Source organism: Manacus candei, unplaced genomic scaffold (assembly GCF_025592945.1).
Source record: "Manacus candei isolate 608988 ecotype Guabito, Panama unplaced genomic scaffold, ASM2559294v1 h1tg000011l, whole genome shotgun sequence".
NCBI lineage: Eukaryota > Metazoa > Chordata > Aves > Passeriformes > Pipridae > Manacus > Manacus candei.
Genome location: NW_026138059.1, coordinates 22,256,679 through 22,328,767, shown reverse-complemented (window position 1 = coordinate 22,328,767; position 72,089 = coordinate 22,256,679).

Genomic DNA, 72,089 nt, shown 5'->3' with positions numbered 1-72,089 from the left:
TCCTCCCACTGAGGAGTTGAGCCATTGGCTTTTAGACCTCCAGCCATGCACATGCACGTGAGATAGAGGTGCTGAGGTAGGAAAAGCATTAGAAACAGATCTTTAGAAGACATGCCAGTCTGCACTGATCAGGAACAGGGTATGACCAGGCAATGGATACCAACCAGCCCTTGTTTACACAGGGCCAGTCCCTTTTATCCTTTTATCACTCATTATGTCATTTGTTCCTACACTTGTTTGTCCCCAAATGTTTTCGAGCCCTCCCTTTTCCCACCTTTGGTTTCTCTGCCAAACATCACACTCTAAATCTTGTGCTATGCCCAAATGCTCTTCCCTTGGCTCTCATAATGCATCCCATATCCTTAGACGGTAATCTACTCCAGTCCTAAAGGTACTCCTGTTGACTCTTTGTGATGGGTTTTATGTCTGGATATAGGGGCTTATGTCCCCCAGAACCACCTGCCATTGTGTCCCTGTGCTCTCCTGGGCATGTGGAGATGGACCTTTTGTGGCCCTTTGACCCCTCCATGATGGGTCTTGGGGGGAGTTGAGGGAGGGTATTATTTGGCTTCCCCCACCTGCCATCATCCCTGTGCTCCTTTGTAGGCATGCAGATGAGCTTTTTAGCACGCAACCTAAGATTTTATCTCTTTCAGGAAAAAATGAGAAGGAAAATAGCTGGCAGGCACTGTTCCAGATGTCGGAAGACTAAATGTCTAATTTAATTTGAACTAATTAGGATGTCAGAAACTACCTACCAAAATAAAAAAAACCTGTTTTGAAGTCTTCATGCAGAATGAATGTATAGACACCATAGGCAAAGTGTGATTATTTAGATGACCACTAAGCAATCTTAGATGACCAGCTCACAAATGAGTATTTCAGAGCTAGTCTTTGTTTTGGGATCTTGAAAAATAATGGTCTTTGTGTGTCAGGTCAGAAACAGATTTTTCATATCCCAAGTTTAGATCTTACATATCAGACAGCTAGATCTGAAGTGCCTTTGTGCAAGTGTTATGTACTTTGATGAATTCCACACTAATGGAAAAGATAATTGAAGTAGTCATCATGATATATTAATCAGTCTCTTTCATTTTTATATACTTGTGCTTTGGCTAAAATATTAGGAGGACCTACCCTCAGTTTCTTATGAGATTACCAGTAAGACACTGGACAAATATTGGTGCCTGGGCAGTGTACTGACATACTTAAATATACTTGTGAGTGGTATATTTACATGCAACTAAATCAAGACACCAAGAACTTCCTCATTTTCAAATAGGAGTAAGAGACGATCTCTTAAATATGTGATTTGGGGCCTCAAGGAACCTTGGGGAGAGTCTATGTCCTGCATTTTGACAACAGCCAAGTCCGACAGATGTATAAGAGACATACAGTATTGAACATTTTCACTAGAGAGGCTTGGAAAATCAGTGAGCAAAGGTGAGTAATGTCGAGAAGGGCAAAATAATGTAATATGGGGAAAAACATTCTGCTTACGAATGCATAGTGAAAAGACTTCTTTTAGGCACTCTGGTGGCACTTTTCTGCAAAAACAACTACAGTCAAAAGAGCAAACCAAAGATTACATGTAGAAAACAAGGCAGAAGGCAGCATTGCTTCACCTTGTAAATTCTTGCATCCTATATCCTGCATACTACAAGAAGGTCAAACCTGCCTCAGAAATAATATAGTAGAATAGAAAACATTTAGGAAAACAAACAGTGTCATCAGCGTGTGTCTGAAACCTCATTTGGACACAAGCAATCCTGCACCCTAACTACCAAAATAGCTGAGATGGTCCTTGAGGCTTCCTCTTTGTACCATACAAGGAGAACTCAACAGCAATGCAAGGGAAAGCGCATTCAGAGTACAACCATTATTATGGGAAAGAAATTTCTAAATGCAATTCTGCTTGGTCTGATTCCACTGTGCCTGAAAATCCCCAGGGAGCATTTCTGGTGCCTTTCTTGTCTCAAGTTGTACTGATGAATGCTGATTCCCCAGCCCATCCGACCTTGCTTCTGCATTAGCTGGGAGGAATTAAGACACTTGACTATTCTGACAGTTTTCTGGGCATGACTCCTCTATTATATGTTAAGTTGCAGCTAAAAATGGACACTGGATGGTACAATAATGATTTCATTCAAAGGAAGCATCACCTCAGGTTTTTCAGGATGGGCATCCAACAAATGAGGTTTCTGGAACTGGTAGACTGCTTTGAAAAGTCAGGCCCCAGTTCCTGATGCTCTGGATTATTAAGTGGGTCTCTACATAAACATAAGAATAAAATATTTGAAAAAAAAAATCATCATGCAATTTCCCAGAACTGGAGATTCCAGGGTATTGCAAGGAAAGAAAGCTCACATATGCTCCTCTGTATTCTTCCTCAGCTATAAACAATTAGAGGGCATTAGCTTTCATTTATGAAGGAAGGATTTTATCTCTTCTGTTTTTAATTAAATTGCAGATTTTCTCACTAGGTCATAAATGGGCAATGCTATAACTCAGCTTCCGCAGAAAGAAGTTGGATGTCAACACCCTGTAGGATACTCTTGCCCAACTAGTCTTTAAAATCATGGTTATTTATTTCAATTAAATCAGAGTTACTAGTACTAGAAGTTTTTCATTTTGCCATAGGAACAGTGAATTGATTTCTGCCTGAATGACAAGTTTCAGTCACACTTCAGTTACAGTTCACAAAATATTCTGAGAGGTTCGTCAGCAGACATAATTGAGTTCCTTTAATCAGGCTTAGGGTAAGATCCTAAAGGGATTCCTCCAGGCTTTTTCCAAGCTGCACGGTTACTAGTTCATTTAATAGAAGGAGGTTCTTTACATTCTTTCAACTTCCTTTACGTATGTGATTCTTACCTGAGTAATATAAGTGGATTAAATCCTGAAATTGGCTGGAGACAGTACTCCTGCTTAAAAGGTAAGAATCCAGACCCACAATTAAAAAGACAGTAGAAAGAATGATGCAGTGTTTCCTCTTGTGTTTAATGAAACAGCTGTTCCTAAACAGAGGAGCACCACTGGGGTTTCTATATTTGCAGATAGTTTTATAAGAAAAAAGTGGATATTTTAATATCTTTAAAGTGATCGTGTGTTCTTTTCAGTTGTTTGAAAAGTTGATGGTTTTGAACCTACCTTTTTCAAACCCAAGCTTCATATCCTTCCCTTTCCAAATGTCTTACGTATTCCTAAAAAAATATTATTTGCAAAACTGAAAATTATGAGAAAGGAATATCAAAAAGGAGAATCCATACTGTCGAGTAAAATGATATCTTCTCTAAAAGATTGCCTGAATGTGACAGCAGCTCTTTGTCTACAGAACTTGAATTAACCAACATGAGTGCTTCTAAGTCCCAAGGAAAACTTTCGGGGTTAAATAACTCGTTTAGCTAAAAACTTCGTATTTTCTGGTCCACTGTATTAGTAAAGTACAGTTGTTCAGTACTGCTGTAGAGTTCATGTTGGCACATATTTATTTCCTTTAATATCTGAGATTACTACACCTTTACTTTCATGTACAGTATAAAAGGCTGCTGGAGTCAATGGAGGACGTACCACTCCCTTTGACTGAGGAAGCATGGCCCCCATTAGTGACCAAGCATTGCTACTTGGGAAGGATTTTAGACCCCTGACTGCCAGTAGACAGTGATATTACAGCTGTAAATCAGTCAGCTCTCTGTCCAGAAAGCCGTGGGCTTTCAGGAGTAAATGCAGTCATACCTCCAATCAGCTGCCCTTGGGCTGTACGTTACACACTTCGGAGGTGCTCAGACAGGCACCTCACTTTGCTGAGCGGGACTAATGGAGTCCAGCATCTGGTCCACAGAGTCAGGCAGCCTCGTGCAAGGTTGGGGAGGTCCTATGAGATGCTGGCAGGGGCATGACTGGGACTGAAGGGGCTGCCCTCCTGCCCCCTGCCATAGCATCCCATCTTGGGTCAGCAGGGGTGCCTGAGATGGCTCCTGCTGCTTCTGGGGAAGAGGTACAACCAGCTCCCATTTCTTGAGAGGCGGTCACAAGGATCTGGAAAAGGACCTGGCAAGCAGCCCAAGAATAGGGAAGGTAGAGAAAAGTGCTTTTTTCATTCATTGAGTCAACATCTGACAGAGACAGGGCAGGGGGCCTGTCTGAAGGATGTTTAGTACAAACAAGCGTTGTATTTGAGTGTCTGGACACTTGCTTCATGATGTTATGATCAAAAGAAACAATAGATAGATATGTACTTTTGTATTGCCTGACTTCTGTAAGTAGCTTAACAGTTGACTTTCCCATCCTCACTGTATATAAGAAGGTGCTTAATGAATTTCATTTTTCCTTGAAATGCTGAAATTCAGTGTGAGGCAGTCTCTCAACATAACTGCTGAGATCACATACCACAGGGCAAATAATTTTTGTTCTGTTCCCCATGTTTTTTCACTCTTCACCTTCCCAAGGAAACCCAAGTCTTTGCTAGCCCCAGTAGTTGCCCAAGCTGTATTTTGCAGGGCTCTTCCCCTGCACCAAGGCTGCATCGCGCACCACAGCACCCACCTCATGTGCGCTGCACCATGCTGTGGATGCCTTGAGACCCTGTAGCAGTGTGCTGCCCAGGGGCGACTTTCAAGTAAACATGGAAACAGAAGAAAGACTGGGTTGGTTTTGATCTGCAAAGTGTCCCTGAGTAACTCTGTGCCTTAGATCTACTCTCTTAAGGAAGCCAATGATACCAATCTTCTTCCTTTGGTGAAATAAGCATTATTGTCATCCTACACTTTAAAGAACATGTTTGTGTCAGTCCTAGGAAAACTGTTTTCCAAAGGAGTATGAATTCATCAGAGTACTCACATGATTTGGCCCTTGGTGTTTCAGAAACAAAAATGATGAGATGCAGCCTCCCACGCCACCCACAGTTCCAGAAAATGTGATATAAGATGACAGATGAGATTTTTAATCAGATGATGTTGTTTTCTGTCACATTCCAGGGCAGACCTAAAGGTTCAGAACCCACAGTGCTCCTTTCAGTTCTTGTCACATCCCTCTTCTCTGTACCTCAAAGCCACTTCTCTGCTCTGAGCTACCTTTTTCCATGTTTCAGCATGCAATGCAAAATGATGCTGAGACTAGCTCTCATTTACCTAAAATCTACTAGAGAAATAGCAAAATGCAGGTGATATCAAAACCCAAACCTGAATAGAAAAATCTATCTTTAATGCAGAAAGGGATGGAAAGTTCAGCCAGGCAGAACAGTCCACTAGTCGTCTAGCTTGCAACTCCACAGCAATGCCCCTGATCTTAAGGTGTGAGTACCACATGCTTCTTAGAACTTCTAGGGTCTGTGCATATTCTCCTCTACCTTTTTGGATGCTACAGAGCTTTCTTAACTATGTTTTCTCTGTTATAAGCTCTCAGATCATCCATAAAGTATCCCAGGAGCCTGATTTTGAGTAATCACAGAATCACAGAATATGCTGATTTGGAAGGAACCCACAAGGATCATTGAGTCTAACCCTTAGCCCTGCGCAGGACCATCACCAAGAGTCACACTATGTACCTGAGAGTGTAATCTAAATGCGTCTTGAACTCTCAGACTTAGCACTGTGGCAACTTCCCTGGGGAGCCTATTCCAGTGCCCATCCACCCTCTGATTGAAGAACCTTTTTCTAATATCCAACCTAAATCTTCCCTGACACAACTTCAGGCCATTCCCTCAAGTCCTGTCACTGGTCACTGCAGAGAAGAGATCAGTGCCTGCCCCTCCTCTTTCCCTCACAAGGAAGTTGTAGACTGCAATGAGGTCTCCCCTCAGTCTCCTCTTCTCCAGGTTGAACAGACCAAGTGACCTCAGCCATTCCTCATACAGCTTCCCCTCAAGGCCCTTCATCACCTTCACTGCCCTCCTTTGGACGCTCTCTAAGAGCTTAATATCTTTCTTATATTGCAGTGCCCAAAACTGCACACAATATTGAAGGTGAGGCTGCACCAGTGCAGAGCAGAGCAGGACAATCCCCTCCCTCGCTTGGTTGGCGATGCTTTGCCTGATGCCTCCCAGGACACAGTTGGCCCTCCTGGCTGCCAGGGCACTGCTGACTCATATTTAACCTGCTGTTGACCAGGACCCCCAGGCCCCTTTCTGTGGCACTGCTTTCCAGCATCTCATTCCCCAGTCTGTATGTGCATCTGGGGTTGCCCCATCCCAGGTGCAGAATCCAGTACTTTCCCTTGTTGAACTTCCTATGGTTGGTGTTTGCCCAGTCCTCTAAGGAGGACTTGTCAAGGTCTCTCTGCAGGGCCTCCCTGCCTTTGAAGGAGTGAACAGCTCCTCCCAGTTTTGTGTTATCTGCAAACTTGCTGTATTGGGTCTGGCTGAGCTGGAGTTCATTTCCCCAGAGTAGCTCTCACAGTGCTGTGCTTTGCATTGGTAGCTAGAAAGGTGTTGATAACACACCGGTGGTTTGGCTACTGCTGAGCTCAGCACCAACACTGTAACATTCCTTCCTCAATTGAGGGCAAGATCCTGGGAGGGGACCCAAGTAGGCCAGCTGACCCAAACTGACCAAAGGGATATTCCAGACCACATGACATTAGCTCAGATATAAAAGCTGAGGCAAGGAGCAGGAAGGGGGGCATTCATTGTCTAATGGCTGCCTGCTGAGAAACTGTCACGCGTACTGAAGCCCTGCTTCTCGGGAGTGACCGACCATCACTGCTGATGGGAAGTAGAGAATAAAACCTGCTATCTTTCACTTCTGTGCATGCAAGCTTTGCTTTACTTTTTGCTTTAAATAAACTGTCTTATCCCAACGCACAAGTTGTTTTTTTTTCCCCACCGTACTCTCTCTCCTGTTCTACTGGGAAGAGGAGTGATAGAGCAGCTGAGTGGGCACCTGGTGTCCAGCCAAGGTCAACCCACCACAGTCCTTTCTGGTGCCCAATGTAGGGCATGATAAAGGCAGTTATATATATATATATGTTGCATGCTATAGTAATAGTAGCTATTGAATAGCAATAAAAAACTCCTGTGTGGGACACGGAGTTTGCTGGCTGCACTGCTTGTCGCTTTATTTTGCTAAGTTTTGGGAACATACTAATATAAACAATAGTTCTGTGCTTTGGTTTTACACTAATGGCCTTGTTATGCTTGGGGAGTTATCTTCTGGGGAGCTATCTGGCAACAATGGCAACACCTTCCCCCCACCCCTAGTATCCTTTCCAGTCCTGCCTCCAAGTCATTTATGAAGATGTTGAAGAGCACAGAGCCTAAGATGGAGACCTGTGGAACCCCACTAGTGACAGGTCACCAGTCTGATGTTACCTCATTCCCTATTACCCTCTGTGTTCCACCCATAAGCCAATTGCTCACATGTTGTGATGTGTTTATCCAGCTGTGTGCTGGACATTTTGTCCAGAAGGATGCTTTATAAGAGAGTATCAAAAACTTTACTGAAATCCAGAACTCTTATGTCAACTGACTTCCCTTGATCAACTAGGTGGATTACCTTGTCATAACAGGAAATCAAGTTTAATAAGCAGGACTTTCCTCTCATGAAGCTGTGCTGGCTGTGACCAATGACTGCACTGTCTTTCAGGTGTTTCTCAATATTTCCCAGAATAATCTTCTCCATAACTTTACCAGGCACTGAAGTGAGACTGACAGGCCTGTAGTTTCCAGGGTCCTCCTTTTTACCCTTCTTGAAAATTGGGACAATGTTCACCAGCTTCCAGTCAGCTGTGACCTCTCCAGATTCCCAAGACCATTAAAAAATCATTGAGAGAGGTTTTGTGATGACATCAAAGAACTCTGAGGATTCTGGGATGAATCTCATCAGACCCCATAGATTTGTAGGGATCCAACTGGACCAGCAGATCCTGCACAATTTCAGGGTGGACTGGGAGTTGATCATTCTCGCACTCATGGTCCTCCAGCTCAGGGCACTGAGACCTTGGTGCATCATCCGTGTTGAAGACAGAGGCATAAAACCCCTTTGCCTTGTCTCTGTCCTTGTTTGTGAGATGACCGTCCTCATCTTGTAACAGGCCAATGATATTTCTATACTGCCTATTACCATTAATATATTTGAAAAAGCTCTTTTTATTGTGCCCCACATTTCTGGCCAGTTTCAACTCCAGTCGAGCTTTGGCCACACAAATTTTCTCCCTACAGCAGCAAGCAACATCTCTGAATTCTTCCCATGTCACCCTGACCTTGCTTCCACTGGGCATACACCTTCCTTTTTTGCCTTATTTCCAAGAGGAGATCCCTGTTCAGCCAAGCCAGCCTTCTGTCTCACCTGCTTGAATTCCAACATTTGCCTGCTTCTGTACCCTCACGAGGTGATGTTTGAAAAGCAACCAGCACTGATGGACCCCAGCACTTGCAAAAACATTTTCCCAGGGGACCTTACTTACTAATTCTCTGAGCAACCTGAAGTCTGCTCTCCTCATGTCCAGAGTTGAGGTTTTGCTGGCACTTTTCCTCCTGTTAACAGAGATTTTAAACTTGGTCATTTTGTGGTTGCTGTGGCCAAGAAGCCACCAATCTCCAATTGGCTGATGAGGTTCACTCTGCTGACAAGCAGCAGATTAAGGAGGGTGTCTTTATGAATCAGTCCCTTATGACCTGTTCCATTAAGTTGCCATCCAGGGTTTCCGGCCTGAATTGTACCAGCTGTGTGATGCTTCCAGTTAAAGCTGGAGGCATAAAATGTGTTGCCATTAAAGTTACATTTTAAACCCTGTAAGTCAAATCTATTTTAACAGAAGTATTTTTATACATATACCAATATTAGATAACAAAGTGAAAGAAGTTTTGCAAAAGTGCATGTGTGCAGAAGTGCAATAACTCCACACTTATAGCTCCCTTTCACTGGTTTTAACATTCTTCCTTACCCTGCACATATCAGTCAGCAGACTCATAACTATCCTTGCTGTTGGCTGGGATCCACTTGTCTTTTGTCAAATGCCAGAAAGGTCAGGTCCCACTTTTTCTTTGTATTCCAGACACAGACCTGAACTCTGCATTCAGGTCTGAGTTAGGCAAATGTGTGTCATTCCCAGCAGTTGCTTCATTCTAAACTCAGCCAAGAAAGAGTCCTGACTCCCGTGTTATTCCTAACAAAGCTGTTATCTGTTCCCTCTGGCTTTGGAAACACTATTTGCCTTTGGGTGTTGAGCTGGTGTAGTTCTTTGCTTGGTCTAGATGGTAAGTAAAGACAGTTCACATTGCTAGTCCATCATTAATCCACTAAGAGTACTCCTATTCAATAGGGTAGTCTAGAGAAGGAAGCCTTTTCATCCACTGATCCTTACTTTTTTGACAATTATGTATGTTAACCATCATACTGTACATAGCAATACAAATATAATTCACATGGTAGGAGAAAATTTATGCAACCTAAAGCATAAAGCTGGATCTGTTACTCAAATTACCTAACCTAAAAGTTACCTGCTTTTATTTATTTAGAATAAGACTAATAGAGCTAAAAAGAAATAGTATCTATAAATATTTCCTACATTCATTGGTTTACATATGTATTTTCCTACATTCATTGGTTTACATATGTATTTTAAAATGACTGTTAAACAGACAGGCTGAATGTGCTAATTAAGAGATACAGTGACAATCTTCATGGAATCTTTGGGAGAAGAGGTGGGGAGAGAGTAAAGTAATCCCTAGTTCCTCAGTGTTGTGTGGCATTACTCACAAGTAAAGAGAAGGAAAACTTTTGTTCAGAGATGAGACAATTTGGCTTTGAGATGAGTCAAAAAGGGATTCTTAGCCTTTGTCCTGTGCTCTTTCATGTCGAAGTGGATGTGAATGTGGGGAAGGCAGGTCTGTGGCAGATGCAAGAACCGTCATGACCAAATCATCCCATCTTAACTCAATAGCGGCAGCTAAGTTTTCAATTAAACCTAAGAGAAAATGAGGGACAGCATAACTGCTGTTGAATTCACCCAGGGAGAATGTTTTGTTGAATGTAATCGTAACAATGCCATTGTAATTTTATCTTCTGTGACTTTATTTCATGACCGAAACCCTATGTTTCTCAAGTAACTTTTTATCTCTAATCATGTCTAGCAATAAATCTGCTTAGTCATCTAACATATAGCAAAGCATTTCTTACCCCAGCTGGTTACAAATCTGAAAACTGTGGCATAGGGCACCTTTAAAAATTGCTGAGTTATCCTTACATTGTGTTGCTCTTATCTAAAGAGTAGTAAGATAAATCCCTGTGGATATTCTGTGGCAATTTGTCACCAGATTTAGGAGAAGAAGAAATATCTTCTTGGGACCAATGATGACAAGTGAATTTCTCTGACCAGCAGTAAAACGAATGTGACTGGTGGACTCCTTAATGGCTTTTAACTGAGACCAGACATGACAGTAATCTGTAACCTTGGTGCAATGATGCATTTGGGATTAACTGTGCACCACATCTCACCTTTGAGAATACTCTAAGTCAATGTTGTCTTTGATCTCTATATGTCTTCTTTCTCTCCTACACTTTATTTATTATGACTGCAAAATCTTTTCATGTGTCCCGTCCTCTTCTGTACATTATCACAGAGGTTACCCCAGCTGGGGACCGAATTCCAGGTGGAGATTTTAAGGGCCACAATAGTATAAGGTCAAAGGTCCATCCATTGAAATGTTGTTGATCTGGTGTGCCAGTTTTTGCAGTGAGTAGTGACAGCCAGAATCATATTTAGATCCCCCTGACTGCACAACTTGCATGGCCACATGTCTGTTGTCAGCTGGGTGCACACTGTGCATTCTTCGAAAGAGACAAGCTGATTAAACTCGAGCCACAGAAAGAAGTCAAGAGGCCCTTACCTTTTCACTGATAGATGAGCAGTGTTAATAACAACCTATGCAGAGTAAGAGAGTTGAAAAATAAAAAAAGAAGATATTTGATACCTTTTGGTAAGGAAAAAAGAATAAATGACAGTTTAAAAATCATTCAGGATGTTATCTGAAATAATTACTTGGACAACAACATATTGCAGCCAGACTGCAGACACACACCAAAACCAAAGAGAAAATACTTTATCAGTGAGTAAAACATCTTGGTTTGCTGCTACCATTAATAGCACTCAGATTTTGCTAGCTGCTACACTCCCCTCAAAAACTACTATAGAAATTTTTTGAAAGTTAAGAAATCTGTAGTGAAGAATTCATGTTGTAGAAGAGCATGATACAGAGAGGAAAGAGTGACAACATTTGCCTGAATGTACTTCTGCCTATGAGTCAAACTCTGAGTAGGTGCAAGCAACAGGTGGCTTATACAGTTTTGTTGGGGTTATTTTTTAGTATCAATACCTATGGTTTACTTTTTTCTCTGATGTTTCTTTGATTCAATTTAGCCCTAGCCAGTCCTTTCTTTCTATCTTTGTACAGTCCTTAAATTAAATCTTCCCTTACGTCAATTTTGTTCTAAACCATACTTGTTAATAAATAGCCCTGTTTCAGTTGAACTCTTGCTTTTCTTATATTTTTTATACCTTTTATACTTTTTGTCTCATGTTTGCATTCAACATTTGGTTTCGTGATTATCTGCTAGAGAAACAGCTGTTCCCACTGAGTCAATGGAAGGCTTGATTTGTATCACTGGAAAGTCACCATGTGCTTAAACCAGGAAAAATACTGAAAATTGATAGCTGGTGGAGAGGAGTGGAATTCTGAGGACTGGAATGAATTTGTTCCAATGAAGACAAATAATAAGACTTAAAGTGTTGGACAGTCTGATGGTTATTGGCTCTGGGAGAGGTCTGGACCTCTATACCCTGAGGAGTTGAATGTGACAGCTACCGTGTGTCACACAATAGGAAATGTCAGTAAAAGGGTGATCAAGACTTGTCAATGTCAGGCAGTCCCAATTCTAACAGAAAGGCTGCCCCTTCTTGCACAGTGTTCTGTGGTATGCATATTAATCTTAAACCAAGTTAAAAATACATAAACCAAGTAAAAAATACGTAAACACTTCGTAGCCCTATTGAGGTAAATGGTGAAACTCTCATTCGCGTGGTACAAAGTAGATTTCTCAGGTAAGAATATGTCTGACTCTTCTTTGGGCAACAACAAGAAAGTATGTAGCACAGCTGGAAATGTCAAGAACATGTGTGGGGTTTTTTTTGGTTGGTTTTTTTTTATTTTGAGATAAGCAATTTTTTTCAATGACTGACCTATTGCAGCATTCATATCATTCATTAATAATCCTCATTGCAGCCTTTGGCTTGACTAGTCTGCTAGCAAGTGTCTTGTAGCTCAGGTGGAAAAGATGTTTTCACGCTTTGGCAGTAAAGACCAAAGAAGCAAGCTGGGTTTGGTTGCTAGCAAACTGGCTGCAGTTACCAATGGATAATCAAAATTGATCTATTTAGGTGTGGCGGGGTGGGAATCTGAGGGAAGGTTGTTAGCATGAAGGTGGCCTTTAAATGTGATAATGCAGTAGATGAGAGAGGATAGATCAGTCACGAAGCCTTGAAAGCACTCTGAGCAGCTTATGTTTGTTGTTACAGAATACAAGGAGAAGAATGGTACAGTCAAAACAATAAGCTAAGAAAACTAACTTTGCTGCTGACAGGCTAGAAGCAAGGCAAGATGGTATTTGTCAAAGCCAGAGAAAAGAATATTGTGGGAAGCAAGTAATGAGATAGTGAGTGATGTGGTTGTAAGTTTCAGCTGTGAAGAAGTGTTATGCAGTGAGAATTGAAAAGTAGGCAGGGATAAGGAGGTCACATCTAAGATTATTCCCAACCATAAGTCTTTGTGGGTAAAGCTAAAGGTAATGGAAAGAAAGACAGGATTTGGCTTTGAACATTTTGCACTTAAGCTTAAAGTCTTGAATCAGAGCACTAAGAGGAAATGTCATAACAGCAGACTACTACTTTAGTTTGAGTTAAATGAGACATATCTGTCGATGGGTAATAAATCTGTTGGTGACTGACCTAAAATGATAGATGATTTTTTATTTACCAGTATGGCTTATTTATGGGCAAAAAGCATAGAGGGAATAAGACTGTAATGTTTCTGCTGAGTGTTGGGTCATGGAGAAGATGAATAAGCTCCTTCAGAGCTCTGCTACAGGAGCAATTGCAGAGGGAGAAGGTTAACTGGATGAAGATCAGGTTATAGACATTAAGTGAGAATATTCTGCTGCTGCTGAGAAGACAGTAATAGGATGGGTTAAACACTAGTTTTGCCATTTGATCAAGAAAATGATTAGAGGTTGTCTTAAAAGAATTTGAAGGGAATACAAAAGGCACAAATTAATTTGCAGGGAGGAGGAATCTCATGTAGATATTGTACACAGCAGTGAAAGATGTGGACCACTAGAGATGAAAATATTGGAGTAAAGAGTGAGTTTTCCTAAAATGAAAGAGACTAAAACATGGAGACAACAGCACTTTTCCTTATCTGTCCTGTCTCTGTTGCACATATGCTTGTTTGGAAAAGGTCTCTTTCCTTATGCATGTATGTCTCTTAAATGGAAATCTTATATACTGCTTTAATACACCTAATAGTAAGGCTACCAAAAATCTGCCTTGTACCTCAAAAAACCGTCTACCTTGCGCCGTCATCTGCACAGAGTAGCCTCAAAAAATTACAAAGACATTTACTGTTCTTTTCAAAATAAATATTCAGTCTCTCATGTTCTGTTAGATCATTTCACCAGTGTCACCTTCTAGATGTGGCCTCAATGATGGGTGATGGACATATCTGCAAGGCCTCTAACAAGGCTGTGAGCAGAGGCTGCAAACTGGCCATGCTTCCCTTTGCTCCCTGTCTGAAGGTGCATTCCTCTCCTCTGCAGAGAGCCAGAGGGATTACAGAGGAGCAGTGCACAGAAGGGAACCAACTTGTTCTGGGGCAGAGAATGCTCTGGGAATGGGAAAAACAGACTCAATCCTCATGCTCCTGAACTTCAGCAGAGGGTCAAAGGCCTGGGGGAACAGCAGTTCCTCCTCCTTCCCCAGTGGCGTCAGATTGACAGGGAAGCTGTCTGAAACCCTATTGATCGCTTGTTCAGAAAGTTCAGTAGTGTCAGGAAAATTGAAATACCTTTTCTTCTTTTTGAATTGAAGTCATGAAAGAATGAAATGCTTTTCTGCCCTGAGAGGAGTCCTAGCTCAGTGATTCTCAGATGTTTTTTTATTGGGTTTTTTTTTGAGTGGAGACACTACAATTTTTCTGATTTGCATATACCAAGTTTAAATGTATTGGCAACAAGTTTGTCTTTTTAAAATAATTCTTAAATATTGTGAAATCTTTAGAAGTAATCAACACAGCTACAGGGATCTACAGCTTAGTGACAGATCAGCCCGAGTCTATACAAAGAGGTGGTGTTCCTCTTGCAACTTCTGCCTACCAAGGAGGTGAACATATTGTTATGCTTTCTCTTTGGGGATGGCTTACATTGCCTGCCAACTGCATCTACGGGGACAGGCAACACAGACCTACAACATGATCATCTGGGCCACAGCATCAGGACACTGAAGAAAGATGGAAAGGGCATCACATGGTGCCTATTCCTGTATAGTTCCTGTGGAGGATTGCAACCTGGACTGCTGTTTTGTTTGTCTCTTCATGGGGATTCCTTGCACATCTTCTTCACCAGTGTTTCTAAACACAATCTGGCATCCTGTCTGACATCCAAATGTGCTGTGAGTGCATAAGGAGGAGCAATGAAGTGAATTGGAAACTGGATGCCAACTCCATATACTCCATTAACTCTGACCCAACACAAACCACAAAGGGCAACTGGCATCCTAAATCAATCTGTTATCCATGTAATAACCAATTCCCTGCATATCTCCATAGAATCATGTCTATAGTGATATAAATGGTCCAACCTTGTTTCTGATTTAAAGGAACAAGAGCATTTGTGTGTCTGTTTCACTGGAACAAACCAAGTTTATAGCTGAAGTTGATAATATTTGAAGCATCCTTAACAAAGACAAAACCAGATTTAGAGGGATTTAAATACTGTTCTTGAAGAACCCATCTTTCAGGCCAAATATTTTACAAGTACAGATTTTGAATTACTGGATTGTCTGATCCTATGTGTGCTTTTGGCCCTTAGGTCCGGTGTTTCAGGATCTAGATGCAAGACTTTTCAGAGCTTTTTGTTTACTTTTTTGTTTGCTTGATTTTTTCTTTAAAACTGTGATTTTTCATTTAAACAGTGGCTGATTGTGAAAAGGCTATGTCTTGTATGAGAAGACTCAGTGAGGCATTTCTATTGGGGATCTTTTTGAAGCACTATAGGAAGTACTGCCCTCAGGTAAAGTTGACTCCCCTAAAGTCAAGATGCTAGAATGGACAATGTGAGCGACTATTTCATCAGAAAGTCATCTGGGTCAGCTTAAATCACCAAGGAAGCTTATTCTTAAGCCAGTTCTGTAGGAGGACACCTGCCCAGATCCCAGGTGTACATATTTAGGATCATTTTTAATTTAAATTGTTTTGAAGGAGAGCTGATCAGAATATGGAAATATTTGATGGTGAATTTAGAATTCATGGATAATTAGCTGGGGGTGGGGGGAAGCTATCTGCAGATGTTGAATTCAGCATGTGTCAGTAGAGCTCCAAAAGGACATCCTTCCTATGGTCTTCAGAGATGCTTTTCTAGGGTTGTCATGCAGTGTTTTGGGAAGACACTGCCTGAGCACAAAGTATGGTAAGTAAAGATAAGACAGAACGTCAGGGTTTTACTTAGAGATATCTCTTATTCCTCTGACTTTGTGAAGCCACCTTTACAGAGCTGTTCAACTTTTCAGAAATCCATTCCCAGCTAGAAAAGAGCAGTTCCTACTGGGAGTTTTACTGTGCTCCAAGAAACTCTTGTCAAGTTCCTGAATAGTGGGGAAGTTCCTAATTGCTTTTAACCATCTCTGTCCTCCCCCCTGCTTTGTTACCTTTTCTCTGCTTTTGACTCCTGAGATATTCTGGAGCGCCTCTCAGCTCCCAGAGGAAGCACTGAAGCTGATACAAAGATCTCCACAGGCAGCACTGTTTGCAGTGTACAAGCTTCATTAATCTTAGCCCTAAGAACCATATTCTCAAGCTCCACCTCTTAGTGTATTATCTCTTAGCTATTTATATAACTACAAATAAAGAGAATTCTTGCTGCAATTCATATTCTTGCCTCCACTATAAATGGTTGTATTTTTGTTTAGATGGGGTGCAGTTCTTGACCATACTGTAGCTACTAAGCAGCACTACAGTGCATTAGAACTGTTGTTCTAATGGACTCTTGAACAATCTCTGTAGCAGGTATAGATGTTGTGGAGCCAACCAGCTCCACTTTGAAGCTGCTGAGTGTTTGCACTGCTTTGGTCTTCCTTCTGCAATGTTTGTCCCTCTGGTAGGGGGGATTGGCAGCATTGGCTTCACCAGAAGAACGAAACAAATACAAAAGACATTTTAAATAGGACACATACACAGACTGAGGTGGCACTTAAGAAAGTGATATGAATAAATTATCAAAATAAGCATGACTGCCCTGTCTGAATCCATACAAAATGGGGTTAATACTCTTTTAAGGTGAAGGCAAAGTCTCTTTGGTTATACAATCAGAGAAGGGACAGAGAGGCAGTAAAGACCTTACCTGCAGAATTAGTGATGCTGCTACTGGAAGACTGCCTGTGCTTCAAAAGCATGGTGGAGAATTGAAGAAAATTCAAGAGTTGCATAAATGGTTTCAAATCTGCAAAAGCAACCTTTTTAATGAGAAACTAGGGATGCCAATACATTTTGCATCGCCAGCTCAAGGCTCATTAGTGGAGTAGGCAGACGTTAATTTTGACATCCTAAGTCTGAGTGTGTAAAGCCTGGTTTCTTCCACTGTGGAAGTCAAGTGGAGCCTGAGCAGCAGTAGCAAGACAGCTCTGGCGTTTGTTCCTGTTGCTGCTCCTACTGCTGAGGGACAGGAAGAATGGTGGTGGTAACTGTTGCTCAGGAAATGGGCTTTTTCTCACCCCAACAGTATTTTTTATGCCACAAATGATTTCTTTTTCTCAGGAGAGGCAGAAATATGGTGGTTTTACATGGTCTTAAGCACGTGAATTCTAATGTCTCTGGTGCCATTGCCTTTTTGGTGACCTTTTCTGTGCTGCCTTCAGAAGCAACTTAATCTGTCTGAGCATAAGGGGACATGCCCACAACTCCCAGGGGGAACAAGGTAGTATCTAGAGCTGGAACATGGCCAGGGCATACCCAGCAGAGCAGACCTGTAGCATACCCTGAGGAATGAGCTAGTCCTGTGGTGTATCCTTACATTTTTCCTCCCTTAGGACAAAGTTTTATCTCTTACAGGAAATTTCTCCTTTGAAATATTATAGGCAGCCCAGATAGACCTAATCTTCCTGAAACTTATTCTTTTGCTTCATTATCTGAGAGACAATCTGATCATTCTTCTCAATAAAATAAGTATTTTTACTTCAGTTCCTTGGAGATGCAAATGTCTCTTGCTAGAGCAAAGTCCTTGACTAGCTAATTAATAACTCCTTGAGTGGGAAAAGTTCTCCCTATTCCTCCTCCCTTCTTAACTCTGACATGGTGAAATTATTGTAAACTTACTTTATATTCTCTAACGTTAGGTATACGTCAAACATGTCCAAAACAAATATCTAACCACGATAAATAGGCTCATGACTGAAAGCAGACACAATGGTGATTAATCGCTTTGGGATGATGTGACCCCAACAAGCTTCTTACTAAGTGTATGTAGCAGTCTCCCATTGCACAGTTACTTCCAAGGAGGATAGTGTGATAATGGACTCCAGAGGTTTCGGTACTTTAGTGACTCTGTGAAGGCAGATAACTAGCTATTGAGACACCATAAACAGAGTAGAAAAATCAGAAATAAGGTTATATCATTATGTAAACCATAGCCAGTCTCAGAAACCGGCATTATAGCATCTTGCCAAGATTTGTTAGCTGAGACAATTTCAGGCAAGCATAGAAGCAGTGCATCCTCTGTAAAATCTTTGGAATAAACTGTGTACTTTATGTTATGTCTTATTCTTGTTTCATATGGAGATGTTTTTCATAATTAGCAGGCATACAATTGAGTAAATGTGTTACTGGAACTATTGTGCTGAATAGTGCTTATTGTTAATAGAGTTGCTCGGGCTTTGTGTGCTGGTAGTTCCGTGACATCGTTAAGGGCTTTGTACCATCGTCTATGTGCTCTTCTGGTGTCCATGTGGTATTTTTATACTGAAGTTCAGATTATTAAAGCAATATTAAGATTCTGGGAGTTTTCTCCAGATTTTTTTTCTAACATCAGTGGAAAAAAATAGATTCTTTCTGAACAAACTGTGTACACTAGTGCATCAGTATTCACATGTGCTCTTTTTGGATAACAAATTACCATCACCTCAGTTTTCTCTGCATCTTTCCTGAGCCAAAGCTTCTTAGGTTGTTTCTTTGTAGTCTTACCAACTTTTGCAATGTAGGTGGCACAACAATGGAATATTTGTCTTTGTTCTTCACAAAGTACTGAAGCAATTTCTGCATGAACTAGCAGAATCAAGCTGCCTGGAGTCCCTATTTGGCATCAAGGACCACTTCAACTATAGGTGGAGCAGCCAGTGCCAGATTAGCCAAACAGCCATGGCCCATCTGCCCCTTTCACCTGTCTTCATGTTTTGCAAAATCACCGATTACTGCACTAGGGAAGGGCTGATGGTGATGTCATGGAACCTCCTTCCTGGCTCTTCACTCTCTGCTTCTTGCAGCAAGGGTGGACCTGTGCCTTGCCTTCAAAGGGACCAAGTTCTGGGTATGGAAAAAGTAGAGAAGACACAGAAAAATCATACACACGCACAGATCAACTTTAAGCCCATTTGTATCTCTCAGGATACAGATGACTTATAAAAGTATGGTATAGCTGCCTAATTATTAAGCAAGGAGCATAGTTTTAAAGGCTGCATATTGTGGAGGTATAAAAGAGCCATTGACATTTTTTGTCCTTTTTTTTTTTTTAAAGAGCAGCTAAATTCTGTTGACCTTTTTATGTGAATGAATTAAAAAGTTTTAAAGCCCCAGAATTTGTTTTTTAAAGTCAATCAAAATTTTGGCATTTCAGTATATTTAGCATTTCAGTATTCTAATTCTCATCACCATAAAGATCAATACTGCTGTCCTTCTCTGTTTATGGTGTTTTATTTCCTCCAGAAGCTGACTTGAGTGTCAAAGAAGATCTCTAGGTCTCTATCAAACAAGATTTCAATAAGAAATGGTGGAAAATATTTGTTGTGATGAATTATTAGATATCACTGATTTTTGTGTGACATTCTGACTTCATTTCCCTCAAAACTTTCACAGCAATAGGTATGGGAGCTTGTGATCCTAATAGCAAACATAAATTCCATAGCAGACAAGTAACTGTGTTATTGAGTTTTTAGATGACATGATTCTGTGAGATGTTTTTCTGACATAAAATGCCATTTGCTTCCACTTAATTTTCCTTGTTTCCTTCTCTAAGAAAACACCGGGAAAACATGTTTGTTCTGAGAGGTAGTTCCTTTGAGGCCTGTTATTTTCCTACATCTCTCTAAAAAGACAAGATATGAATTTGTTAGTGAGTTACCAGACGGTACAATATACAGCACATCCAAGGAACCAAATAAATGTACTTCATTTGATACATCTTGACATAGCTGAAAGTTTGAATTTTGAAGTCAGGTTTACCAGAAGACTTCTGGGGCCACAGCCAGGAGCAGCTAACAGTTTTATTCTCAAATGATCTTCTGTTTTCTCCAAGGGAGAAATGTATTCACGTTTTATGGCCCTACAGTTCACATTCCACCCCCTTATTAATGTTATAGGGAGTAAGACACATCAAAAAGAATAAGAATAAAATAAAACTTTCAAACCTTTCCATCTTCACACCAGAACAGAATAATTTCACAGCATTTCAAAAATACTGGCTGGCAGCCAAAAGATACTTACACCAAATCAGCGTCAGAGCTTTAATAGCTCATAATATTTTAATGTCTTTTAATATATTAGATTATTTTAAGGGTACTATAATATACTAACATTGTTCTCAATTAACATGTAAGAAAGATGTTCCCTGCAATTTGCTCTTTCCATACTCAGTGGGATTTTCCAGACCCTCCCTTACATTGAGGGAGAGATTTGATTTTCAAATGGCCTTTACAATGTTTGCTTTTTGGTTGAAAGCGAGTTATATTGTCTGCTCAGACATCAATAGCTGTGGGGCAATATTGTCCCACAAATATAAAAGGATTTGATTAGACAAGGATGGCCTGACCTATGGTAGTAGCTCAAACTGCAACTAACACTATGGGTGGTTGCAATTTAATAGACCTTGATTCTATGCTAGGTTTGGATAACCACAGGAAAGCTAGTAAATTGAGACTGGTTATTCATCTCAACTTATATCTTGATTTCTGAAGTCCATTTAAAATATAATAATAATAATAATATAGTAATTTAAATTTTTAGGTTTTCCTGAGGACTGCAGGGTTTGCCTTTGAAAAAGCTGAAATGAGGCCCATTATTTGAGAATTCAGAGCACAACAACAGCAAATATCTATATTCTATAAAGTTCTTAAAGTCTTTTGATATTCTAATTCAGGTTACTACAATCAAAGTTAAGGGGCAAACTGGCTAGATAATGTTCTCCTAAATGTGAGGACGAATTTCATGTTCCTTACAACCAAGATTCATGAAGTGCAGGCTTCAAATTATAGGAGAATGTGCCAGGGAAAAAAGGTAGAGTAAAATACTCTGAACTTACTGCAATAAACTTATTTTAGAGAAGGACTATACTCAGTGGGACATTATTGGGCACCCTGTGTGACCACAGACTTCATAAGCCCTTTGCTGCAAGCTGGGTGTCCCATTTGCCTGCAGCCCACTCACAGTGAGAGGAAGCTGAAACCAGAGGCCACACTGGATATGCTAGGTGAGAAACCCAAGCATTTCAAGGAGCCCAATGGCTACAGAAATTGTCTGCAGTTTAGGAAGTGGATGCTCAGGCCAAGGAAGTTCTGCCTGTTTCAGGGTTGTGAGGATATGTTCCCTACCCCAACCAAGTGGAGACACCGAGGGTTGCTGGTGGCTGGGCAGTGGGTGTCTCCAGGCCTGGCTTGGTGGAGTCATTCCTTTAGTTATGAACAACTAGCACCCAGTTGTTGGGTCAAAGGACACTCTATAGACTAGCCACTCAGGTGGCATGTGGGAACTCAACATCCAAACCAGCAATGCTAAATATTTAATACCCACTGTCATATTTTGACACTAATTCAAGCCCTTGTTGCCAGGCTCAGCAGAATGGACATGGAAAAATCAGTGTCCTCTCACAGCTCTAGGTGGCCTGACCAGTTCAAGGGCAAAGAACTTTGATGGGCTTGAAAAGTTTACGCTGCCTTTGCATGTAGTCTGGATGTTTTGCAGATAAATAAAAAGTTCAGAATCCAGGAGCTGTCAACAAATTTTTCTAAGCACTAAATCTACAGTGCTACATTTGGAAAAGTACATTTATCATAGACAAAACTGAGCTGCCGAAAAACATTTATTAAAAAAGACTGACTACAGCTTTCAGTAGGCTTGACAAGATTTCTGATTTCACTTTTCATCTTTACCAAGTGCATTAATAGCTTTTAAGACTAAATTACATGAGTGCTAGATGTCTCAACGGTGCATTAGAGATGGGGAAAACAGAATTTTCTGGCTTTATGTACATACCTGGTGATCAAGAGAAAAAGCACAATGGCTAGGATTGCTTGAAAAACCAGGGGTTTCTCCTCAATCCAAACAAATTCATAAAGAAATATGTAATTAAACAGCTGAAATTCAAATTAAATTTGCATTGCTCAGTTGATATTCCACACTATATCCTGAATATTTGAATGTCTCAGTGTTCCTGAAAATATCTTCAAAGCCCCTAAAAACAAGAAATCAATTCAGAGATTGTTTGAGTTAGTATACATTTGTCACTACCACTTTCACCAGTTCACCATTTTTGCTTGCCTGATCAGACACCAGAAACATACCACGTGGGCAAATAACCAGTAGTGAACTGCAAAAGGGAAAAATTTGTGAATAACTCAAGTCTTGAAAAGTCATTTATTCTCTCTAGCTTATGAACATTACAAGCAGAGCAACTGACCCTGAACAAGTAGATCCAAACCCCTCAAAAAGCCCAAGACACTGACAACAGATAAAAGCAGTGAAGCATGTGACAAAAAAATTGCAACATTTCCTTGTAGCACTAAACCTGCATTAGATGAGAAAACTGTTGTTTAAACATGTTTCAAAATGGCTTTTTGTGGTCTCCTTGCAAACACATGTTTCTTCTTCCCAACACCCCCCACAGCAACTGTTATCTCCCATGCAGGGATGTCCTGGGAAGATATCCTAAGGTGTTCTCATTGGACCTTGTTAACCCCTTCCTGTGATTGAGTGTTCCTGTAAGCCCTTTGAGACTTCTAATTGGTTACTCTGTAAATCCTCCTAAGCCTATAAATTTAACCCCCCAACAATAAACTCTCTCTTGCCTCCTCTCCACGCCCGGTGTGCTGTCTCTGTGCTGGCCATGGAGCCACGTGAGTGGGGGGAGAAAGGGGGAGCACCTCTCCCCTCCAGGGACCTGAAGAAACCCCTGGCACTGGAGTTCCCTTTCCCTATCCTTCAAGACGTCGGAATGGTTCCTCAGATGGAAATGGAACTACAACTGGGCCGCCCCACGCCATGGGGGGAAAGGGATCCAGATTTCCTAATTTTTTTTCCAAATACAATCACTGTTCAAGATGGGTTAATGTCTTCATTAGGGGAATTTACCTGTTTTTAAGCAGCTACTGGTGTCTCTCTGTTGTAGCTGTATGATACAATATGGCTGGCTGTCTAACACAGCTAAAAGAAATAAAAATAGCTTCAAGTAAAATATTGTTTTCCCAGCTGAGTTCCACATGAGCTCTGGCTGATCTTTCTTTCACTCAAGTTAAGATAGTAATTTTCATGCACATTACATTTTTCATTCAGACGCAAGAGACTTATTTAATGAGTTGCCTGAGGTGCAACATCTTTACTTTGAAGCAAATTAAGCCACTTTCTATAACAACATGTAGAGTTGGTTTTGTGTGTGTGTGTGTGTTTACTTTATTGCCACCATCACACTGTTGGGAGTACGTATCCTACTACCAGCTACTATTCCAGTCTCTGCACCAACATAACAATTGATACAGGCCAGTAAGGGTGACTCACTTGTTGTGGGGGCTGAGAACATGGGAATGTGCTTGTCTTTCCATATCATCCAGTTTAAGGAAAAGGAGCAGGAATTCTAGGCTGAACATAGTGTCTCTTTACACAGAACATGAGTAGCATCTGGGAGTCTGGCAGCAGAACTGTTCTTCTGAGTACAAGCAGGTTGTTTCTAGGAGGGTGAGGAGGGTATGCAGGTTTCCAGGGAAGCAGGTAACTGCCTAGAGCAGCTTACACTAGAAGTGAGTTGTGGTAAATTATTTTAGCAGTTTGACTAAGCCAAAACAGAATGCCCTGCATAGTCTTTAAGTGCTAGGCAACACCCATTTGGTTTCATGTTCTTCAGATCAAGCGCACTGCCCTGGCAGAGAGGGAGGACTTCTCAGAACTTGGGACTAGGGTCTGCTTTTGCCCACTCTCTATGGGAAGAAGAAAAATCTGCATCTGATTTTGACATTGAGCTCTGCCTAAAGGGTGTGCATAAAGATTACCATGTTTTCATCAAGGTGCTCAAAGCAGATAAATGAGTGTGTTCTCCACTGTGGCAGATCTGATCTCAAACAAGGATAAAAGGAATTTGGTGGACATTCCCTGCAGGGCACAGGTTCAGCTTTGCAGTGACATAGTCATCGATCTCAGCCCATCAGTCACATCTGGTGAGTTGTTCAGAGAGACAACACAAAGGCGTTTGCTGAACAGGACTAAAAGTAATTTATGCTATGAGGGACTAAGGCGTCTGGTAGAGTTGTATTTGCATATTCCAAACACCACCTCCCCACCAACCAGGTATGATGTATTGTGTCCTTCCTTTGTTTACAATAACATTCTGAACAACAACTCTGGAGAGGGCAGGCACTTTAGGAAAGTTTTGCAGATGTTTTTCTTTCCTTAAGTCTTTCTGAGATAGTTTAGGAATATGTGAGCAACTCCATAATATACAGGCCAAGCAAACAGAAACTGTTATTAAATTAACCTCATTCCTCTCTGTGGAGCCCTTTGCTTCGACCAGTTGAGTGCATTTTATTTCTATTATATTAGAATCTGCTGTAAAGAGTTGTGTTAGAGTGATTTCATTTTTTCAACAAACCTACTCACCATCTGCATTTGGCAAAACTCATTGACATCAGTCTTTGTTGCTTAGCAATAAATACTTGTGCTGACTCCAGTCACAAAGAGTGTTCATTACTTTGTCATTCAGACATTTTACACAGCCTTTATGGCCTCAGAAATCATTTATTTACACTGGCCTTGGATGAGAGGTGGAAGAGCTGAAACCCAGATGTGTAGAATTAGAGGAAAGGCACATAGATCTTGAAAGGTGCTGGGCACAAATAGTAAAGAACCTGTAGCAGATCCACAAGCTTGATAATGAATAGAAAAATACCTAAAATAAATCAGTGCAATACTATTACTATAAAATATTAAAGCAATTATAGACCTTGCTAGACATCAACAATCTTGAACACTATCAAAGTTCATGTTTTGTAATAGCATCAGTGATCGCATTCCATCAATATGTGCTAATCAAGATGTACTAATCAGCAAGGATATCTGATATAAAAATGTGCTTTGTGCTTATATTCTGTGCCTGTATATGTAGAATACCTGTATCAGGTATTCTAATTGGAGCAAAATATCTAAAGAATTTGCATTTCTATAGAGTTCCATGGTAATTGTCTTCTTACTCACGACTCCAGAATTAGTTGAATCTGGCAACAACTTTTATAGTTGATCTGTGCTGAGACCTTTGAGGAAAGTTTTTATTTATAGAAAGTTAGTAGAAGAAGTGCTCAAAGCTACACAATTATAATTGCTTTACTCATTTAGCATTGACTATGGCCCACTTCTGTTTAGATATCTAATTTTAAGATATTAACCTTTGGCACTCAGACTAGAAAAACATTGAACTAGGAGGCTCCGAAAAGGCATAATTAGAATTGAAAATTAAATGGGTCACTTTTCATAGAGCGTGTTACATTTAATAGATGAACAAGCTAACGAATATGACGATGAGTCATCTGAAGTCGGAAAACAGCACACTGTTGGAATATCAGATGATTTATAAAATGCTTAGGTTTTGCTTTTATTTGTGGACACATTGTGAAAAATAAGTTGATCATTTTACATGGGTGGCAGCAAAAATGCAGAAATATTCAGAATATGTGATAACAAATCTGTCATGAACAAGGGTGTCCACTGCAAAACATACAAGAGACTTGGCATATTATTCAGGAAATGGCAAAGAAAACTTCCCAGAGGAGAACTTCATTCAGACATTGAATTTGGGCTCAAAATATCTGTTTATTTTACAGGTAGTGAGTTTGATTCTGGTCAACCATTAGAATTTTTCAGTTTCGGTCCTAAGCAAGATAGTAGTAATAAAAGTAACCAAGAACTATGAACTGGGAATTTTGAATTAGGCTGCTGTTGAAGCACAGTGACCTTTAACAGATACTCCAGTCACATCTAAGAGAAACTGTGCCTAAATAGCTGATCAGGCACGTTTAGAGACCACAGCTGCCGTAGACCCTTCAAGACTAGAATGAGAGATTGGAAAGTGAACTTTGTTACAAAAATCACACTCTTTCAAAATGTGCATGCAGCAAGCTAGAAGGAAAAGTGCCCCTTCCATACCAGCATTAAGTCAAGACATAAGTCAAGTTCCCCACCTGGAAGGGACAATGCCACTGTGTCAGTGCAACACTGACCTGAATTGCTCTGAGAGGGGCATGATCATATTGCCCAGAGACTGACACAGAAATCCTGATTTTGAGTCTCAAATGGCTGCTCCTGCTCACTAGGATTTTCTTCAGGAATCTACAAGGCAGCAGTGCACTGCTGAAGGAAACCTTTATAGCTATTTGAATGGATGTTCAGTTCAAACATACATAGCCGTTAAGTGCAAACTTAAAAGTCTGACCCACAGCCCTTTTGGAAATATCTCCTATTAAATACAACATGCTGCTGAAATAGAAAGCAAAACATAAAGGGAGCTGTGGTGATATAAGATAAAACTTTTTCTTTCAATATGAAGGATAAAAATGTAAAAGCAACTGGACAGAAGGGGAAAAAACCCTAATAAAAAAGTCACATTCTGACAAAAAAAAATTAGTTGAAGGATAAAAGACGACACTTTGAGGAGTCAGAGGCTGGAAATAACAAGAAACCTAAGGCTTCTCTTTTGGTAAGGCTGGTATTCTTTAATAGCCAAGAGTATCTGTAAAAGTTTTCTTAAGGAAAATGCTGACTTTTCTAAAAATGTGGTCAGTGGAGAAGGAATGGTGTATTCTCAGTGAATGATGGTTTAGGCTCTGTGCTCCTGACAAATCCAAGTTCAAATGAATGACCAATTTCCCTGATACAGGCTTGGAACAGCTCCACTTCTGCAGTGCTCATACTGATATTTCCCTTTCCTCATATGTTCCTTCTCTCTCTCTCTCTCTCTGTCTCTCTCATTCTCTCCAGGATTTGTTTTTTTCTTTTTACCTGTTTTTAATTACTCTTTCACTATTTTTCTGTGGCAAAGGCTTAAACATCAACATTAAACACTTTTTTGAAGAAGACATAACACCCATATTAAATTTTGAGTCCTGAAATGCTTAGAAAACTTTGATGTGACGTAGAAAAGTAACACGTGACTCAGCCTGAGTTTGGCCAGAAACCAATTTTTTTTTTCTCTTGTTTTGATCACCTGAGAAAGGTTAAATTGGATAATCAAATGGCCTGGTCTGGATTTCAAGGCTGCAAATAAGGTTAATGAAATGCTAGTGGGACCCTAGGCTGTGGTGACAGAGCTAGCACATTCCCTTTTCAGCCACCTGGAGGAAGGGATACCACACAGGTCCAAGAGGAGATCAGGGAGTCAATGGTGCAGTTTGATACTCCCCTTTCCCTGGTTCTCTAGGAAACACCAGCTGCAGCGGTACCTCTCCTTTTCCAGGGCTCCTTGGTGCAAACTCATGGCATTAGGGAGTAGATTGCATCCTGATATGCCTTCTTTTGCCCATAAACTTTTTAATCAGCAGGCCAACAGCAGGCTTCTTGGGTAGGAAGCATTACACTGGGATAGTAGGGAGCTGTAAGAGATTCAAATAATGGCAAGAAAACACATGTAATAGGCATCTCTTTATGTGCCAGTCATGCCAGTGGGGAGCTGTGCCTATAGCTTTTATATGTTTCTAAAATGTAAAGTACTCAGCAAATATTTACAGCACTCAGAAGAATGAGCCTGTGAAACTGGGATACACCATGTACTGCCATTACTAAAAACACCAAATCGGGCATCACAAAGATAAAATAAAAGGGGCTACAGGGGAAATAGAGTGAATTAACTGTCATTCTTAGACCATGTTTTTTCCATTTTGTATTTAAATTTGTAATTTTTGCAGTGTTTCACATGAACAGGTGCAACAGGAGAGCTGCAGAAAAAGAATTTTGCTCCTGCTGCAGGTAAAGCTCCAAATTCAACAGTTTATTTCCTTCTTGAGGGATACTTTTTCCATAGTTTTATCAACAAAATGGATCAATGACTCACCGCTTGCCAATACGACTCTGACTGCTTTTTCTCATTTCCCTAGAACCGAGACACTCAGAATAAAAATAAATGTTCTCACCACTTCCTGTCCTGCTCTCCAGAAGAAGTGTTTTGGGGATTTAATTTCTCATCCCTGGCTTTCCCAATCTCTTTCTCGTTATTGATGGGAGTGTCCTGCAACAGGAAATGGCCCTGTCATGTAAACTTCAGTGTGTTAAGGACTTCTTGCAGCTAAAAATAGGTACCAGAGCTATCTTCTAGATTGTTCGTGTTGTTTCGCGTTAAATTCCAAATGTCACACATAATATAGAGCTTAGAATAAACTCAACCTTTTATGCCATTTAAATGCAACAAATGCTTTTAATAGCCTGCTTTGCAAATGTGCTTGAAACTCTATTAAGTATTTGCCATGTGGTTCATGATGTGTCCATGCTCCAGGAAGAATTGGTACATGATGCATCTGCTGACTAGTTTTAGAGATTAATGTTTGCGTTATGGAAACACTTGGGTGACAATCAAGAATGAGGCCTCGCTAGGACTTGTGGATGTACTCATCCCCTTAGGTCCTCAGAAAGGAAATACCTTCGAGTTAATGGTTCACTGCCCCAAAACCTCAATGGGTTAATGGAAAACATTTACACATTAGTGTTGTTACCAATGAAATTTAAATCCAAAATATCTAATTGTACATTGAACTGCTGTTGATCACCATAACATTCATGTATCTGGGTTCAGGTAGTGCATATTCACCCTGAATATGAAAAATATAGTCTAATTAGCTTCTTCTAGTAGAGATATAACATATGCCAAAAAAGCACAATGCTTGCATTTATTGTGTAAAATGTTCTATAATTAGGTAACCTCTGATAGTTAATGGCTTGGGGAAAAAGACTCAGAACTAAAAAAGTCATAGATTCCAATTTCATCAGAATTTAACTTTATTTGGATATAGTTCTTACTTGCCCTCTCTTCTCTGTACATTAGTCAATATAACTGGAAAATCCATTAAATGCAAGGTTCTTTGGAACTGCTCGTTCAACTTGAAGATAGAAAGTTCTAGTCAAACACGTCCAAATACTTTCCACTGTGAAAACAGTCTCTCTTCTTTCTGGCAGTCCCTTAGTCATCAGAACTAAGACTGTGGAAAAAAATAAAGCATGACACCAATGCCTTTTTAAAAAATACCTATTAATAATTACAGCTTTAATGAATGGCATGCTGAACATTTAAAATCCAAACTCAGTGGAGCAGCACTAACAGTTTACTCCTCCCACCACCACAATTAGCAGGTCAAGGCTGCAGAGAGGGAGAAAGGTTTAAGTTTTGGAAGTGAGTGGGAGCAAAGATTCTGACTGTGTGGTCCTGCAGTGCCTGACACTCTTGAGTTTTCTCTGAGAATGCAACTGAGGAAGAGGACCTGTTTTGGAGCATGGCTGTGACAGTGATGAAAATCAAAGGAACTCTTAAGGGAGAAGGGAAGGTAAATTTGACAGACACAGTGGGACACCCTTGCCAGTTTCAACACCATCTGCCACAGCCGATGAGCATCATTTGGCCAACACGACAGAAACTTCTGCGGCAGCATCTCGGTTTGAGCCATTCATTACCAGTACAGCTGGGGGGTTGGCTTTGTAAAGAGTGGAATGCTGAGTATGTCAGTTTTGACAGGATTTTACTGGAAGATTTCCTTTAACTTTTGATCGACTACGGTTGAGTTCTGTGAATTTTTTATGACAGTGTGTCTAAATCTACCCCTCCCTGTGTTGGCAGGATTCCCAATGTGCCCTGCAAACCAGGTCTTTGCATCCTGCTTGCATTGTTACCTTTCTTTCATCTGCCCACCCCTTATTTCAGAACTGCTTATTCACCTTTGCATGTCAGATGTCCATATCTTTCATTCAACTTTTTCTTGCAGTTCAGTTCTCTCAAAAACCTCTAAACCTTATAAAGACAGGTGGCTATTATTGATTTCTTACTTCTAATTTTTACTTCCAATTTTTACTTCGATGTGTTTTTGCTAACATTACATACAAAGTGCAAAAAATCAAAATGGAAGTAAGCTAAAAAATGGAATTTGTTAAATCATGAGTACATTTTGATTTACAAGATCAGGCAAGTAATCTGAAGCTATATTACACTTTCCAGCCCATGTTAGACAAATTGCTTAATGACTTGCTTCTAGGAATATACAATTTTCATTGCATTAATGGAGGATTTTCACCTTCTTGACTTCATGAATAAGCTGATATAGACACAAGTACATCTCAGTCTGAAGATAATCAAGTGTGTGACGGGGTGAAATTCACTTCCCTCCTGCTATGCTATACCTAGTGATGTTAAATTCTGAATTAGGATGCATGACTGCACAGTTCCTTTGCAGATCAGAATGGTTTATTTCTTGAATGCTAAAATGGTTCCGTGGCATAAAGTAGAAAATTTGTGGTACAAAATATCTCGAGAAAATAATTGACTCAGTGAATAATTTATTGAAATTTACTGAAAATATTGACCTAGATTTAATGTTTCCGTATTCAGAACATGGAAAATGAGTTAAATTGGTATGTTGAGTTAGCCTGGAGTAAGACTGTTGCAGCATGATTAATTTACAAATGTGAGTTGTTACTCAAAAAAACCCATTTAACTATTAAATGCTTTGCTTGAGTTACGCCAACATTTTCTTCAAACTAAGACCAGTGGTCTGATATTGCCAACCACTAGTGAAGACAAAGGCTGTGAAAAAAGATATTGGGAGTGATTAGCAGGCTTGGGGATAGGTAAGGACTGCAATTCTGGATCTTCTAACTCTTCATTTTTTTTTCATCACATTTGAACAGATCTGATAGGGGGTCCACATTAGCCTGGTATATTGTCTTAACCACTTCTATATTCAAATTGCAGAAGCTATTAGAAACTCTGGTGCACTGAAGTTTAAAGTACCTTAAATAAGTGCTAGCCTACTTCTCAGAAGAGTGACTGCTAGACCTGCTTATTCTTTTTTACAAAAAAAAAGCATCCAATAGCAGACAAAATTCAGAATGGAAAATTTTATTGTATGTCCAGCAAGAAAAGCAAGAGTTGGAGATGGACAACAGCACACTTAGGTAATACAAAGGGAACATGAAATAAAACTGATAGATGAATGTAATTTTCTCTATTCATTGTGTAGACTGATGTAGTTTCTTTTGACAGAAACCCCTTCCTTTAGTGGACATCAAATAGCCAAGCTGATATGATGTCAGGATTTTCTAAGACACAAGGCTTTCAGACTAGAGATGCACTGCACCTGTAGGCATCTGCTTGTATAGACATATCCTTTCTCACCAGAAAGCATTTTGTCTTGCCCGATTGACATGAATTGTGCAGTTCTTGGTTATGTACAGCAGTCATTGAGTCAGCTGTGCCCAGCACCAGGCATGACTGACTGTTGGCAAAAATCTCCCAGAAGGAAGTTACTTGCTACGATCTGTCAGCTGGTTGAAACTTTTAACAAATATTTTGCAGAACTGTTCTCTGCAGGAAGAAGTTCACAAAAGGGATCAGGCTATTTTCAAGGAAAAGAAAAATTGTGTCAGTAAATTCTGGCTACAAGGGAAGGACTTTAAGGGTTATGGGATTCAAAGGCTTGTGATACTCATGAAGGGAATGGTGGAAGTGTGTAAGCTGAAAGAGAAAGCTGAAGGGAGATAGCACAAAAGCTGTTGGGGAAGCGGTGAGGACCTTCAGAAATGTAGAGGGATTGGAGGCCAAGCTTGGATGCTTGCCATCTGGTTGGGGACCATTGACTCTTTAAATTGTAATTTACAACACACAACTTCATAAGCAAACCAGGGAAAATAACTGTGTACTAGCAACTTCAAAATGATGGTGATTTAAAGAGAAAGACGGGATGGTAAAGAAGAGTTGTGTGTTGCAACAGGATCCTGGGAAAGAGAAAGGAAAAGGCATTTTCATCTTCTTTGCTTCATAAATAAGTGACCAGTAGCACAAAGAAGGATTTAGAAATCCTACAGTGTTCCCTACTTTGCACAAGAGTACTCCAAGCACTCATGTGCTCCTAAAAAACTCCTAAAAAAGCATATCCCTTTCACTGCCATGATTCAGGGAGTTGTTCAGTTTGCAACTCAAGACAACCCATCCTAGCCATCTACTTATAGGTATTTTGATTTCAGATACAGGTGTCTGAGTTCTCTTCAGAGTCAGTGGAGAGAGCTAGACTAGTTGGTTTTCTAGGAGACTGGTTTTTCTATGGGACACTGAACACCTAATTTTCTTGTAGATGTAAAGATCTTAATGACTCTTAATGTAAAAAATGCGTTATCAGGTTAGATGCAAGATATTTATTTCTTGGAGGATGTTGAAATCTGTTAGAATGTCTGCAACACTTATCAAAAGTAGGAAAGCAAGAGCTATGGTAGTCTCCAAGTTCTTTTAACTCTGTCTTCTTTGTGCAATGCTGCCGTGCACCAGTAACCCATATATTTTTTGTAGGAACTACCACCTTTGGGCAAATGCAGTCTCCTTCACAGACAAACAAGAATACCAGCCTCTGCTGAAGACTTGCAGACCCTCTTTCACTCTCTCCCACCTTTACTAAACTTGTCACAAGCTGAGTATACTCATGGAGACAGTGTCTGCAGTCAGACTCCTGACCCTTGTAACCAACAAGAGCTGAAAAAAGAAGTACTAGAAATAAACCTACTGCATCCGTTCAATGCATAAGAATCTCTTTTTCTTTGATTGTATATAGGGCAGTCAGCCTTAGAGAATCCTTACAAATCAAAGGGAATGGCATGCCCAGACTATTTAATAGTTTCCATAACCAGACCTCTGACACTCAGCATCTTCTGTGCCACAGAACTGCTGCTGGTGTATCAGCCAAGATGCAAAACTTAGAAAATTTCAGGAAAGGACAACAAACCTACCACTGAGCACCAGCCACTGAATCTCTTTCGGAAAGCACAACCTTTTTAGTTCACAGGTGGCATGAGGCAAAAGAATTGACTTGAAAATTACAGCAGTTCTGCAATTTCTTCAAATAGATATAAATCAAGGGATGACTACTTGAAATAACCAACTCCTTACACCAGGACATGATCAGAGCTAGAAAATGGTCTTGAAGCTTGGAAGATGAAGAGATGTTTGTATATGCTGAGATCACAGTTTTCAGCTATAAACACAAGAATGCACATTTTGACAAGGGAGCAGATGCTTCCAATTATCTGCAATAAGGAGAAGAAGGGACACTTGAAAATGTAGTTGATATTAGGTGGCTGTCAGAAGGCTCTTGGATAAGGAAGAAAAGCATGCAAAATTTAAAAAAGTCATTTTACTTTCATAGCACATTGATTTTAAGACTGCTCTACAAGTTGAAAAACTCATGTATTCTGATGATTGAAAGCAAAACAATCAAATTGGAAATCTTAATGTAGAGTGCTTTTCATGCTTTAAACCATGACAAACTTTACTCATGAAATATTTCCTTTGATGTTTTACAATGTTATTCAAATTTAAATAGATTTACATGTTTAACTGTGCCTGCTGCTTACTCATATAGTGCTTATATATGAACTGAAAATAAGATTCTCATAGAAAAGGGCAGCTTGTAAAATACAGATCTGTACAGCATAGAAGACACATAAATATAGCCCTTTTATTCACTCTTTTGCAATTACTACATGCCACATCCCGGGACATGTTTTTGATCTGCTGTGTGCTTGCTTAGCAGGGTGATGTTCAGCAAGGCTGAATGGCCGGCCCAAACTGTGCATGTGCTGACAGGCAAATTCATGTCTTGTCATTTGTTACTTGACCTATACTAACTCAGGTTGCCTGCACTCTCTGCTGATCACGTGCCTATTTTTTTCTCCTGAGCCTTGTGAAGAAGACTAAAGCCATAGACCATCCTTCTCTCCATGTGTTAAACCTCTGTTCCAGACAGACCTTCACATTTTCCCACCACTCTGATAGCTGGGCTGTTGTGAGCTTGTCCATGTGACACACAGGTAGACGTGTGAGGTGTTATCAGAAGACACAATGGTAAATGCGGATGCACAGGTTTTGCAGAAGGGTATGCTGAACAAGCCAGCACCACGCTCAGGATCACGCCACATCCACCCATGTAGCCGAGCACTTTGAGCATATCAACAGCATCTGCCAAATAATCCAACAGTGAAAGCACAGTTGCGAGTTTGTTCTCCTGGACAATCCCAAATGCATTTACATCTGTTCAGTTCCAGCGCTCTGCTTTGCTTCTGTGGTTGTCTGGGGAAAAAAAAAGTCAATAAAACAGACACATGCTTTTGGCAAAAGATGTATGCTCTTAGCCTTGTTTCTATTTAAAATGGATCCATCTTGGATGTATGAAAAAAAATATTTTTCAGTTTGCCTCTGCAAAAAGTATGAAAAAATACATCAAAGATAATTTTTTTAGTAAAAATACGAACTTATTCACGATTGAGATAATATTTGCTGATAAAATAAATATCACTTTTTAAAAGGCCCTCTATCACTCCACTGCTTTTAGATGTGGTTTCTAATTTATATGCAATACTTGCACACACCAGAGCATATGCACATTTTAGGAGCAACTAAAAAATCCTGCAGGAAAATTCTCTTTTCTTGGCAGTTTGTGCAGAACCTCAAATAGAAATAAGTGAAATTAATTTAAAATCATTGTTTTGGGACTATATGCACTCAGCAGCGCTACCTAAAATTCTGTCAACAGAAAAGAGTATTGCAATTGATTTAAGGTAACACATTCCTCATTTAGCAAAGTTCTTACCGATTACTTTGTCAGGTAATTGTTCTTACTCTTGGTGTTCTGCTAGGTTCCCCAGATGATTTGGCATTGGCCTATCATGGCTAATTTGTGGTGCTCTAAAGAAAGAGTGGATAATGAATTCTACATTGCAGTTAGATATCTCATTTTGTTCTTCCTCAAGAACCACAGGAAGCTGCTCAACAATGATAAAGAGTTAAAGAAATTCTGAGCAGCTGGATATCCCCTCTTCTTCCAGACACTGACCCACTATGGGCAAGTCAAGGAAAGGTAACCGCTGGCTTATTTGGATGGACAGAAGTCTTGGAGGTTGTTATTAAGACTTCACTATTTGGTATTGACGTCATTTTGTAAAGAGAGTGAGTCCAAGTCAGTAGACTGGGTACAGCATAAGCCAGTAAGATCCTATGTCCTCATTTACCTGCTTGGGAAAAAAGACAGTTCAAGGAAGCAAATCTGAAAGGGTATGATAAAAAACTGTTTAAAGCTTCTTGAAAAACTGCAATAGGCCTTTTCAAACACATCTTGATGTTTGAAGTTTGTTGAACAAAACAAAGTTCAACAATGACTACTGTAAGAGGTTAGACATGCATGGTCTGCTGAAAGTGCTGCCAGTATGACTCCCTGGCTTTGTGAGCTTTACACACCAGTCTCTTCTGCCTCAGCAGTATACACAAATCTTTTTTTCCCCCAAATATTGTCTCTCAAGAAGTTTAAAATAACAAAATATGTGAAAATGGAGACAAAAATTAAAAATATAACCAATGTCGTTATTTTAACTTAAATTTCAATTAAAACTTAATTATGTTGTAGTATGATGCCAAGAGTGCAAGGGATACTTGAATTCATAGGCCTTTAGTGGCATTTTAGACATTCTGGAGTATCTGAGACACCTGCACATAGTTTACCAGATAATATAAGACCTGTGGGAGACTTCTGCCTTTCTGGAGCAAGAAGGTAGGAAGGATGTCCTAAAATGATTCTAAATATAATTTTGTCTAGGATTAGATTTGAAAGGCAACTACAGATAAAGCTCTTCTGTATATTTGTTCATGTCTGATTTCTACCATGTATGGATATGTAGTATATTAGTAGTTTTACTAGCATAGATTAGTAAAACAGTGGACACGGAAGTATCAAATGTTCTTTTCATTTTTAGAATTGACAGGAGGTAGATTATCTTCTGAAATTCTGCATAGGCACATTGCATAGTTAATATTCTAGAACGACAATTCTGCACATTAAATAGAGGTACTGAGTGATTCACTGTATAAGTAAAGGTAATTTTAATCTCAGCTGGACACCAACCACATCTATTGTCATGTGACAGAAAAAATGAAAAGACTAGGGAGGATCCAGCTGGGACTTCTCAACCAAAATGCCAGTTATGTAGAGCCTGTAACCATCTTGTTCTTTCAGGGCAAGGTGACAATAAATCAGGAGTAAGAAAAAGTAACATTAGTGATATGATATGACACGCAAATTCATGAAGTGTTCCATATTTTTTTTTTAGCCTAGAGAGGAGAAGATTGAGAGGGGATCTTATCAAGGGGATCTTATCAAGGTCTATAAGTATCTAAAGGAAGGTGCCAAGAGGGTCAAGCCAGGCTCTTCTCAGTGGTCCTGAGCAATAAGGATGAGAGGCAATGGGTAGAAACCAGATCACAGGAAGTTCCACCCAAACATGAGGAAGAAATTCTTTGCTGTGAGGGTGACTGAGCACTGGAGCAGGTTGCCCAGAGAAGTTGTGGAGCCTTCTCTGGAGACAGTCAAAAGCTCTTTAGATACAATACTGAGTAAGGTGCTCTAGGGGACCCTGCTTGACTAGGTGATGTCCAGTGGTCCCTTCCAACCTTGCCCATTCTGTGACAGTGTGTGATATACATTTGTCATTCAGATTGAGTTAACTATGCTATTATACTATTATATATTATTTATAAATTATATATTTTATATATATATATAATATATATATTATTTAAAATAACATTATGAGTATGTCCCAGGTAGAAGTATAGGGGAAAGAGCACCTTACAGGTTATTTTCATATTTTCCAAGGCCATTTCAATATAGTGCAGGTGTTTCACTGTGGATTGTCAAAACACTTTCATCAAATATATGTCAATTAAATTGGTAAGAGGAAAATTATTCTCCTACAAAGTTTGCCACGATGAAGATATCATGAATCCATATCAAAGCTAAGAAGTAAATATCTGAATTTAAATAGGTTTATGAAAAGCAAGACATAACAGAAAATTAAAAACTAGCAACTGAGCAGATTCCCTCTGACCAGAGTGCAAGTGGAATACAGTTGACAGGCAACTGATTTTTGAACATGCTATCTTGTTGCTCTATTCAGTCACTCAAGCAAAGGAAGTGTTGAGACCCATTTTCCCACTTCCTTGTTTGACTACTAAATACTACTACTTTTCTAAATTAGATGTTCATATTCAGATACATAGATCATTTCTATCACACAGGAATCAGGGTAAGGTACAGTAAATACCGTTAAGCAGAGACCTGAGCTGTATGGTCATAGACAACTTAGACCATAGCACAGCTTGCTACATAAAATTGTCAAACCCAATAGAAATTAAAGACACATATGTAGTACTACCCAAATTCAAGATTTAAAAACTTTTTTTTTTTTAAGCATTTTTATAAAGCCATCCAGAGGGTAGAATATCACTTCTGGCAGTGCCTGTAGGACCAAGATGTATTTTGGATAAGATATGATGAAATTTAGAGTAGTATGAGAGGATCAACAGGCAAACTGCAAACTAAAATACTCAGATGGTAGCAACCATTTGTAAAAACCATTTTGTTAGTCTGCACACATCTTTAGTGTGCAGGTTAATATCTTGTGTGAAGAATCTGCCCATCCCAAAGACTCCCCAGGTGGTTCTTGATGTAGAACTGATCAAACTGTAAAAGATAAGGTACTTGAAAATAGTCAGCAGAAAGTGTTCCTTCAGCTGTTGAAATGATGTGTAGGAAAATCTTATGCAGATACTTAGAATATCTAGGATGTGTTTTTTGTTTAGTTTAAGGTACTCGATAGTGATGGATCGTGCATATACTGGAGAGGCCACTCAGGACCGTGGTTCAGCCAGCTATAACAACTGGACAGAACAGCAGTTTGGAGAGTGCCTCTTGATCCAATTAAAGGTGCTGCTGGAGGAATCCTTCCAACAGAGATTCATTATCACTCAGATTACAACCGGCCTGCTTGTTTATGAAATTTGTTTTGTTTTTCCCACCTATTTACCCTATGCCAAAATCCATGAATGTCTGTGCTGCTCTGCACTTCTTCTCTGACAGCAGGTCAAAGTCAGTCTAAGCCTAGATTTTGTAATATATCAGCTAAGTGTAAACAGGCAGGCTCAAGCACTGAAGAAATACAGTTGTATTAATAAGGTGCTTTTCCTGGGCTAATGGTACTCCTCAGGCAGGTGAACAGACCTAAGTGAGTACCATGCTAATGCAATTAAAGCACTTCCAGCATCCTGTGCTGGCTGGTTAGAGGTAGCCTAAGAATTTTTTCAGTACAGATATTCTCTCTGAGACAATAGAAAAGTTGGGCTACATTGTCTTCCTTTGCAGATATTTTTTCTTATCTTTTTGTGCATAGATTTTTATTGCTTTGGTTTCAAAAAAGCAAGGCTACAAGGGCGAGAGATGACAGCAGCTTTAGTCTATCTAAATTAAGTGTATTCATTTTCTTCCCTAAAACGGTAATTATTATCTTCCTAACACCATCTGAATAACACTGAATGATTTATTTTGATAAACCTTTCTTTGCATAAATGCATAAAGACAGAAGGATTTATCAGTATTGGTGAAATAAAAGTCTTATATTTCAAATATTTTTACTGATGTATTTCTTCTAATTCTATATCTTGGACTATATGTTACTCCTGGTGGTAGCTTCCCAAAGAAAAAAGTAGGCCAAGACCTCTGTGTTTACAGGTAGGAATCTTGGTTAATTTAGTGCAATGATAGGTTTGCATAAAGATTGTTTATTCTTTAGAACCAACTTCTTCCACCAAAATTAAGACTGTAGTGTGCTATGGTAGGGGTTGGTTTTAAGGACTACCGAATGTGAGCACCTTTCTGTCATATTACCATTAATATCAGTGCTGTGTTTAATGACCATATAAACTTTCAATGAGTGAGAAGGGTCAATCTTATTTTATTCTTTTTGTATATAAAAGAACTATGAAACCCTAACCTTGTTTGGAACGTCCAGATATTATTGGAATAGTCATAAAAACAAATAAGGATGTAAACTACAATAGCAGTAAGGTCAAGTCACTATGCCATACTTTAGATCTCCAAGGAAATCTGGGATCCCTGCCTCTGTTACAGCATCATTTTTCTGTTATGCTACCTGCTATTTATCAAACACCCTTCTTTAACAAATGGGAAAAAAGTTCCATGTGGTACAACTGTATTCTAAGTGATCTTCAGTTCCACTACAGTGCTTTCTCATATAAGAAAGCAATTTTTGGTCTGGATTCATGCAAGAAGAACAAAATAGCCTGCCTATTTTCTGTCTTAGCAGGTTTTCCAAAATTAACCTTGAATTACTCAGGTCAGAGTCCCTAATCTGCCCTTTCTCGTTAACAAAGAGCATGTAGCAAAGGGAATGGCAAGACACTCTGACTTTATGGGGGGAAAAAAAAAAAAGGACAATTTTGCTATCAGATAAAGTTGCTCTTTACAATTGGAGAGATATGACCAAAAAGGAGAATAGGAATTGGGTGAAAGATATTGAAAGGGGAGTCCTTACCCTTGAGGACCTGGTCTATATGGAAAAGCCTGATGGTGGGGCATCTTTTAGCAATCACTATGCAAAAGGAAAAGCCTTAGAGGTTTTCCCATAAAAAGACAGCACAAACCAAAAGCACCCAATGGTTTCATGACTCAGAAACTTTACAGTAAGTTTGACTCAGAAAAGGTGTGTGCTGAGGAGCTTCATTAATCGTGGCTCTGGGGACCTTCCAGCTCCTTGTAAGATCACAGTGGGTATGAAGAGTGACAATGGTGTGAAGCTCCCTTTTTCCAGGGTTGTAAAGACCTTGTAGGGCCCTGATAGTGTACAGACTGGGGCTGTTTGTTTTTTCTTTTCCTTATGTCTATGTTTTTTCAGAAACATACAACATTCTCCACCTGAGTGGCAGAGGAGGGAGAGGACAGGAATCTGACGTTCAATACCTGTCGTCTGGTTCAATACCTGTCCAGGCATCCAGGTGTGTTAGACAGGAGAAGCGGCCACTCCCCATTGCCATGGGCACCAGCCCCTGCCAACCCAGGCTGTTGCAGCCCTTTTTATATCCATCATGGGCTTCCCATGTCACCTACTCCGCCTGTGGCACAGCCACCACCAGCATTCTACCTGCAGTGATTCAGTCATGACATTGAAAGGGTGGTGTCTGGAGTTAGTGCTGCATCACTATGACATGACTATTATATTCCACCTTTCAAGAGAGAAGAAAAAATTGAGGAATAATCATCATAATAAAACCTGAACAACTGGTTATGCAATGGAGGAAAATTAAATAGCTGTAGCAGCAATGAAAAGGACAGCAGCTCAGCAAAGGTTGAAAGAGAATTAAAAGCAGCATGTCCTACCTACTGCTCATTTTTAAAGATTTATGGGGTACTTGCTGCTGAGATTTGTGGGTTTGAAGACTGAATGCTGGAATAACGATGCTTGTCAAGTTGACTGAAGGTAATATTTCACTGTTTTCAAATTAAAGACATTTCCAACACCAAAACCCTGCATCCAGGAGTGGCTGACAGTTCTGAGGAGGTTTCATTGTGCAATTTCATTTCTTTTCCAGAAATGAACCAGTGATTTTGCCAGACTCTTGCGTTCTACATACTTCAGTTGGACACTACAATGAAATACATGAATTAGTTTCCATCTACTTGGTTCACTGCATGATATTACATTATCTTTAATTGACAGGCAATAGGCACAAACTGCAATAAAGAAGATTTCATCTAAACATCAGGAAACACTTTTTCACTGTGAGAGTGACTGATCACTGGCACAGGTTGCCCTGAGATGTTTTTGAGCCTCCATCCTTGGAGATATCCAAAAGCTGTCTGGTCATGGTCCTGGGCAACCTGCTCTAGGTGAACCTGGTTGAGAAGAGGGTTGGACCACATGATTTCCAGAGGTCCCTTCTGACCTCAACTGATTCCTACTATATCTGTGATTGTTGATGCATGAAAATAATTTCTTTCCCCATACTTAATACCTCCTTAATTATTTTAGTTTGACAAATGCTAAAGTAAAAATGGGAGCAAGGAAAACTGATTTTGTACAGAAGAGAAATGACCTTTAAATAATCAAGTTCAACTGCAAATTATAATAAACTTCCAGCACATCCCTTAAATGCTTCAACTTCTGTGTGTGCCAACTGTACTTACTGTTGACATTCAGTGACAGGCAAGCAGGGAAGTGGTTGAAAATTACAGGATCCTGTTGGTTAGAGATAGGGTAGAGGAATATTTAAAACATGCTCCCAGATGTACCCTCAGAACACAATATCCAACTCAGCTGACGTGCAGAGTATCAGTAGTTGGTCTCTATTCCCTTCCCTGCTGTGTTTAACATTGACCTGAGAGGAGACACTGCCTTGCAATGTCATCCCAGCTTCCCCTTTCATCCTTTTTTTGTGTCCTTTGCTTCTAGGATGCCTTGTCTAACGATGTCCAAACAATTGCTGGGTTTGAAGAAGCTCCAGGTATTTTGCCTGCTATTGGCTGCACTGTACTTTATACATTCTACACTAGACAAGGCAAAAAATGCATTAAGAAAAACACTTGTTGCTGTTGGCTACCATATAATGGTTTCACAGTAGATCCAGAAAGTTCCTGTGATCAGGTGGTGAAACATGGTCCTTCTCTTCCAGTTGCTGTGATGTACTTTTGATGATCACTGCCTCCTCAGCCCATTGCCAGATGAAACATACAATAATCAGATGTTTTATCTCCCAACAAGCATCACACAGTTTCATTTTAGGTTTTAGTCAGGTTTTGTTTGTTTGTTTTTGTCAGGATGGGATAGGACAACTTTAAAAAAAGCAACCAAAAATAGAAACGAGAGAGCAAGCACCATCCAGTGCGTTACCAACATTCCTTAGTTTCTTCAGTTTTGTTAACTTTATCTGTTGCTGACATATGCAAACAGTCTCTGGGAACGTGGTTGCTGTTCAGGAAGCAACAGTTGTGTAAAAATAGTCACTGTAGTAAAGAAGTAGGGTAGATGTCTTCCAAGGTGGAGAGAAACATGTTTCTGCTACCCAGAGAAACCTATGGTCCTACACTGTTGATTGCTGCAGAGTTGTACTGATTTGAGAGAATTTTAAAACTTGCTTATCAGTATACAAAAAAGAGAAATAATCAAGTTTCCAGAAGGGCAAGGGTGGGACAGGATATAAACAAGAACAAAACACAACAGAAACCACAGAAACCTACTGAACAAACTATCAGTCTGTTTATTTTGGCTTTAATTGGATTCTCATATTCCTTCCAATCTATAGATGATTTGGCTCTTGGGATAGTTTGAAAGGACTGGTATGATTATGTCAACAAAGACTGTGACCTACTTCAAGCCTCCCTCCTTCCACTCTTTTCAGAAACTGGTATTCTTTCAAAAGGAAGCAGAAGAGAAATGGTCCTGTCAAGATTTAATGACGCAGAAAACAATAAGAAAAACATGTGTTAATGTGATAGTCTTTGTATTTTACACAGAAAATACAAAAAGGCAAAAAGGGATTTAAAAGATCACCTTTAAGTTGTCCAATTCTAAGGTTTCAATAAACAAGTACACTGCACACTGAAAAACAAGCTTTTGATTATTTTTCTAGCCCCCAGAGAAGCAGCAGTAAAATCAGGAGGACCATTATAAGATGTGAGTAAGAAGCAGCACCCAAGGAAATGAAAAAAATATTAGAATTGTTATTATCTATGCTTACAATAGAAGTATTGCATAGTAGATAAGAACACTGGAAGGATGCTTTTTTCATATCTTGCCTTATATCTTTCTGAACAAAACCCCTGTGTAGACAACAGAAGCTTGTTCTAATAACAAAAATGTTGCCTGAAATGAAATTCTTGACATACCAATCATTCTCAGTAGCAAAGCCATTTTTCATATAAAACATATTTTGGAGTAGGTTTTAATGAATGTCTCAAACCAAATCATCTAGCTTATTTTCTCAAGGATGGGAGTATTTAAATAAATTTAATAGAAAATCTACTACAGAGACACCACAAATGCCCCCTGACAAATCAGATTATGTATTTTTAAAGGACAAAAGGGTACACACTTTCTTCAAAACTACCTAAACATACCTATTTTTTGGCTAAAATAGATGATGGTTTTGATCAAAATTAATTGCCCTCTGTGAAAACCCCTCTCATTGCACTACAATCAAGGCGAAAATTTCCAAAATAAACAGGTTTCAGACCAAATGCTGTGAAAGGAGAAACTTTTTTCTGCTATAGCTACAGCTTCTCTCTCATACTAAAGGAAGCCTTATAGACGAACAAAACAGAGTTGAGTGACTCCTCATATAATCTGTTATCTCATTTTCTGAATTAATTTGCTATTATAACTTAGTGGAAAATTTAAAGCAATAACTTAGGAGTGAATTTACTAAGGTCTTCATTTCAGCAGTACTAAAAGTGATTTTGGTGCATGTTCTGTGACATATCCCCAAAGTATTGCTTTGCAAACATATAATCTGCTTATCCATGTTGTACTTAAATCAAAATTTATAAAACTGGACAGCAAGTGTAAAAGACTGTATTAAGGATCATGTCTTAAGGTAAAAAGTCATCAGTAGATGACAATGAATGAGTTCCCACTTCTTTTTCTGAAAGAAAGAAAAAGAAAGAAAACCCACGCCCTAACGCATAAAACTCTATGATTTTTACATAGATACACAGAATGCCAGATTATACCTCAGCTAACTCCTAAAACTTCAAAAAAAAAAGTTAACCTATATATACCAACCACCCTGGAACAATCCTGCTTCATTTTCTCTGAAGGGGTGCTTCATGAAACATTTGAAAACAGGAAAAGGAAAATAGAAGTGGAAGGCTTTTTGACTTTCCAGCTAGCTCAGTGGTTTTCAGAAAGACAGAAGTGAATTCCATTCACCTCATATTAAAAAGTAAATCAAATTTTATGTATTTCTTGGGGAAAAAAATCTGATTTTAACTTGTGAGCTATAGCTTTGTTGTAGCTTTGTTTCTCTGTGTATCTCTCAAAAAAGAATGCCTCTGTGTTGCCTTTCTCGACACTTCACCATTCCTCGGGAGGGTGAGAAATGAGCAAAGGTATAAAGAAAACTGCCCTATAGCTCGAGGCGATAGGGAGGGCACCAGGGGACAGCACTGACAGGCAGAGCAGCGCACACAACAGTAGCTACAGCCTCCTGACTCCACAGCATTCAGGCAGCTGTATTTGGCTCATAAAGGAACATTTAACGTGATCTTTCCCTGTCCTGTGTTAAATAATGAAGGCACCATTAAGACAAAGTATCAGGCCTTTTAAAGGCAGGAAACCTGTGCCAATTACAACAATCATGCCTGACTAGCAGATCAGGGTAAATAGGAAGGGCAGCTGAAGAAGCAGAGGTTTCTGCAGTAGAGCTCCACAGAAAAGTAACCTAGAAATTCTAAGCAATTTAAAAGGGGAAATTGCTTTTTGTCATATTGCACTTATATTTGATGCTAGAAAATAAAACAGGTCTCTGAAACACAACAGTTGGCTGGAGCAGCAAATTCTTCCTGAGCTGAGGAAAAGAGCCAGATGTCTTATAGACAGGCAAGCAGCTGCTCTGCAGACATTTGATTGCTATTTTATATCCAATATCTAGCTCAAATGTGCCACACAGCTATCATTTGTTTCTATCACGTAGCTCGTACTTACAGGTTGGAATATGACTTTTAAGTCATTGTTACAAATTTGTGTTCAAGCCTCCTTCACCTGCCCTGTTTTACATTCCATCTGTCCTCCTAAACCAGAGAACAAAACAATTATGTTTCTCTGTTTAATAAAATGTGTAACTCTAGTTCTTATTCATCTTTATCTAAAGGGGAAAAAAATAGTCAGACCTCCCATGAAAAATGAAATTGTTGTTGTAAATTTTATCATCACTGGAATAAAAACATATTACTTTTTATTGGGTTTAGCTATCGGCAACCTGTCTCAAAATGTAAAAATATCTCAGTGTAGTCTTTTTCCTCAAGCAAGTTAGTTCAGTCCCGTACACCACGTCTATTTATTAATTATCCTTCTAGTTGGAGAAATACACTGGGGGAAAGTGGAAGATTCAAGCCTGTTGCACAAATCTTTATGCTGGCCCTAGGTGGCAGTTCATTATATGGACTCCACTGCGCAGTGACCAGCCTGGCAGGTTGCAGACTCTTCGAAGTCAGGAAGGTTTTGGTGGGTGTGCTGCTTTCAAGCACCTGCTGAAATAATAAATAGATTTTCACAGTCATGAAAAATGTATAGATTTCCTCTAAGTCTTTCATACAGTTACTGAATGCTTTTGATTCCCATTCTACAAACAGAACATCAAAATAAAGAAGAAAATGGTATTAAAGCATCTGCTTCCTTTGGAGATACTGATTTGTAAATGTCTTTTCGATCTACTGACTACACAATTTGACAGTACCTTAAATTTCAGGGTTACATGACATCAATTCATGTTAGCACTTGATCTCGTCTGCCCACCAATCTGTCGTCTCTGATTAATTTAACTTCTCAACCTCTTAAGCAGCACCCAAATGCTTCCAGATTTAATGTGATAATAATAAAACAAATATAGAGGAGTAATTTGCCAGAAAATGTATTTCTCATTTTCTTATCAATATATGATTTTTTCCAAAGACATGACATCAGCTTGAGGACTTGAAATGAATGATTTAATGTGATTTATTAATGCTAAATCCATTTGTAAGGCCTTACTTCCTCAGAACTTAGAAGCCAAATCCATTTCTGTAATAGGCCTTAGCTCTGAGTTTTAAGGTCCAGGGTGGATAAGGTAATGCATTATACAGTGACTTGGTCACATAGCAGAAGTGCTTTCTCCCATTACAACACATTATTTCCCCTTCAGAGACAGACTTGTTTAGCTGTGCTGCTATTAAACCATATTTTTGAGAGAAGCAAAAGAAATACAAAATAATTCCAATTTAATTCATAAATACCTCCAAAACTTTCCTGAAAACATTTGCTGTACATTATATTTCACAAACAGAACATGCTCCGATCTGGTGTGGTACAGTAACCCTTCAGATATCAACGGCACTGTGAAACCTTATCTTACTTCTGTTACTATGATATAGATGGGAAATGACAGTGGCAGCATCCTTCAAAAGCTCTCATATTTTTTAAGTGTATCTACCTGGTGAAAGGCTTTGCCAGAATTTGGAGCAGTCTGCCCTAGTGACAGCTCAGCTGTTACTGAATTGCACTGTGACACTCTCTATTATCAGTTCTCCCACCCTCTCCCTGAAAATAACATTCAGCCGTGGTGGTGTTTTGGAGATTGAAATGCCTGAAAATAGTCTTCAAGCCAGAATGTGGTCCCTGAAACTACATAAAGAGCAGGTCTGGATAATGAATATAGCTGTGGAAAGTGAGGGTAAATAACTGCTCAAGGACAAGTCTTAAAAAGAAAAAAAAGAGCATTACAAAAAGTTTTAAGTAGCTCTAAAAGTGAAATGATACACTTTTTACAAAATGCTGTGGGCTTTTTAGCAAATCTGAATGCAGTTCTAAAGCCCTTTTTGTAATACACACTAGTGATGTTGCTACCCAGTAGGACAATTACAGGATGCAACCACTTGTATGTAGGACTACACTACTGCATAAATATAGAATGGCATGTTTTCCAAGTGATTAACAGATCTAAATTTAAAAAGTTCAGGACTTAAGTAGATCAGAAGCAAAAGGAGATAATGCATAGGTTGCTCATGAGGATACCTGCAGCCTGAGGTGTCACAGGAGCTCACCACCGCCCAACACCAAACTGCAAGGGGCAGCAGGAGGTTGGGTAAAACCAGGGCAGGCAGGGAGGCCAGAGAGCTGTAAACTGATTTCCTTTCCTCCAAAGTTATCACCACAGTGCAGATGGCAAGTGCTTTTCCACAGATGCATGGTTTTACCAATTCACGTTCATCTCATAATTTTTTATGAGGTCCTCGCTCTTTTTCTGAAAAAGCATACAACAGCTACATGACCAGTCTTGTGCCTGTGCTTGGATAGATGGCTATTGTTGTACAGGTACAGATTCACATTCTTTTTCTTATTGAATTACATCCTGGTTTGCCTGAGATCTCTTTTCTAAATTATCACAACTATTTTGAGTTTTAATCCTCTACCTGCATTTCCTCCTAACCAGGTATCATTTACAAGTATAATAAGCCCCCTTCCTTTTCTATCAACCAAGTCATTGAAGAAAATATCAACTAATTCTGGAACAAGGAAGAAAATATCAACTAATTCTGGAACAAGGACAGATTCCTGAAAAAAACCCCACTCAATGTATTGCTGTAGTTTAATATCTTTCCTTTTCAGCCTTTTCGTTTAGACCATATGTTCCTAGCTTACTTATGAGAGTTTTCTAGGAGACCATGTCCAGAGGCTCACTAAAATCAAGATGTGACATCAACTGTTTTTATGGAGCCACATGAAACATTATCCTGTAACAGAATGGTATTATTTTGGCTTGACATGGTTTTTATTGATCACTCCTTTCTCTTTTTGTGCTATTTTCTAAATGTTCACAACCAGTATGTTAATTATTTTTTCCACTATTTCTTCAGGAATTGAAATTAACTCTCTGGGTTACAATTTTAACCTTTTTTTTTTTTTTTTTTTTTTTAAGATAAGATAATCTACTCTATTCTAGATTTTCAGAATGACATTTTGGACTAGTTGATCACAAAATAGCTCGTTCACTTGCATAACTTCAAGTGTTTTCTTTCTCCTTTTAAGTTCTTGCCCTTTTTGTCATGATACCATCTACTCACAACTGACCTTTTGAGTGAAACAAAGAAGGACTTAAATCTACTGTCTTTCCAGGCATTGTTTACAAAAGTCCTTCACTCTGCAGAGAAGTGAACCAAATCTCCTTAGCTTCCTCTACCTGTTGGTGCACTGACATGCTGAGAAGGAAACATCACCTATGCACCACATGGTATCCCTGCTTTTGACTTTCTCTCTTTGGCCTCATATTTTCATCCATTCATCTTTCTTTAAATTCTTTTCCTTGGTGAGTGATCTACAGCTCCTATCCTTCCTCCGCACTGTCATAACTTGCAATTTTGCATAGTTTTCTTTTGCATAGTTTTGCATAAACTTGCATTTAACATAGTTCCTTTAAAGATCTGCCTACTGTGCTTAACTCTCTCTCAGAATTGTCTCCCACAGGATCTCACTTACCAGTTCTCTGAATTTCTATAATCTGCTCTGCTGATACATGTTGCAGCTCTTCCTGTTTGTCATGAATTCTGCTGCTTCATGATCACTCATGAAGTGCCCGAGTTTCTTTTAACTGTTACTTTTTCCTTTATGCTCTACCAAATTAGGAGAATCATATTTATTAAATGCCATCTCTCTTTGCATTCTCCAACTTCTATATAGAAAATTTCCACTAGAACTTTTTAAAAATTAGCCAGAATGCCTGAGGGCAGCTATATTACTTTCCCAATGTGAAGATTTTTGAAATCAAAGTATACTGATGGCACTGAGGACTGGGGTTTGGATAATTTTGCTTAAAAAAGAGTCGTCATATGATTTTCTTGATAGATGGCTGCCTATTGACTCCCATCAGAATGTCAACACTTCTTCTCCTTTAAATTGGTCTCAGAAATTATGCGGCAGTCTGTGACCCTTTTTATTCTTAACCTCAGAGCAAGTGATGCCTGCATGTACAATAATACATAAGGTAACACCTACATCTTTGTCTATCTGTCCTGAACAAATTCTACTGATTATACTATTGTTCCTGCTAGATGAATCATCCCATCAGGTCTTTATTAGGTCTATTAAGTCATAACTTTGAAATATGTTCATACTGCTACTTCCTCTTGCTTTTTCTCCATGAAACTGGTGTTCAGACATTCCAGGGACAGAAAAATGAACCTGATGACAGAAAACAGACTGAAACTCCTAGAGAAGAGCAGACATGTGACTCTAATAGACACACATCTGGTTCTAAGAGACGCACAAAAGAGCAAGAATGTTTGGTGGGACTCCCTTTTATTCAACATATGTGGAAGAAACCACCATTCAGGCTCCTGGACAGACTCCACCCATTCAGTAAGCTGCAGCACCTGAAGCAGAACCTGCTACAATCAACTCCACCAACAGATTCAATCCTTATGCCTAGTTTTGATGTGTGGTCAGGTTTTCGGTGATGACCCAAAGCCCTGTTTTAAATTCTTCTCTGCCTGAGAATGATAATGTAATATTTTCTGTCAAGAACAGTGAGAAACATCTTTTGGAGATAAAAATTATAAAATTAGCCAAATCCCTGAAAGTGTTGAATCATCCAGTAACCTGAAAAGACCTCTGGTATTCATGGCTAGGCTTCGTGAACGAAGATTTGGGAATTTGGGCCTCTGATATTAATTTACAACGAATCGCAGAATAACAGATAAATCTGAAAGATTCAAGAAACATTAATATTGCACAAGGAAGATTAACAAGATTACAGCAATACCTACAGCTTAGCAGTTTGCAACTGGTATAAGAATAATAATTGAAAAGAAGCAAGATTAAAAAAAAATTGATAGAACTACAGCACTGACTGTTAGATGTCTCACATATGTACATGTATGAACATTAATAACAAGGTCACTCTTTTAAATGAAGTGAGGGTTATACTGGATCAGTCCTAGGTTCACAACATGTCCTCTGTGAGCAGAAGCTGACTAAACATTTGTTTTTGTTTACTGGCATAATCTAATGTGAGCTCAGAGTCATTCCAGTGTCATCAAGAGAATGAGGAGATTCAACAACATAAAACCACACTGAGACTGAAATCAAATCTGGACTGTGCAAATCAGACTTGCAGATCAGTATAACACTTGGAGCATTAATGTGCCACATGATGATCCTTTACACTGAGGGAAAGGGAGGTTATTGGCCTGACAAACAGCACGTGACTCAAGGTAACTGAAAGATTTCATTTCCCTTCAGGGATTTTTGGAGAGGAATCCCTCTGCAAAGCTCAGTCTGTAACAGTTCAGAAAGGAATCACCTTCTATTCTGCAATACTGAAATGTCACCTATCCATGTACCAAAAGAACTGCATGTTGTATCTGTTCCCAAAGTATGAGTTTGCTTGCATGTTAGGAGTAACATTATTTTGAATAATGTACATGAGAAACTGTTACTGATTACTTTCTCTTAGAAGTAAATTTTAGAATTCTTTTCATTCATAAAGAAATAAAGATGTGCACACAGCAAAGCTTGCACTGGGCCTTCCACTGACAGTTTTTCAAATTCTTTATTGTTTGGGAAAGCAAATAAATTCTCTGCACTTTTTGACAGTACTGAGCTTAAAATAAAAAATTTTTTAAAAAAATCTGTAGTTTTGTAAAGTTGATAGTAGTTCAATATTTACACCTGGCAAAACTCAAAGATAGTATTTTATAAACTAGTAATTTTTCATAGCTGGAAATTGATATTAACAAATCTTACCGTATCTTTCTAAACTATCTATTGGAAACAACCCAAAACCTAGCATACTGGATTGAATTATTTATTTTAGAGATAACTTTGAAATATAAGTATTGTTAAAATAGGCTCATTTTATTCACTAGATCCTAGCAATTACATTAAAAATATAATAATAAGAAAGAAATTAGATCTTCTAGAAATAAACTGTATCTTTCCACACTCAAAACATTTGAAATATCTGATCAGTTATAAAAGGTTTCTGCTGAAGCCAATGTTCAGAGTATGCTGTTACTGCTTGCTCTGATTTATAAGTTAAGATGCATCACCTTCCTTGCACTCTCTTACTTGTGCTAGACAGCTGGTGAGCAGACCAAACATACCAAACAGGTATGTGCTGCTAAACAATCTCCCAGGAATTTGCCCTCAGCTTGTGGAGGTAGCCTTACTCTTCGAATGTCTCTGAACGCAATTTTGCTGGATAGCTCTGTTGAAAAGGTACCAAAAATATGGCAGCTTCCATCTAAAGCAAAACAGAAAACAGTGCTTTGTTGTCCTAGCAGACCTAGCCACAGCTTTATGTGTTTTTGTGATATATATATTTAGTATATGTATCTTTTAATTTAGCATGTCTTCAATAACCTGCTCACCCACACACAATTCACACAGGCAGAAGAATACAAATCAATATTAAAAAGATGACCACTTCATGAAACAACACTTGTCAGGTTTTTATATGCAAAGAAAATCAACATTTTGCAGGCAGCTCTATGACAAAAATAAAAGTATGTAGGGTTTTGCACAACCCAACAGATGCTACGCCAATCTGAGTAGTGTTGTCCTTCTTAATAGCTGAAGCTCAACAATACAAAGAACTTTGTTCAATAAACAACTCATAGCACATGCTTATGAGGAGGTGTACTGGGAGATTTATTTCTATCCATCAATCATATTTGGAAATGATGTAGATAATAGAACAGACTCTTTTTTGAAAGCTATATAAAATTCATTGATGATCATAATTTTTGCATACTAGAGCCATTAAGATACTCAGCACAGGAAGACATATGAATTTTTCTTATAAGGCAGTAATTCAGTGAAAGCAATAGAAAGAGAATTTATATCTTGGGCACTGCAAAGAAGTCTGAATGACTGTCTTCCAGATACAACGTTTCTCTGGGTAACTAAACACATCAGTCTGGATTTCATTCTGGCATAAGGCACAAACCCTCACTTCAATGTCATGATGAGTTTAAGATTTGATCTGTTGCAGAAGTTCGTGCCACTCTCAGATTTAATTTTGACCAGCAAACATTTAAATGTATAAATTCTTAAATAAACAAATATAATCTTCAAGTGGTCTTTTTTTTTTTTTTTTTTTTTTTTTAGAAAAGTTAAAGGAACTGTTAATTAATTAAAGGAACTGTTTCACCACTAGAGAGGTATTTCTTATTCTGTGACAACAGAAAGTTTTTGGCTTTCACAAAATGTCTGCTTTTGAACTCTGCTCTTTTAACAACATTGTAATGAAGTTCAGTAGCACTTTAAATACAAACTAACATTGGTTACTCTAAAAATAAATTGTTTAACATTTCTTAGATTTGCTCTCAAGCATTCCATGCAGAATATTCATTATTTATGACAAAGTCTGGTCAAATTCTTTAGGAACATCATATGAGCAGACCATCACCTGTGACTCTCTCCTGCTAAACCCCATAAATATTTGTTGGAGCATAGATATCAAGATTCCATTTACAGTAACATACAGTAATATTATAATAAGGATGTAAAATAAAACTTGAAAAGACAACCTTTGAAGCAAAAGACACATTTGAAACTTGCCACAACCTTGGACAAAGCTTTTTTTCAGCCTTAAGGTGTCATGATCATTTACTGTCTGTGAAGTACAGTAGGTTTTGAAAAATGCTCTGATGCAGCACTATCCTGTTGATAGGTTGTATGTGGATTGGTGATTCACAGATATTAGTTTATCACCTTGCTTTTAGAAGATATATGCCAATTATATACCATAAATCTCAGTAGATATTCAGTAGGAGACAAGAAAGAAAACATAGCAGTCATCTGTCACTTTAAATGTCATTAACACTTTACAAAATCAATCCTTCTCATTAAAAAGGAAAATATGTCTGAACACTTGGAGTTTACCTGCTTTTCTAAGATCTCATGAACATAATTTAAGGTTTGAACCTCATTTTCTTTCAAACCTTAAAATTATACCTAATCCTCTAAACCTCCATGTGGAAGTGATTTATCCAGCCCAAACCTAAATATTTCTACTGCCTCAGATGCCCTCTTTGTGGTCTGTGTTTCTACTGTTTCCAGGCATCTCCTCCACTGTAGTCTTTGACTGAGTCTCTACTAGTATACAAACAGGGCCAGAGGATCTGTCTACATGTTGGCATGTAGTTGTTCACACCATTAATTTGTTAGAATACTCTGTGGCTTTGCCCCAGCCCAGCTGACATTTCTCCTAGGTATGATCTTAGGTTTACAATGAGCAGGTGACCGTATCCTGCAGTATTGATGCTACCTCTTTGTTTTGGGATGTAAGAGAATTCAGTCCTGTGGTCTCAGTGCCAGGTAGCCTCAGGGACAGAGAGCAGCCCTTGGCCTGCTTTATTTACTACTGGAGATGTCACCACATTTTCAGGCAGTTCTTGCACTTCTACAAAGCTGTCAAAGTTCATCCCTTCCAGGAATTAGTGGAAGGGTATGTAAACTGCATTCCATCCTTGAAACAGCACATCCCTCACCCAAACCAGCTTCTTTCTGGGAAGACTGGTTAAAAAGGACTTGCGAATGAATAACGTAACCACTAAAAAGGGTTATTCCTTTATGTTAACTCCTAACTTGTGCTTTTGAAGGCTTTCCCTATATCAGTAGGCTACAAATGACTTCCAAAATGTTCCCCCACAAGCCTAACATTGTCTCTAAAGGGACTACCATTTTGTACCTGGCTACCTAGCTTACGGTGTTTGCTGTCTGAAGCACTGATTTCCTGAAGGTATATATTTAAAACATTCTCCACTGTTCGAAGCCAGAACTTGTAGTATGAATTGAACCTCAGTGCACCAAACTAGTTAATGCCTCTAAATACTAAACAATTAGGCCCTTGGATACGGCACTGGTTCATGCTGCTTCTTTGTTATTGACAACGTATCAGACTGTCAGAAGCTATCTGATAAAATATTCTAGTCCTGCAGGGTCCTTGCACAGTTACAAGAGACCTACCTCACTTCTATCTTCGTTATGAAAAATCATTTTAAAATGAGCAGAAAAAAAATGCCTAATGTACTACTGGAGTACTCATAAAAAAACTCCAACCTCCAGTTTAAGCAAAGAAAACTAACAAACTCCAACCTACTCAGGGTGATAAAATGTGCCAAAACTACTGAGCCCAGAAGAGGATGTAATTTACATAAAACAGAGGCGTAGAAATAATTTTCCAAGTTATAACCTGGACTGTCAAACTTCTGCAATATACAGACCAGGGAGTCATAATTTCAAGAAGTGATTTTAAGATGCTGTAGTTACACTTCATTTCTAATATAATCCTATTTCTTTGTTCATTTCCTGCATGACATTTACCACACATGAAGTCACTGTGGGATGTATAGTTATAATTATGTATCTACTGGTGAATTACATGCAGTTGGACTCACAGAACTGTTTACCCAAAAGAAGTGACTGTTTTATAAAGGATGATTTTAAGCATTATTCACAGAATTGTTATTTTTAAGGGATAGTGAATCTGATAACTGTTCCCTGGCTTCTTGATTAATTGTTTTAAAGAAATCTTGTGTCTTGCTCATACCAAGCCCAGTACTGAAATTCCTGTCATCTTCAGCCTCTGCATGAAATACCAGCCCGTACTTTGTAAATAATTCTCAAGTAAATGAAGAAATAGATACAACTGAATGCCAGAGACATTCATTATATGATTAACAGTAAATGTGCTTCTGTGTGAAATGCACTGATGCCAATTATCCATACACAACATACTGGCCAAATTCTACTGACAGTATCTGTATCTGGAATCCTCAAGGCATCTTTCAATTGCTACTTTTTCATTCTATTTTCTAGAAGAATATATAATTTACCTGTGCCATAAATACTGTGTACACTGATGTATCCTATTTTCTGGCAATGATTTAATATTTCATTGGAATTTTCTTTACTCACTGTTTAGAGCACTATTTGCTTCATTTGCTGCCAACATAGCTCTTAACTAACCTCTATCACACCCTTTTCCCCATAAATAAGGATTTTTCTGCAGACTGTCCTGCTCTACTGCTCTCTCAGCCCACAGATAATCTTCCTACAGAACAGTTCAGTTACACCTCAAGCTGTAGCTTAACAAGCAATTCTTTAAGCAGCAGTCTCATTTAAGCAGCTATTGTTCCTTCCTTCACTTGTTTCTACTCCAGCTTTTTGTGCAGCCACACAGTGAAACAATTCAGCAAATGCATTCACATTTTCGCATGCTCTTTCTGACCCTGCCCGGACCCCAGTGTGACTCACTGTGCAGCCTCTCAGCAGTTAGGCCAGTGTAAATTGAAAGCATGTGAACAAGAGCTAGAGACCAAGGACCAAGCTTTTGCAAAAGCTAGCTCTCCTACCAAAAAGAAATGCCTACGGAAAAGCACCCTTCACTACTCAAACTCACATTTCAAATGCTACCACATTACAGAATCACAGAATATTCTGAGTTGGAAGGGACCCACAAGGATCATTGAGTCCAACTCCTGGTCTGTACTGGACAGCTCCAAGAGTCAGACCATGTGCCTGAGAGCATTGTCCAAACACTTCTTAAACTCTGTTGGGCTTTGTGCTTTGACCACTTCCCTGGGGAGCCTGTTCCGGTACCCAACCACCCTTCGGGTGAAGAACCTTTCTGTAGTATCCAACCTAAGCCTCCCCTTAGGGGAGGCCGTTCCCTTGGGTCCTGTCATTGGGCACCACAGAGGAGAGATCAGTGCCTGTCCCTCCTCTTCCTGTCACGAGGAAGTTGTAACTGCAATGAGGTCTCCCCTCAGTCTCCTCTTCTCCAGGCTGACCAGACCAAACTCCTCCTCTTATGGTTTCCCCTCATGGCCCTTCATGTTGGAATACTTTAGTATTATTGGGGAATTTCCCTCAACAGATACAATACAAAATAGGTTTTAATTCGTTCTATAGGAGAAGAGAAACTCACAGGGAATTAATTTTTTTCCAAACTATTTGGAAAACCTTGACTGGAAAAACAAGTTATCATGTTATCAAGTCATGATGGTGGCAAACTCCTTGAGGTGATGCCTGAGTTGCTACTTTGCATGAGACTGTAGTAAAGTAATGGAAAACAGAAATGATCTGTGATGGGGACAGGAACATCTTCCGTCTTTGTCAGCAGTTTAATTTGCTTAATTAATGTCATCTTCTTTCACAACGAAACTGTTGCTCTGTGGGCATGCACACTGGCAGCTACAGCTCAAGTTGGCCCTTGCTGGATCCCATGATTGTGTCACTCAGGCTGATAAACCGATTTTGCTGGAGAAGTGTTGTCATTCCTCAAGTCATTCCTCCTTAAACTTGAGACAACAAGAAGAAATGCATGTGCATATGCACACAGCTTCTCTTAGGCAGACTTTACCATTGATCTCAATGGACCCCTCTGAGGTCTGAGTGGCAAAATTGTGCATATCTTTGAGTTTTGTGTGAAAATCATGGCAGTGAGGGAAGAGGAAGCTGGGGTGTATGTTGGAGATGCTGTGATATGACACTGGAGGTCTTGTCAGACACCGCTGAGAGCAAAACTGGTGGTAGGTATTAAAGCACTAGTTTGTTTTTTCTGTTTGTCAGGAAGCATTTAGTGTTTAAGGCCATAAAAAACCAAAAGCCAAGACAAGGATGCATTAGGGGTTTAGTACCTCATAAGGTCTGGAGCCAAATTTTCTTCTTCCCAATCCCTTTAAATAAATCTGATAAGCTAAGTAACTGCCTACTGTTTTTGTCAGCGCCTGAAGACAGATTTTCAGGAAACTACATTGCACAATCCTTTTCATAAACTGATCAAACTCCAATCTAAAATGGATTAGTTTTTTTGCACAGCTTCTCAAAGTGAAAGGTTGTTCCTGCATCACAATACTCTGATAATTAGGAATGTCCATTGAACTTCCCACTTAAATCTATTCATGGTTCTTTTAAACATATATATATTCTTGTCTGAAAATGTCCTTAAGTAGCTCTTTTCCTTCCCTAGTGTCTTTCTCAGTGCATTTATGGAAAAAAAGCACATCCTTTCAGTCTTTCTTTTCCTTGATTGCATAATTCAAGCTCCTTTCCTTAAGCTCCCTATTTACCCAAGCATCATAATAACCTGTCTCTATACTGTCTTGGTCTGAATTCACCTTTCCTAAACACTGGTGACTAGAGTTGTACAGATCTTGAAGAGGCAGACACATCAGGGTTTTGACAAGTTAGGCATGATCTGCCAGTCTGGCTCTAACCCAGCAACTTAAATACAGTCACAAAGACAGTCTCTGTGGGAGAGCAGTAACCAACAGAGTATGAAATGTCTCCCTTATTTCCCCCCATCTGTTTATAAAGTAAATATCACCCTTCTGAATACTCTGAAAGAATTCCAGAAGTCTGGCACCAAATCTTTTTTTTCACAAGAGCTTTGCAAGGATTGGACCTTGTCTCCAAGTACACATACACATACTGGATGTCTCCAGTACACATACTCTTGATCCTCCTTCTGACAATATAAATTATACTTCTTTACTAGAGTGCTTGTTCCAGATCGGTTCTTGAAGACTCAAACAATACAATGTAGGCATATCTACCAGGCCCTTGCTCTAGGTTGGAATTCAATGAACTTTAAATTTAGCAACAGTTTGGACAAAAAAAAATAAAATTGAAAGGAAATTAAAGCCTGTAGAATTCTTATCACTTTTTCTTGTCTGTTATTCCCTTACTCTTATCTGAACTCAGCCCCTTTATGGAACAACAGAAGTCTGGGATATGATTTTTCTGTAGGTGCTTTGACTGCTTGCCAGAGCTCTAAGCAGAATAAAAGCATTTTCCAAGTCCAGTATTTGGACAGCCTTGCTGCTACTCAGCAGTACAAGCTTTCCACTCCAGTCTTGCTGAAACTGCAGAGTGAGCAGACACATCTCTTTGCAAGAAAAGAAACTAACATTTACATAGTGTAATGAGGTGATCACACTTAAAACTACCTAATTTCCAGTACAAAGATCAATTTATTGGTAGGAGAGCACAGGTTGAAAAAGTGTTCCAAGAGCAGTTTCAAGCCCAGGAGTATCAGAGTGTAACCATAAATTTTTTACTAAACAAGTGATTCCCTCATTTTGAAGGCATGACTAAGAGAGCCTCAAATTTGATTCTTTATGTTTCAAAATAAAGCTGTCATCACAAATATAAACCATGAAATTTATTAATTTCTTTCCTCTGAAGTCCAAAGATGCTAGTCAACATGATAAAGTAAGTTAGTTTATATAGGTGTGCTACGTAAATGCTTATTTTTCTTTCCCTTTTTATTCGATAACTATTCTTATTTTTTATCAGAATAAATACATCAGATAACATCTCAAATTGTTAAAAAGGAAATTAAAATTATATTAAAAAAACCCACAAACTAGAAGCAAAACCTGTCCATCAAATACTCAACAATTAAATCTATCCAGAAACAACAATTTGAAAGGAAAATCTGTAAAATGGACATGGTTTCAGATTTTGGTCTAAAGTCAATCTCTAAACTCAGTGGAGTAATTTTATAGGAAAATCAAATTCAGCTGAAATAAATACTGAGTACTGTCAGTACCCTTTAGTTTAGAAATATCTCTAGTCACTGGTTTTGGGTTTAGATCTATGTTTTACTCTTTTTTATTTTTTTACATTTTTATTCAGATGTAACTAATTTTCCATGACTTATTTATCTTCATTCTTATGTATAATCAATTATAAAACCCATAGTGATAAATGATGAAAAAGTAATTTTAGTTGCAACAGCAGTCAACATCCAAGTTCTACCTGCACCACTGGAGTGCAGCTAAAAATCAGCCTGAGACTGTTTCAGTTTACAACTTGAATAGGAAATTAATCTGAAGCTCACAGGAGTTACATGTCAAACCTTCAGAGTCTTTAAGAAGCAATGGGAAAAGTCGGTAGGCCCTTTTACTACAGGAGACCTTTGGAAACACTAATTTTAAAAGATCCCTTTTCTAATACTACAGTACATGCTCCATTTATTGACATACCTTCTTTGCTGACAATAAAAACAAGGCTGGGGAGTGACTCCAAATTACTGATTGTCCAGAAGGCTTGTTCTCCTGCATCATGGCAGTTTTGATCTAGGCTGACTAGCAATATCTGGGCAATGCTAGGCATAGTTTGGGGGACACAAAGCATCAAGAACTATTTACTGGAGGCACCAAGAGCTGCAATGGGTTTCAATGGGTGCAGTGGGTAAGTTTGGAAGAGACCACTGGAGGTCATCTAGTCCAACCTCCTTGCCTCTAGGGTCCCCTAGAGCATGTTACTCAGTATTGTGTCAAGACAGCTACTGAATATCTCCAGAGAAAGAGACTCTACAACTTCTCCGGACAACCTGTTCCAGTGCTCAGTCACCCGCAGAGTACCGATGTTCTTCTTCATGTTCAGGTGGAAGTTCCTGTGCATCAGTTTCTGCCCGTTGCCTCTTGTCCTATTGTCCACCCTACACAGTCCTCCAGCACTACTCCAGGAAGTTTATCACCACCAAAGATCCATACAGTCTTCAGCCATGACCTAGATGTAATACATTAACCAACGTTCCTACAAAGGGCTGCAAGAAAATCCTAGCATCACATAAAATAAAATAAAATAACTCCCTTCACAACTGAGAAAGTCATATCATACACTGTAGGCCTGGAAGGGCCCAAGAAGAGGCCTAGAGACAAATTTGACAAATTTGGCCTATATAATTTGGCAACAGGGCCAGAGAACATTGATGATGAGTTCGTTAAGCAGAAGTCAAAAGGACTTCCACATGATAAAGTATATAAATAAATCTTAGAAAGCTAGGAAGACTATCAGGGAATTTATGAGGGTAGGGACACAATGAATATTATATTCTATGTAAAACAAAGGCATTTTCATGCTGAAAGAAGGCAACTTCTAGTCTCAGAGAAGTGAATCAGGGATCATCTGTTCATTAGTTGCAATACTGCAATCAGGAGCATCCCTGTTAAAAAAATTCTTCCTCCACACACATTAGTCTCTGTAACTTCTTTGAATATGATCCTTTTTGTGGAAATATTATAAGGGTTAAAGAAAGGTCATGAGAGGTGTAGAAAGAAGCATCAATATAAGGGCATATTCCCAAATTAGCCCAAAGAGATACATTCTCTCTTAACCGAGAGTCACAGTGCCATAGATGTTCAATAGTTCCGGTGGTCTCAGCCTCCTCCTGCTCAAACACTCCATCATTTTACCAACACGTTACTGACTTACTCCATTATGTTTACGTTTCTCTTTTACTTGAGAGGTCAGAACTGGACTCAGCATGACAGATGTGTTTTACCAGTGCTTAGTAGAGGAAAAAGATCACCTTCCTCCACCTGATGGCAATGCTTCCCTTGTCATGCAGCCCAAAAGGCTGTTGGCTTTTGTTGCAAGGGTACTTTGCTCACTCATAATCAGCTGGTTACCAAGAAGGTCCCCTAGTTTTTTTCTGCACAACTTTACCAGATTTTAAACAAAATGAGAAAAGGATAGTTTGGCAGGCGAATTAAGAATCGCAGAATATTTGCATGTATCTCTCTAGCTTAACCTTAAAATGATAAACCTGCCACTGAATCAAATGCTAGAGCAAATAAGACACTGCCTTCTGTCTACTTTCAGCAAGTCTCTAATGTGGTCTTGTAATGCACCATTATACAAATATGTAACATAGTTTGGGATCTAATCAGAAAGACATTTTTCCTTGAACGAGCAAAAACAATTGCACACCAGTTGTTCCTATTCCATTAATATTTCCAAAAATATTACTCCATGAATTATACTCTTTTTCCATGAATAATATTAATGATAATAGCTAGAAACCTATGAACCAGATAGAAAGGTGTATTTTCAGAAATCACATTTTTTTCTATTTCTAATAGATGTTAAACTTAAATAATTCTCCAGGTAAATATGGAGATCTTGAAAAATATTCTTCCTTTCCATAATCAAAATAATTTAAAAAAACCCCCCACAACATTGAGTTTTGCAACACATTGAAGAGAAACTTTTCTCTTTGTTTTAATCCAAGTCCTTTAGAATTGCAATAAAAATAAATCATAAAGTCATAGATTGGTTTAGGTTGGAAGGGACCTTGAAGATCATTTAGTTCCAACTCCCCTGCCATGGGCAGGGACACCTTCCACTAAACCAGGCTGCTCAAAGTCCCATCCAACCTGACCTTGAACACTTCCAGGGATGGGGCATCCACAACTTCTCCAGACCAACTGTTCCTATGCCTCACCACCCTCACTGTAAAGAATCTACTCTCTTTCCATTTAAAGTCTTGTTCAGATACGATAATTTTTTGCAAAAAGCTTTGATACATTGCAAAGGCTTCAGAAAAATCACTCTGTGAACCCTCAGTAAGTCAATATTTAACACAGAGTGGCTGGTAGTGATGCTGTGGTTAGGGGGTTGTAATTTTCATGTTTATAATATGAATATTTAGAGAAGAATATTTAGGAAAATAAATTAAATGGTTATGGAAAGAAATCAACCTAGTATAATGTTGCTTGAAATATGCAAGTGTTTGTATGTATTTTAATTATAAATGCACTTCAGAATGTTAACTTGAAGAAGCTAAAGAAGGTTTTGATTTCAAAAAGAAGCAGCAGCAGCACCCATCTTCCTGCAGGCTGTAGGTTGATTAGACTGCTGGCTAGATATCCCTAAAAGCCTGTGGTCATCCCAAACGCAAGTCCACTTGGCAGAAACAGTGGGAGCCACAACTATTCTTTCAGCACCATGAGTGCTGAGGGCCAAGTAAGCTGGCAAATCTGACCAGAGACCTGTAAGACACAGCAACTGATATTTTAAAAGAGATATGATAAGCAAGTCCTACAGGTATATGGAAAAGAACATAATAAAGCATTAATTTGGACAGAAAATTGCTCTCAAGTCATACCAAGTGATTCTGGAAAATTAAGTAGCTGGGGTGAAATTCATGTTTTAGACATGGAATATTGCTTTAATTCCTAACAAAATTAATATTGTTCCAGACTTACATTTGCTATGTGTCATCTGCATTTATAACACAACTGATTGTTTTTCTCTGACTTGTTTTAAATTTTTTTACAGTATTACTCTGCCCTGTGCTAGCAGAATGCCTCTGTAGACTAAGCACTGCCACAGTCTAAATTGTAAATGCTAGTTATAGTAAATGAAACGTGACAAGCTGGTGTGGTAATTGTATTGTACATGCAAAACCACCATTCCAGGGTAGTTTGTGTATATTCAGAGTCTTTGGGGATCTGATGTTTTGCAGATGAAATTTTTTCTCTGTAGGAACAGAATTTTTTTGTTGTTTACCCCATTTCATTGATGTTGCAGGTCTCACTGGTAACTCAGTAACATCATACAGCACAAGAACAGAGTGGTCAAACTAGCATCAGAATAAAAATGAAAAGAAAAGAAATCTGTAATAGGGAGCATATAGAAAGATTTGTGCTTACAGAGACATTTTAAATTCTCAGCCTCCCTTATTAAGAAAGTTCTGTAAGGCATTTACTGGGAGGTGGGGCAAACAAGAAGGCAAAAAAACCCAAACCTAATTGTTCATTATATACTGATGAAGATGAAAATTACTAATATTTCACTCAAGTAGCCCATTATCAGAAAATAAAAAAAAGTAGAGTTAATAGTTGTGTTTTGTTTAGTTTTTTTCAAACTAATTAAACAGATCCACCAGCACCAGAATTGCAATTACAATGAACTTTGTGCCTTCATATGAAAAGCAACACTTATAAAGCATCTATCAATTTTGAAGCCTTTTACATCATGTATAAAGAGGAGACACTATTTTAAGTCTCATAAATAAGTGTTAAACCAGTGACTGCCAGAAATAGGAAAGGGATGGCTCCCACAGATTTGTTCCTGTGCCCTTCACTCAACTCCTCTTAGTGGCTAGACACCGGGATGGATGAACCATATAGCAATTCTTAGATAGTCCAATGTTCATAGGACAAAGAAAACTGCTGAGTGCACAAATTTGTTCATTTCCTTCACCTCTCTTACTTCTCAGGCATGTCATCTAAAATGACACTTCCACCTTTTACCTTTACATGTCTTCTCCCAGTGCTATGAAAAGAAATGTGATCCCTTTCGCTCATTTTCTTCTTCTACTGCATGGTCCATAACAGCCATTTTGACGAAACACTTTAAGTTGGAAGAATTTACATAATAAATAAACATGTTTTATTCCATTAGGTACATGTTATAGATAGTATCTTGGCTTTGCTTTAAAGCATGAAAAAGTTATTTCTCAATACAACATCCTTGGTGTGCTTCCACATATGCTAATATACCATCAGATTTTTAAAAGTATACTCTTTTCCACAGCTAAGTCAGTTGTTCGTGATGACTAAAATAATTGATTGGACTCTATGACAAATAATAAAAAGTTTCTTAGCTCTCAAGTAACAACACAAATATATGTTATTAATGCTCATTAAAATAATACAGTTGAAACTTCATTGGTAAAATAGATTAATCATCCTCAGAATAGTTACTTATTATATATAAAAAGAGAGGTGAAATACCTTTTCTACTGAAGTCATTGCAAAAATAAGAAAAATTTCCATGGACCCTTACAGACTTGATAACAGGCTGGATTTTCCCCAAGAGATTTCTACAAAACTATGTACTGGTAAGATATGAAATTACATGGGATGAGATTCAGAACCTCATAAAGCAGAAGGTTAATCAGACAAAGTTTTATCCTACATTTAAGTATTTGGAAGGATCCAAGTTTTTCAAATGGGTATAATTTTTACAAATTATCTTGAGTGGCATTTCTGTTTAAGTCTGCCACACAGAATTGTTAGGATTTGAAGCTAAGAACTTAGCTGTGCCTTCAGCAGAGGTTATGTGATTTGTTTCAGCTTGCACACTCAAACAGAAGACAATTAGCACCTCCAATTAGATTTTAAGAGACCTTAAGCAATTTAAAGCTCCTAGGAGAAGTTGTACTGACAGTCTCTGAGCAACAGCATCCCTCAGTTGAGGCAAAGCACGGTCAGGAACAATGCCAGCTCCTGCTAGCTGCCTACCTGCATAGTATTTCTCCACTCCTAGGGAACACCAGGTTTTATTTCTATTATGGGGGAAAATCTTTGCAAGATTTACTCAAGGGCGACAGCTAGAGTATTGCCAGAAGATTAGAAGAAGAGAGAGCTTCAAAAGATAGACTAAGCAGAAAGAATTGCCTTTGTCCCTGGGATGTACCCATCCATACTTAGCTAAGTTGTTGTCAAGACTTAACTTGGTTTCATCTCTTTAAAATGGTCCCCAAAGAGAGCTCCTGTTCAAACATATTTTGAAGAATAGAAGCCTTACTTTGAGAATAATGCCACTTACACAGGCTTGAAATAAAGGGGCTAATGCCTGTTGGGGGCTTGGAAATTTTTTTAACACCTCTCCTTTGTGTAAGAAAAGCCATAATTCTTTTTTCAGAACCCTTCTTAAATATTTACCAGGAAAGGGAAATAACAAATAATGATGTCAGTGATGCTGTTGGTGAATTTTTCAAGAGACAAGTGAGCGGGTTGTGATGTTAATTGCCTGATGCAAAGAGTTTGTTCATTTATTTGCTATGATGTATGTCCACACTATGTGTTTTGGAGAAAGATGTAAACCTCAAGAAAAGCACACATCAAAAAATCTCAGAAGTGAGAAAAAATAAGTTTTCCAAATGTTTTATCATATTAATCAAAAATATATAAAGAAAAATTTGAAATAACCATGTGAAAAAAGATAAAAGGATCTTTATTACTGATTATCTTTTTATTTTTAGATATACAGGACATAAAGGTTGTAAAATCTACCATGTCAGTAAGGGAAACAACATAAATATTTGCACACCAGGAAACATAAATATTTTGAACACTAAATTAAGCTCACAAATTTTGGTCCTTGCTAGTCCAATTCCCAACTGTCAACAGAAGTATATTTCAGTGCATTCAAACCTTACAAAGAAAAAAATTTAAGAAAATGCTTTGTGACATTCTGATCCATAAGAAGCACTCAGTATTGCCAAATGTAGTGAAAACCACATTGAAACATGAATCTAAGACCATATCATGTTTCAATTTTATTTTAACCCCATTTTAAGCTTTTGGCCTAAACTACTGTTTTTTTCTACTTCCTAACCTTGATAAATGCCTCCCTGAAAATTCCCCTTGCAGTGCCTAAGTGTGCTGGGATGGGATTAACTGTCTTCATAACAGACCATGGAGTACTGTGTTTTAGATTTGTGACCAGATAACACACCAGGGGTTTAGCTGTTGTAGGCTGAGGGTACACAGGTGTTTGGGAGGGGACTCATCCAGGACAGATGACCCAAACTGACAAAAGAGATGTTCCATCCCATATAGCATCATGCTCAGCATTACAGCCCAGGGATTTAGCCATTGCCTGAGACTGGGGAGCACCAGTCTGCTGGTGAGAGCTGGTGAGTGATTGCCTTTGTATCACTTGCTTTTGTTTTCTTTTATTTTTTTTTTTGCTTCACTTATCAAACTTTTTTTATCTCAGCCCATGAGTTTTCCCCACTTTGGCCCTGTGATTCTCTCCCCCATCCTGCTGTGGGGGAGTGAGTGAGCAACTGGGTGGAAGCTTACCTGCTAGCTGGGGTCAACCCACCACAATATTTTTGTCTCTAATGATGATGATAGGCATTTATCAGAGCTGCCTATGGCTTCTCAGGAAAGCACAGAAAGTTGAATTTGATTGACCTAAAACAAAGCTCTGATGCTTCTGCTCCTGGCACAGGAAAAGCTGAGGGAGCCAGAGGGAATGTGAGAGCCCTGAGAAATCCATCTTGCTGGTCCTGTCCTTTCCAGACCCTTGGCAGGGAGGTAGACACAGCAACTGCAGGTGCTGTTGGAAGAGTGTACTCCCATCCTGTGTCCCCACCCTCCTCCAAGGACAGCCTATTTTGCACATTCCATGCATTTGCAGAGGTAGCAGCAGCATCCAACCTGGTTTTCCAGGGTTCAGAAATGGGAGAAGTAGGCAGCAGTGCCTGTGCTACACTGATGCCCCAACAACCTGTTCTCCTGCAGAGAAGCACGTTTTGCCCGGGCTCATAGCCAGTCTTGAACTTCAGAATGCTTTTAGTAGATAATTGAATCTTCCACTGCCTTCAAGGTGCCATTGACTAGAGAATAAGAATAATGCATCCCTAGCCCTCTTGTGTAAAAACTGTGACAGAGATGAAACCACTGCTTCTTGCCATTTAGGGATTCCCCTCTTCAGAGAACACACTCTGTTATGAAAAATAATTAAAAAGCATCTAATCTTCAAAACCACGTGAGTCTCTCTTGACATGCAACTAACAGTCAGGTAATTTCACGAGCTCTTAAGGTCTGGAAATTAGTTTGCATTTTGCATTAGAACAGTACACTACCTTTTGGTTTCAAAAATGGCACCCTACCAAAACCGTCTTTTTTAGATCAATATCAGGTTTTCATTTCAGATCTCTATTCCTATCTGCTATCAGAAGTTACTAGAGTGCCTTGGATCTCATAAACCTATCGTAAAAACTTCCTCAAAATCAATACCTCATTGCAAAAATGCCTTTCCAGACAGTCCTATATTCTTCTGGATATTCTTAAAGAGATAGAAAAAGGTTTCTTGTATTTGAACTGAGAGTTGAACATTTCAGTACTGGTAAAACACTTTAATGGATTTATTCTGATACATACCTGATGTTCCAGTGAAATTCTGTTTGGAGTGCTAAGTTTTTTTTGCTTATTCCTGAACATAAAATGTCACCAAATTGATAAGGCAAAAGAAAAAAAAAACAGACAAAAATCCCTAACAATGAGAAACAGGGTCGGAAAACTTCATAGTGGTCTGAAAGCTGGATGAGCAGAATGAGACCAAAACCATCCAGGTGGCTGCATTTAAAACAAACAACAGCTCACAATTCAGATTTACTGATATGCATAGAGAAGAACTAAAATACAAATAAAGTAACTCAGACAACAACTTTCCAGTGCAATTTTAGTTGTAATGAGCATGTGATTGCAAAAGTCAGAAATTGATAAATTAGTTCTTGAGACAGCCAAAAACACTCAGAAAGACTTAAGGAATTCAAAACCATTATTAATGAAACTTTTGGAGAAAGAAAGATAATGATGTTCAGCAATGTGGTTATATTCCTGGTTTTTGTAGTGGCAGACTTTGACCAGGCATACCTATATACAGTAACAGAGAGGAACATTTCTTGTAATTTTTTTATCACCACCTACAGATGATGCTCTGTATATTTATAACACAATCCTTGAGCCCTTGCTGTTCTCTTTTTCATCCTCCCACTTCTTTTATTCAAGTAATAGGAGAGAGGGGCTAAAAGATAAATGAAAAAGATCACAAGTGTTTCAAAAATGCAAGAATTTAAAAGTACCTCCTGTGCATTTTGTAAATGTGACTGGCAGGCTATTCACCAGTTAAACCAGGAATTGTAATAACAAACTGCTGATATAAAAACTGCTGACAGAGATGACCATAAATTCTCAATACAAATTCACTTTCCCCACACCTCAGAGCACAGGGGCTGATTGATACAGACACCTTCAGAGTGAGAAGTGCTTATAGGATCACAGAATTACAGAATGATTTGGTGGCATGGTCCGAGGGGGGATGGGGCCATGACACAACATGGACGGGTCCGGAGTCAAGGTAGAGGTGCAAATGGAATACTTTATTGAGGTGTGCCCGGGGTTTTTATGAGTTCAGGTGGGGAAAGGGCTAGAATATGGGATGGAGCATGAGACAGACAAACGGGGGAACAAATTGGGGTAGGGACACAGGCAAAGGGGGAGCAATGTGGGAGGAACCGGGGAAGGAAAGGGCAAATGGTAACTGTCTCCTCTCTGCAGTTTCTTCAGCCTATCAGAGAGGGGAGCAGGGAAGCAGGGAGCAGGCAAAACTCATGGCAAACCCAGGCATGCCCAGGCTGTGCACTGTGTAGTGTGGGTACAATGCGATACACATATCTGAAACCACACAATAACGGTACAGTCCATATAGTAAAGTCAATTGCTGTATGTCTTTCTCCACACCTGGAACTGCTCCCATCCTGAATCTTGCTCCTTCACAGTTTGGGTTGGAAGAGACATTAAAGATCATCTAGTTCCAACACTCCTACCATGGGCAGGAATACATTCCACTAGATCAGGTTGCTCAAAGACTCATTCAACCTGTTTTGTCCACTTTTGGACAGATGTCATCACTGGTTGTGTCTGCTTGGCTGGGTGGTGCTGTGTGTCCAAGCATCCTGGTCCCCAGGAATGTGCCCTCAGCCATCACCAGCCAACACGAGATGTGGGTCATTCCCTGAGCTGTGTAAAGAAGCAAGCCCAAGCAATGCAGAGATGGGAAGGTGAGCTGCAATGCTCTGGAGCACGGGAGAGTGTGTTTATTCTGTGGCATAGAAACTCTTCACTGCACACTTTGTGTACACAACACCAATGACTCACCTCCTCCTTTCCATTCCTCAGCCATGCTAACAGAGGGGAATACAGAAACCTGGTGGAGTGGATTGAAGGAACACAAGAGAATTTGTGTTGAAAAGCAGGAGTTCAGCTACCCATCATTTCAAGGTTGTCAGCCGTTCACCAGTCAGAGCATATGGTCGAATGAATGGTCCTTGCCCTCCCCAGATTTGATGCATCTCTTGTTTTTTGGGGTTTTTTTGTTGGTTTGGTTTGGTTTTTTGGTTTGGTTTGGTTTGGTTTTTTGTGGTTTTTTGTTTGTTTGTTTTTTGGTTTTTTTTTTTTTTGGTTTGGTTTTGGGGGGTTTTGTTTGTTTGTTTGTTTGGGTTTTTTGTGGTTTGGGTTTTTTGGTTTTTTTGTTTTTGTTTTTAGGGGTTTTTTAGTTTTTTGTTTGTTTGTTTCATTTAGTTCCTTTTTTTTTTTAATCTGCTCCTCTTTCCTCCTTTAGTTTTGGCATGGCAGATTGTATGACTCAACCTCTGATGCTCCCGTCATATTCTTCCTCCATCCATTTGAGTGATAGAAGCAATAGAATGGATTGGTGGCCAGCCAAGGACTACCCAACACAGAGATGTAGTTTTGTAATTGTTTTGTGTTACATAAAATCTAAATCAAGCAAGGTGAGCCCTTCCACTCTTCTTGTATTCTCATGGAGGTGAAATTGGTTAAAAAAATAGCATTTTGAACATTTTAACATTAGGGAAAATTAGGTGAGGCACTTCACCTATGTCCTAAAACAGTACATGCCTTCTGAAAGATGCACCTCCAGCATCTTTACTGACTCACTCCCACCTCCTCAGCATCTCCAGATCCCTGTGTTCATTATGTTCAGTACAAGAAAACCATATATGCCTGAGCCAGTGGTGCAAATGCTACTCCTGAAGCTACTCTATACCTGGGACTGGCACCAGGCCACCAACAGCTGTAACATTGAGAATTGTAGCATATAAATTTCAATTTGAAACTTGCCCCTGGTCTCTTTGGATAATAATTCACCTCCTCTGAAAATTTATTTCCTTCCTGAAGATGCCAGGGAACCTCTAACTCTAAACTGATGTATTTTCACAAAATGTTTTAGGCTTGAAGGCACTATGTTTTATGAGGTAAAACAGTTTTGTGAAAAAATTACAGTCCATGCAGAACAATGCTGTATTCTTTCCTCCCACTTGCCTCATTCCGTAGGAAAAAAATAGAAACCAGTTGGAAAGAACTGGATGTCTTTTTGTGAGAAAACCACTTGGGATCTTCTTATGAGCAGGAAGAGTAAGCGTGAGATTAAAGAAACTGTGCTGCCTTTCTCACCTCCTCTGTAATACACAAGACTGGATTCACGTTTCCACCTACCAGTGCAATTTAGCACTGATGTAGTTTACAGACTTCCATTTTGTTAATTCTCTTTATTTTAAAAGCCCTGTACTCTTGTATGCTTATGGGAGATGAGTCTGGACAAGTTTCAAGCAGTGAAAGCACGGTTAACAAAAATATCGTTAAAATTGTCATCAAAATCAAAAACCTTATTCTGTTTGCAGGTCAGCAGCCACACTACTTTCCTATTCTTTCAAAGACCAATTTGTATTATTTTCCTCTCCCTGAGTTATGGAATTAACGTAGTTGCACATTTGGAACTTTTCATGAGCTGTTTGAGCAGGTCTTCCTTCGTGCCTGGGACATCTGCTTAAGCTGTTTAAATTTAGAAATACAGGAATAACTTTGGATGACTTAAATAGTATTTATTAGGAGCAGAACGTCAGGGAAGTTTTCTCTCATCGACATGAATAGCATTAGAGAATTATTCTAAAATTTCAAGATGCATGTTGAGTCTTGTTAATTTCAGTCAATTAACTCAGGTCCCTGCTAACACTACTTCCAGTTGATAATTTACTGCAGCTTTGGGACTACAGCAAAGGCTGTACCTATCTTTTATTTTTAAATTATTTGAATTAATTAGTCTTCTGTGGTTTTTATACAGCCACACTCCAAGAAATTCTCCAGTTGGTCAATTGGACAATACATCTGATTTCCAGAAAATCTAAAATATTTCAGATTGGTTGTACAAGTATTTAGCTAGTTATCTGAGATGTAAAAACTCAAAACACTGACATGTACCGTACACAAAGAGGAGAGAGAATAAAAAAAGCATCTGAAAATATTAGATGCCTATTATTCATATGCAAATGCACTATAGATATGAAGATTATTATGAATAGTACTATTCATTCTTATTATCCCCACTAAGTATAGCATTTTTATTTCCTTAACTTTCTTTAGAATAAATGTGAGGAGAAACTTTAATGAATTCTCCTTAGAAGTCAGTTTTGGTGGCAGCTACTGTTAAAAAAACCTAGCAGGGCTTTTTCTTTCTCCAACAAAAGACAACAAATTAAATGACTTTTAGGAAAAAAGTAATGAATTTTCCATATTTCAGTCAGCTCTTTAAATACATATACTTTAGAACATCTACTCCTGCAGTTTTTGAAGAAAAATACATACTGCCTCCCTCTGGATCTTCTTTAAAAGTTTACATAACTCCATTAGATGAGCTTTGATAGTAACATTGGATGCTTGAACACTTTATGGACAAATTTGCTAACTGAAAGGGAAACTAATTTGCCAAAATATTTTTAACATACTTTCTGAGATACGGAAAATAAAAACCTACATTTTGGGTTTGAAAGCAGAACATGTTTTAAATGCCTAAATAAATGGCATTTTCAAGACATATAATTGGATTATAAAGGCAAAAGTGCTAGAACACTGCAATATTTCATATCCCTGCTGAAGTATTTTTAACCTAATTGCAGTCTTACTTTTTCTGACAGATCTTATGCTTTTTCAATGATTAAAAAAAGAGACGGGAATAGAAAGGGATATGGAGATACCTGCACAATTTTTATTTGGTGGCTAACCAGAGGTAAGAGGAAACCTTCCTCTCTGTCTTAAGTTTGGTGTTATATCTCTACATAAGTCTTGTAGATAATCACATATGGCACTATTCTGCAAGATGGCAGGTGCTCTGTGTGAGATGCTCTGTTTTCTGAATGCTGAGTGGGAGTTGAGAAGTAGTTTGGACTGTGTTACACTATGATGAGAAACTCAGTAAGAATTGTTTATTTTCATGTTTACAGTTCTGGCTTAGTTGAAAAGGAAAAAAAAAGTGAAAATAGAAAGGAAGGACTAGTTAAACTCAAATTTCTGCAATTATTTGACCTCTTTTGGAGGTGACAATCAGTGTATCCCTCAAAATTGATTCAGAGTGCATAAAAACAGATGCAATGGAGATGCCTAGCCTTTTTCAGAAATCCCTTTCTAGTTGGGTCTTATGGAACATCCAAAAAATTTAATACGAAAAGTTCAGAACATTTTGTCCCACTGAAAAGATGAAGTGCTTCAAGGACAACTCACTCCAGCAAGAAACAGAGGAGGAAAAAAACCCCAAACTGCTGGCTAGGAAACATTCCCTCTTCTGTACTTTCCTAGTCTTTGATATCAAAGCAAGAATTTCAATTTGAACAAGATGAAAACATGTTCTTGATATTCTGGTATCCCTGACAAGAATGGGCCCCAACTCAGAGATAACGGTCCAGGAGCCTGACTGACTAAACTTCATGATGCTGAAGCAGGGAGCAGGTGCCAGCAGGTTGGAAAGCTTCATGGGAGAATAATGCTTTCTTGTTCAGTCACCAAGAGGGAAATTATTGCTAACAAGATAACAGTTGTTGTTCTATTTAAATTATCCTGGTAAAATCATCTTTTCTGACACCTATTCCCTATACTACGTCTAAACAACACATGAGCAGGCAACGTGCCATCCAATAAGCTAAGCAAGACAGTTGTAAGTGCAGGCAGCTTGCAGATGATTCATTTTTGTGATTAGTGGTAATGAGCAACGATCTTTCTAGAAATGCATTGATTCCTGTTGACCTTGTTTCATGGGCATTAGTGTAAGCTTAAAAATAAAAACCCTTATTCAAAGCTTGTTCTGTAAGCTATGGCACTATGACTGGTGAAAAACTTACACGGGATTTTATGGTCACTTTAACACACAG